Source organism: Cantharellus anzutake (assembly GCF_015039405.1).
Source record: "Cantharellus anzutake strain C23 chromosome Unknown EI90scaffold_64, whole genome shotgun sequence".
In the NCBI taxonomy this organism is placed as follows: domain Eukaryota; kingdom Fungi; phylum Basidiomycota; class Agaricomycetes; order Cantharellales; family Hydnaceae; genus Cantharellus; species Cantharellus anzutake.
In genome coordinates this window covers 98,440-159,387 of record NW_024067014.1, presented here as the reverse complement: position 1 = coordinate 159,387, position 60,948 = coordinate 98,440, and the positions used below count along the sequence as shown (strand labels likewise).

The 60,948-nt window shown below is 50.4% G+C and overlaps 9 protein-coding genes and 1 non-coding gene across 10 annotated transcripts; 7 read left to right on the top strand and 3 right to left on the bottom strand.

Moving 5' to 3' along the window:
- Nucleotides 1-10,795: 10,795 nt before the first annotated feature.
- On the bottom strand, nt 10,796-11,594 carry EI90DRAFT_3292310 (uncharacterized protein). Its single transcript, XM_039067324.1, has 3 exons — nt 11,381-11,594; nt 11,064-11,328; nt 10,796-11,011 (listed from the first exon to the last, which is right to left on the bottom strand). Exons 1-3 carry the CDS (start codon nt 11,428-11,430, stop codon nt 10,874-10,876), a joined length of 453 nt encoding a protein of 150 aa, XP_038911248.1. The 5' UTR covers nt 11,431-11,594; the 3' UTR covers nt 10,796-10,873.
- Nucleotides 11,595-11,792: 198 nt separating this feature from the next.
- EI90DRAFT_3130229 (uncharacterized protein) lies at nt 11,793-12,107 on the bottom strand (the record flags this gene model as incomplete). Its single annotated transcript, XM_039064282.1, has 1 exon — nt 11,793-12,107. The coding sequence occupies one exon, from the start codon at nt 12,105-12,107 to the stop codon at nt 11,793-11,795; it is 315 nt and encodes a 104-aa protein (XP_038911247.1).
- Nucleotides 12,108-14,476: 2,369 nt separating this feature from the next.
- EI90DRAFT_3076485 (uncharacterized protein) lies at nt 14,477-18,072 on the top strand. The gene is made up of 5 exons (XM_039061655.1): nt 14,477-14,747; nt 14,801-15,038; nt 15,101-15,869; nt 15,926-16,368; nt 16,430-18,072. Exons 1-5 carry the CDS (start codon nt 14,643-14,645, stop codon nt 17,839-17,841), a joined length of 2,967 nt encoding a protein of 988 aa, XP_038911246.1. The 5' UTR covers nt 14,477-14,642; the 3' UTR covers nt 17,842-18,072.
- EI90DRAFT_3146940 (WD40-repeat-containing domain protein) lies at nt 18,050-21,492 on the top strand (the record flags this gene model as incomplete). The annotated part of the gene is made up of 8 exons (XM_039065480.1): nt 18,050-18,065; nt 18,463-18,502; nt 18,582-18,931; nt 18,959-19,160; nt 19,196-20,207; nt 20,244-20,421; nt 20,480-21,034; nt 21,071-21,492. 8 exons carry the CDS (start codon nt 18,050-18,052, stop codon nt 21,490-21,492), a joined length of 2,775 nt encoding a protein of 924 aa, XP_038911245.1.
- A 2,942-nt stretch (nt 21,493-24,434) lies between these two features.
- On the top strand, nt 24,435-27,034 carry EI90DRAFT_3292308 (uncharacterized protein). The gene is made up of 3 exons (XM_039067323.1): nt 24,435-24,735; nt 24,784-26,328; nt 26,381-27,034. Exons 1-3 carry the CDS (start codon nt 24,678-24,680, stop codon nt 26,962-26,964), a joined length of 2,187 nt encoding a protein of 728 aa, XP_038911244.1. The 5' UTR covers nt 24,435-24,677; the 3' UTR covers nt 26,965-27,034.
- EI90DRAFT_2372682 (uncharacterized protein) lies at nt 26,873-28,455 on the bottom strand. The gene is made up of 2 exons (XM_039052943.1): nt 27,608-28,455; nt 26,873-27,556 (listed from the first exon to the last, which is right to left on the bottom strand). The coding sequence occupies exons 1-2, from the start codon at nt 28,293-28,295 to the stop codon at nt 26,973-26,975; spliced, it is 1,272 nt and encodes a 423-aa protein (XP_038911243.1). The 5' UTR covers nt 28,296-28,455; the 3' UTR covers nt 26,873-26,972.
- Nucleotides 28,456-29,666: 1,211 nt separating this feature from the next.
- Nucleotides 29,667-30,708, top strand: EI90DRAFT_3076468 (uncharacterized protein). Its single transcript, XM_039061654.1, has one exon. The coding sequence runs from the start codon at nt 29,987-29,989 to the stop codon at nt 30,437-30,439; it is 453 nt and encodes a 150-aa protein (XP_038911242.1). The 5' UTR covers nt 29,667-29,986; the 3' UTR covers nt 30,440-30,708.
- A 542-nt stretch (nt 30,709-31,250) lies between these two features.
- On the top strand, nt 31,251-34,669 carry EI90DRAFT_3000879 (Alpha/Beta hydrolase protein). Its single transcript, XM_039056321.1, has 13 exons — nt 31,251-31,575; nt 31,681-31,730; nt 31,905-32,055; nt 32,124-32,187; nt 32,258-32,446; nt 32,534-32,820; nt 32,889-33,199; nt 33,268-33,424; nt 33,516-33,590; nt 33,676-33,729; nt 33,809-33,869; nt 33,931-34,118; nt 34,228-34,669. The coding sequence occupies exons 1-13, from the start codon at nt 31,455-31,457 to the stop codon at nt 34,287-34,289; spliced, it is 1,770 nt and encodes a 589-aa protein (XP_038911241.1). The 5' UTR covers nt 31,251-31,454; the 3' UTR covers nt 34,290-34,669.
- Nucleotides 34,670-37,519: 2,850 nt separating this feature from the next.
- Nucleotides 37,520-37,592, top strand: EI90DRAFT_t213. Its single transcript has one exon. It is a non-coding gene; the product is annotated as a tRNA-Tyr (tRNA).
- Nucleotides 37,593-43,882: 6,290 nt separating this feature from the next.
- Nucleotides 43,883-44,265, top strand: EI90DRAFT_3130223 (uncharacterized protein; the record flags this gene model as incomplete). The annotated part of the gene is made up of 2 exons (XM_039064281.1): nt 43,883-44,174; nt 44,219-44,265. The coding sequence occupies 2 exons, from the start codon at nt 43,883-43,885 to the stop codon at nt 44,263-44,265; spliced, it is 339 nt and encodes a 112-aa protein (XP_038911240.1).
- Between the last annotated feature and the right edge of the window lie 16,683 nt (nt 44,266-60,948).

Genomic DNA, 60,948 nt, shown 5'->3' with positions numbered 1-60,948 from the left:
ACTTTTCAGTAGGATGTGATTTTCCTGATAATTTACTGAAGGAAAACTGCTAATAGAATAATTCCGCAATAAATGTTACTCAATACAGGAGTGACCAAACTGCTCTTTCTATCGCTTAGAGTGCGTGCTAGTTATCTAGCAGGTTCAGGATCGCTCACTTTTCTCCTGTGGTGTGATAACCAAAAATTGCTGAGAGATTATTCAATTAAGAAGTCCCTCCACCAAATTCTCACTAATTCTCACTATGACACTTTTGTTCAGCTGTGTCTAACTGACCCTAACTCACGCTTAGAGTGACGTGCTAGTTTTATATTAGCTAACAACTAATATTTGCATCTTTTGGAGCAAACGAACCAACCACTGGTGAGGAGAATTAAACCTTTATTTCTACCTGAGGTTTGAGAGGGGGCAGAAGCGGCGGCCTTTTATGCTTTTCAGAGGCCTCTCTACTCCCACGCCTCGCACTAGTTACATGTGCTACATTTGTATTATAGATAGTTCTAGAATGATATAGGGGCTTGGGCTGTGTAAGCTTAATAATGGACTTAGGACATGACTCAGCAATAAGTAATTCATTTCTTTGTCTTTTGGGCCGATCTCAGCGGGATCTTGTAGCGCTGAAGCTATGCTCTACACCGCCTTAATTACGAACGGTTATCTTTAGAAATGACTCGGCTATAAAGGAACTTTCTAGGCTGTTCTCTAATTGACCCCTTTTTGTGAAGCCACATCATTACTAATGTTCTAGAGCCTTCCCAATTAATTAACTGATCCGCGGACTTCTGAATCACTTTATGCTTATGATCCGAGATCCAGATCATCAATCATTCCTTTGTTCCGATTTATTTGAGCTTGAAATCAAAAAGTTTTGATGAATCATGGGAAAATATACAAGATCCGGTTTTTTAGCATTTTCTCCTCTTCTGATGCGATCAAAAACTGTCCGCCCGCGCCGGGGAATACTCTATCATATGGTATTCGGTCCGCCAGACTTCCGGGCGCCAATATATTTCCCTTGAGTCACATTACTTTTTGTAAGAATTAGCAAATAAATATATATGAATTATAAGGTGTTTCGCCGTTTGAGCGATATCTCCGTCAGTTTTGAAGCTTTTAGAATGAAACAAAACCGTGGATAAAGTTAAGAAACAGTCCTTTCAGATGGTAAAAAGATTACAGTCAAAAGTTTACTGGTTCCCGAGATATTCACATTTCTTTCCCAATGTTCCCTCTTATTCTGCCGTCTATGTGCTATTTTCTTGTTGTAGGGTTATATTCTTTGAATATTACACCTATGCCAAGTTCTAGGCATGATTGTAGTAGATTAAATCTCATGCTACATGGGTGTAGATAATTTATAATGATCTTCTAATGTCTGTCCAGTCTCATAAAGATCATGAGATCTGTTAAACATCTGAACTTGTCACCTGTTTGTTGACTATTCTGATAGATCATTGTTTTATTCTTTGAATATTATTTCTCCTACAGCGTGTGATTGCTTGACAGGTCAAAACAGTGCCCCAGCTCGTGAGGACGACGTGATTAAGACTTGTTGGGTTATCCACTAAGGATTCTCGCTGAGACGCCTGGTGCGTCATCCTAGTGGAACGCGCTGACATCGGTAGATGGGCTACTGGCAAACAACATAGCCCATGCAGGTATGCTGGCTCAGGGAGTTGACAAGCGGGGATTGCGGGGAGGTCCAACCAGTTGTATGAGGATGTCGACTCATCTGCATGGTGCAATGTACTAGCGGGACGAGTCTTAATCAGTGTGTGTGCTGATACCGAGTGGTGCAACCACTGCCAGTGCGCTGCCTCGAGAAGGGAGTGCATAGAAACAGTCAATAGGCCTACAAGAGTAGATGAAGGGGTCGGCTTGACCGCTTGGCATGATGAACGGATGTGATTCGTCACGATTGGTCGACTGGTCAGGGCTGAGTGACACAGATGGCACGAACACCCAGGTTCGAGAACGCAGGATGTAAGAACAGCCAGATGGTCCTTGTTTGATTCTCCTACCCCTGAGTAATCTGTCTCGCGCGAGTATGCCGACTCGTTCAGACGACGCAAGGGATCGGCCAGAAGGTTCATCCGGCGATATGCTAAGGTCAACAGATGGACCACCACTGAATTGTACGACTCAAGTAGACATGCTAGCTCAAGGGTATGGTGTGAAATGACAGTCGACGGGTTCGACTGGCCCAGCGAAGATGTCAACTCTATCGCACAATACGCTGCGGTGACAGTATGCATCGTGCATAGTGGGTGCACCATGGTTGAGCATTGCAGCTCGCGTGAACACTCTCGTTCAGGAGGATGACGTGAAGGGGTGTCCAGAGGAAACGACTGGGCGAGAGGTAACGTCGATTTGGAGGCATGACACTTCATGCTGACGTAGTGTGTCATACTTGAATCATGGACCACACCGGGCAATGTCACCGGCTCAATCGCTTGGCCCATCAAATTGATGGAAAATGCAGCATTCGATGAGCCAGCCATGGCTGAATGATACCGTTCACCTAGCTCATATGAATGATGTGGGGGATTCGCCAGAGAATCCGACCTGACAAGCGGAGATAGCAGTTCACGGATCCAACCGTCAATGGACAAGGTGATTGGGAAATGGCTGCCCTTGGCGTCAGTATCGTGCCTTGACCACATTAGTGTCATAATCTGAGTTCCACCCAGCTGGGGGTTAGACATGATGACTTCACAGCGGAAAACTTTGTTGAGCACCTGTGGTGATCCAGCACTGACTGGATGGTACGGATCATACCAGCCTCCCAGCCCACGAGAGTGACGGGAGTAAGCTGCCGGATGGCCCAACAAAACGGACAAGAGTGTCGGGCCGTCTAGTTGCATCACACTTGATGGGTCATCGGTCAAGGGGTCTGGCGACTTGGGAGTACAGTGCAAAATAGTGACCCAAGGGACCGACTGGGCCAGTGAGGGTGCCAGCTCGATGGCGTGACACGAGTGTAACTGGACTAGCGATAATGTCGAATTGACGACACGACGTGCTAGGCTGGTGTATCGAGTCATACTCGATGGAGAGGTCACATCTGAGCAACGCGACTCGTCTGAACTTGTCGACTCTGGTGGTTGCCACAAAAGACCAACAGGGAACCACCTGGGTGGGTTCCACGAAGGTGTGACCAGGCATTCCGGTCGTCCCATTGACTTCAGTTCGACTAGGTAACATGACGGATTGTGGGAGCAATGGATCACTCCTGGAGAATGGGCCATGACTGGACGAAACGGCTTAGTTGGACGTGCCAGCTCAGGTAAGTGCCACATAGGAGTAGCCATTCGACCTGACAGGAGGGTCGAGCTGCTGGAAAGTGCCGCACTTGGCAAGCTGACCACGACTGAGTGATCCAGCACATGTAAGCAGGATGGTTTGAGATGACATCGTGAGGGTATGACTGGTGAATCCAGCAGGGCAATCAGGAGCATTGATCTAACTATATAACACACCATGTTAATAGCGTAGGTTGTGCTCAATGACCGGGCCATGACCAAGTGATGCAGCTCCTCTGAGTGTATTGGCTCAGGCGGACACCGTGAGGGACCAGTGAGGGAAACCAGCTGGCCAGATCATGATGTTAACTCGGCCATGGAAGGTGTCAAGCTGATTGGGCATGCTGGCTCCGATGAACGTGGCCCCAGTGGATGCTGCGAAAGAACAGACGATGGGCCCATCTGGATATTTGGGAACGTCGATTCCGCTATGTGTCGTGCTGTACCGCCAAGGTTTGTTGTACCAGATAGACAGGACATGTCTGATTGCAGCGATTTGAGCGAGTATGACAGCCCAGGCAGGCCTTGTGAGCTATCAGTCGAGAGGTTTGCCTGAACAGGCGAAAGTGATGGTTTGACTTTGTGACATGATGGGCTAATGGCAGCCATTGTGTTTGTTGAATGGGCCGTAACCAAGCGAGGCAGCCCGAACGGGGACACTGGCCCAAGTGATTGTCGTGGAGATGCAATCGGGCGATCCAACTGTGCTGGCAATGACAACGATTCTGCCTTGCTACAGGTTGGGCTAGCGAAGTACCCTGTGCATGGCAATTGTGCTGCGACTGGACAAAGTTGCACTGTTGGGCGTCCCGGCTCCAGTGAGTGCTGCACAGGAGTGGTCATCTGATGAGAACGGGGCATCGGGCTGTTGTAACGTGTCGTATTGGATGTACAAGCTGCAACTGGACCATCTGGTGCTGAGGACGGGCGCAGTGAGGGCAACTCCAATTTCACTGCAGTGGGCGATATCGCAACGACCTCAGGTGTACAAGGTCGTACTGGTACGAATGAGGGGTTGGCTGTGACGATACGGGAGCTCGCTGCTCGGGACTGCATGAGGGCAAGGGCCTCCTTAACACTTTTGAAATGTAGAACAAAATCAGCTAGTTTTCGCTGTAAATAGTTCCAAGTTCGATGTAAAGTGCTTAACTCGGTCCAGCCCAATGTGATCAACGTCGTAAGGATGATCTGTCCTGTGTCTGCCTTGAACATGGCAGGGATGAGATTGGAGTTGGAGATGGTTTGGGTGAACCGGTCCATCGCTTGAAGGATCAGTATCAGCTGTTGACCGCACTCGTCCGTGATGCGGTAAGAGGTTGAGGAGTCTGTAGCCAGTTTGCGGAATGACTGAACCTCTATGTCGTCTGGGCCCAGCTGTTGCCACTCATGTAGCAAGTCCATAGGCGCGCGCTCATAATAGAATCTCCATGGTGATGAAAACTCGTCTAATGCGCGCTTTAGTGGGATGGTGGAATGCTGGTAGTCTGAGTTGACGGCACCCAAATTAGATGAGTAATCCTCCTGTGTGTGAGCTCGAGGTCGCACGATTGAGTTTGATGCTGGTGCGACTGGGGTTGGGGCACCAATGTTACAGGAATGGGTTCCGGGGAACCCAACCTGAGCCGTTCTGCTCACAGATAGAGGTGACTGCGTAGCCGTTGAAGGGAGAGCAGGAGGAGATCTGAGACCAGGTGTACTAACAGTAACTTGGCACTCCGAGGAGCGTACCGGCAGCAGGTGTGGTGTCATGCTAACGGTAACTTGGCACTCCAAGGAGCGTACTGGCAGCGGGTGTGGTGTCATGCTAATGGTAACTTGGCACTCCGAGGAGCGTACCGGTAGCGGGATTTGTTGGGACAGGCAGGTTGGTTGACCAGTGCACGGTAGTGAGTGACCATGGGAATTTGGGCCCATGGGTACGTGGCCAGGCATCCTGGGGCTGCCTGGGTCACTTCTCCCTCCCAAGAAGGGAGGATGGGTTGTAGGACTCAGTAGGGTACTACAGGAAGGGTAGGAATGGGAGCTCAACCACCCAGTGGGGGGGTGGGAGCAGGAAGGGTGAGGTCCGGTGTCTGAGCACTCACCGGGTCGTTGAGGTTTCCTTGTCATATCCATACAATCCTGACCTCCGCTCCGGGTTCCCGGAACTCCGCACTCCGACTTCCGGAGCCCTACTTCCCTTCCGTCACCTTCTCCTTGCCGACTCCCAAGAGGTTATCCCACCTCCAGCTCGGACACCACCTTCGGTCCGACTCCGGAACATTCCGGGTCCGACCCCAACCTCGACACCTTCCAGATGAGTACGCAAAACCTATGCTCCCGACTCTGGACCTCCGCTCCGGTATCCCGTTCACGTCTCGTCTCCGGAACCTCCGGTCTTAGCTCCGACCTCGGACTTTGACCCCACCTCCGCTTATACCCATCGTATTGGTTAGCTCATTCCATTTAATTACCTTTGCCAATATTCCGGAGTTTAACCTCCGAGTTCGGACTTTCCGGACTTACTCCGGACCTTGCAACTATTGCATTGTCCATTTCAATTCCGCTATTCTCCCTCACTCCTATTTGGGCTGCTGCTTCCTTTCTATTCAGTCAGCTAGCCATTCCCGACTCCCATCCTCCTTCCTTCCTTCTTGGGCCTTGGCCCTTCATTCCTCCTTTGGGAAACACCATTGAGTCAAACACTTGACCCTCGGTGTTGTTCCTCTTTCCATCTCCCTTTGTCTCCTTTCGTCCTACCCTTGTTCCTTTTGATTCCGGACCCCTCCTTATATACAATGTACCTAGTAACTTGTAACCTCAGTCCGAAATCAACTTGAATTCCCCCCAAGAGACTTTCCCTCTGCTAGATCCGAAATTAGGGACCCCTAGGACAACCAGCAATGGCACAGCGCTCCGCATGAGTTGCTGAGGCCAAGGTCCTTCCATGATAAGTCTCCGATTCCATTCCGGAGTCGTCCGAATCTCCGCGTTCTAACATTCCTCATGGATTGTAAGAATATTGATGTAGACATCAATATGGACCAAGTCAGATGTTACAGGGAAGGTTTACAGGTGGTGGCACACTGGGATGACAGTTACAATCACTGGGTGATAGTCTGAGATTGTATATTTGATAAAGAGAACAGTTCCGGCATCTGCCTTATACATCATATGACTTCTAACTATCTAATATAAAAATCATAATGGTCAAAGGAAGTCCCTTGAAACTCAACAAATCCCCCAGCCAGCACCAAAACCCAGTGGGAAAGCTTGGCATGGGGTTTGACAAAGAAATAAAGTTGAAGGGGCTAAGGTTTGATTGTCTATAGTCATGGACCATAAGATTCTAGGTCCATTCCCATAACACCGGACTTGGAGTTGGGCCAGAGTCGGGCATGGGAATGGTAGCAGCCCGGTGAGGGCCAAGTGGGCAGAGTAGAGGAGTCATGCTTGGTGTGGTGCCAGAGGCGGACTCAGGGTGGGGAGGTTGGTGTGGCAGTGGGGGAGCTGGTCTAGTACTGGGGAACCATGGGCAAGCAGGGGGTGAGCGGGGGGCCATCAGGGATGAAGTTGGGGCTCATGCTCATGCTTGTGCAGTGGGAATGGGCTCAGGTGGCATTGGGACAGGCCGGGAATGGGCTGGAATGCATGGCTGTGACAAGCATACCAGTCAGCATTACACTGTGGAACACCTCGTTTTCATTGATGAGACTGGTTGTAATTGAAATACTTCTTCACATTCCCACGGCTGGGCACCATCTGGTGATTGATCACGTGGTCAGGACTTTTTTGTGCGAGGTACTAAGTAAGTACCCGATATACTCCAAATCTGTGTTTCATTACTGATCCCCCCTTCTCAGGTACTCTATACTGCCTGCACTCACTGTTGAAGGCATCCTCCATGTCAACATTCAGGAGGGTGCCTATACAACAGCTACATTCAACGATTTTGTCTGGTCAATCCTCCTCACATGAACAGATTTCCCCTCCCTTGGTCCATTCTTGTTATGGATAATGCATCAATCCATAAGTCTGATGAGCTGGAGCAAATGTGCACCAACCAGTGCATATGTTTTGTGTTTATTCAAGGTTGATCTCATTGGCTCCAGAGGCATCCATCTTGTTTTCCTCCCCCCTTACTCCCCTGACTTGAAGAGGCTTTCTCTTCAATCAAACATTGGCTGCATCTCAATAGGAATCGTGTTGACACCATGCTATCCAGGGGCAATAGGGATGCAGTAAAGGCACTGCTTCTTGAAGCTGTGTATTCAGTTACTGAACTTTCAACATGCAGCTGGTTTAGCCACTCAGGTTATTTGGCTTAGAACTGTGTATTTAAGTTAAATAACAAATATATTTTCGAATCCATTACTCTACATCAGATTTGGGGAAATCATCTGCGGAGCTATTGCTGCAAAGATTGAGAATGACAGGATCCTTCCTCCTGGGGACAGGGGAAGCTGAAAGATCCATAATGTTGGTTCTGACTCAGGATATGCAATGATGGAGGAAGGGTGGCATTATGGGGTCGGAAGAAAGGATTATTGCATCCTTTTTTGCTGGCATTACTGGGTCAGAAGAAAGGATTATTGGTTCCTTTCCAGGCTGCTGTTTTTCTGGTGTGACTTCAAGCTTCACCTTCTTTATTGGAGTGGTCAGTGTAGTTGTGGTTTTGGAGTCCGTAGGAGTAATTGGTGGTATGTCATCACATAGATTCTTTGCGTTGTTTCTCATTGATGGCCTTAGTCTGTTTCCCCAGAGCTGCCACATCAAACCAATGATGAGCTGGGGGGTTGTGCAGGTCAACACCAGGGGCATTGTCAGTCTATAATAAATGTAAGACTGATGTTAGTGTGATTGTGTGAATATTACATACCCATTGTTGTGCCCATAAGGAGATCATTGCATTGCTAAGGTGGAGATGCTTTCCCCTTGCACATGTATGTGGCCAGCAATAACCACGGCATTTCTGACATTCCCACTGCTTTTCAAGCATAGTGTACTGTTCAGAGGCCGGGTTTGTCATATCCATCCATGGCCATCACCCTCCACTTCCTCCATTCCTTCCAGATTACCTCCACTCCTTCATCACTAACCTCGGAGCCTCCATATTCTGCAATCACCTCCGACTCCCTCGATGGTCACCACCCCCTCAATCCAATATATTACCTACACCTTCCTTAGTATGGAGCCCTGAAGGCCTCCAGACAGCTCTGACATCCGCTAGTGCACTCCCACCTCCACTGGGCAATTTAGTTGCTTGCCCTGCAAGCCTACCTTCAGGCCAATCCCTCCTTTCCATTTCTGGGTTATAGCCGTCACTCTGCTAAAACCCGTAACCCAACTTGTCGGTGATATTCAGTCAGCTAACATGTAACTCCATTAGCTCCGCTCTGCTCGGTCCCGTCATTCACAGGCCCACCCCCCAAGTAACTATATATACATAACTTGTAGATAGGTTACACCCTAGTGATAAAATCGACTAGAGTTTCCCTCTTTCAAGTTCTTGTTGCCAGTAAGTAAATTAGGGCACAGACATGTAACTAGGCACAGCGCTCCTGGTCTAAGTCGCTGAGGCTGAAGCCCTCCGCCATGGAGATGTTTCCTTCATCTTGCATCCGGTCTCTGACAGGGTTGGACTGAATAGCATCATTGACCACATTGGATCAATGACCTTTTCCATGCTTCCCAAGGTCCTCAGCTTTAGGCACTGGTTTCTGGTGAGTTGGTGTATCAATGTGTAAATATCATATCACATGGACTTTGTTTTCGAAACTTACCATGTTGACAATATATAATTTTTTGCTCATTCGGGCCTGGGACATGCAGCCACAAAGTGCTCCCAATGCCTTGTCCATATGATCCACAGTCCCTAGTTGGGCTGGCATATCTTTGCATTGCTTTCTGTCAAAAGTTTGAAGGTAGCCAATTGCATGCTTGGTGACATCAACACCCATTCCTTCTTCGACCTTGCAGAGTGCGAATGTGGCAGTGTTATGGGAATGGAGAATCTTATGGTCCGTGACAGGCAACCAGACCTTGAGGCCCTTTGCTATGGAAATGGGCCTAGACTCCTATAGACCAGGCACACAGGTAAGATATTTCTTACTTCTTCTCACTTCATTCTCTGCCAAACCCCATGCCAAGCTTTCCCACTGGGTTTTGGTGCTGGCTGGGGGATTTGTTGATTTCCAAAGGACTTCCTTTGGCCATTATAACATTTGTATTAGATAGATACAAGTCATATGACATGTATGGTAATTGCCGAGATGTTTTCTCATTATCAAATACATAACCCAAAAACCTTGTACCGCGATTGTAACATCCTCACCATTGTGCCACCACTGTAAACTCAACCTGTAACCCTGGAACCATGTCCACCTCCCTATTCCTCCTCTCCATGACAAAACTGCAATGAGGAGGGCATTCCCATGCCCAACCTCCTGCTGTCCACTCCCACCAGTCCACCGGGTGGTCGAGTGGTTACTCCCATCCAACCAGAAGTTCCCTATCAGGAACTGTAGCCTATCCCACCTCCTCAGGAGAAGGATACAGTCCAGGCAGCTCCAGGATGCCTGGCCACGCACCCGCGGGTCCCACTTCCCACGGTCACCCACTACCGTGCACTGGTCCACCAGCCCGCTTTCCCCAACAACTTCCGCTACCGGTACGCTCCCATGAGCGCCAAGTCACCGATAGCCACCAACTGGGTGACTCCCTTTGGGAGTCCCAGTATCCCTCACTACCAGTACGCTCCATTGAGTGCCAAGTCACCACTAGCCAGACACTCCCAGCACACCCGCTACCGGCATGCTCCCAGGAGTGCCAAGTCCCCGTTAGCAGACAGCCAGGTGGCTCCCTCAAGGAGCCCACATCATACTCGCTACCGGTACGCTCTCAGGAGCGCCAAGTTACCGTTGGCTGACACACAGGTTGTACTCCCATACCCTCATCCTATTCTGCTCTCCCTCTGATGGCTACGCAGCCACCTCCATTAGTGAGCTGAACGGCTCAGGTTGGGTTCCCCGGAACCCATTCCTGTAACAGGCAGAGCAGTCCATGGGTAAATAGAGACTTGCTTCCATAGTGACCTTGCTGGGATTCAATGTGTCGCATTGATAGCAGATTTCGAGTAGTTCTGCATGCAAGCTAGTGATGAGTGAAAATTTGAAGTTAAAAAAATCACATACCTTCTGTTTTGTTTGGAGACTTTGATGGCAGCTGGGCATTAGGTGTTGAGGCAAGGGTGGCAATAGGGGGAGAGGGAGGAAGAAATATTGGTGGTTGGCTGGGAAAGGGCAAGAGTGGGTATGCAATTGGGTATGCAGTATATGGTTGTTGAGATGGAGAGTGTAAGGTCGGTGTGGGTTCCGACCTGGGTGACTCCTCAGTCCTCTAGCTGTCAAGATTGTAGGCTGTATTGAGCTTAGATTTGACAGGGGTGGGGGTAAAGAGTAAAGAACCCTTTACCCAAGCCCGAGCTATACAAATGTAAATACAGTTGTGTACAACAAGAAATAAAGTAATAAACACTGCTCCACCATCCATTCCTTACAGAGAGGGCACAAGAAAGTGAGCTGTTGTGACTGTTATGGCCGTTGCTTGCACAGAAGGGACAGCAGTAGCCACTTGTCCATGTTGTTTGCACTCCTGCCCAGCCTTCTGCTTCTGGGAAATGAAGGTTTCACATTGAATCCATGTTGGATCGCCCAGTGGAAGTGCATCCCCTGAATGGATTCAATGTCAGATTTATCCAAGGATGCAAATCAAATTCCCTACAATTTTGTGGAAATGGAACAATCCAGTCTTCTGGGAGTAAGTTGTGTGTTGAAGCATCCAGAGCATCCAGGACTTTATCGGAGTTGCCTGGCAAGAAGAGAGCATTTCCCCTTGCAAAATATTGCTGGAATGCTTGTGCCGGTGTTTTTGGGAGTGGGGGCAGGGCCAACCCCATGATGTGGTCATTGTTCCAGCATGCACACCTGTCTTTGTTGAGTACATAGTAGTCAAGATTGTACATCTATGGCATAGTTGGAGTAAAGAACTGAGAACAAGAATTGAGATACACTTCAGAGAAGAGCCACACAAGGACTCACCTTTCACCAGAACCCATATTTATGGCTCCTGAATGCATTTCCAATGACATCGCACCACCAGGGACTCATAAGGTTCCATGATGGCCATGCTGTCAAACTTTCCAGAGTTCCGTGAAGACATCCTAGCATTTCATGATAGCAATCACATTTGGACATCTTCGAAAGTTCCGCAAGTCATCAAATAGCGAAACTAAATGCCTGACATGACCTGGCCGTGTCCAGTGTGAGGATCAAGATTGAGAGCCAGTTCCCCGTTGATACAGTCATCATCAACGGCGAACGTGGAATGGCTGTGCAAGCGCTAACATACTGTATTAGAATACAATTCTACTGTATTAAAAATAAAAATCTCATCAATTGGCCAATTTCTGAGGTGATTTTCCGCGAAACATATTGATACCCATTTCACTGTTTATCGGACAGATTCCCTCAAAAGCGCTGTAAGCGAGGACACATTTATGACCCTAAGTATCGTGAAGGATGCGGAGCTGAGTAGATTGGCCAAGATAATGGCGGCAAATAGACGAGGAGGCCAGGTTATGAGGTCGAATTTCTCGAGGACGGCATTCGCAATGACCTGTGCCACGACTTCGAGAGACGGCCGGAGAGCTGCAGTCCATGACTTGGGGACGAGTTGAGGATGGGTGGGTGTTGCCGATCTTAGTAACGAGCTTCTGGAAGGACGAGCATCAGAATGAAGTACGAGATCGTCGTTAAAGTAGAACATAATTTATCCGACGAGGTCCTCTAGGTTCCGAGCTAGAGGGTGGAAAAACACTTGAACTGTCTCCAGGCTCCCTGGAAGACCGTAAAACAGGGTGTGTTGAGTGTTTTTGTACACTGGGCTGATGGTGTGCTTCGGCCCAGCGGCTACCTTAAGTTTTTTTTTTCTTTCCCTAAAAACAATTTCCCCAAGCTCTCGGTTCGACGAGCCAAGTGCCAATCTACTGGTTAAGTGCCTGGAAGCTTTCCCCTTCGATGACGACCAGCCCTAAAAACATTTTTAAGCGTGATTTTTTGGCAGCCGAAAAATGCTTCACTATTATTTCGGACGGAATCCATGCATGTTCCTGAGCGCTTACACACGCACTGCACCGACGCGCGACACTGAAACCAATCAGCTCAATAGTTGATCTTTCCTGCCGTCACAACAGAAATTAAATTCTACCACGAGACAGTAAAGAAATTAATTGATGACTGATGGGCATCAGTGAGGAAAAGTGGCACAGTGCCTGGAGGTGGATTACGACCCCTCCGATTTGCCGATCGTTTCATCATAAGGAACAAGTCTGAATCCATCATGCCTACCGAACGTCTTCTGAGAGATAGGGGAGTTTCACGAGTAATGGAGTAACCCAAACAGGCCAATGACTTTAACCACTTGTTCAGTACGCTTTTCGCAAGGCCGGTTCACACCGAATTGCAAGAGTTCTATCGTGTTATCGTGAATTGTAAGGCCAATGCGTGCGTGCAGATCGAATGGGGATCGTGTTACCAGAGCAAGTCCAGATCAGACCAATCGCAGTCGTATTCAAAGTCTGTAAATTATGACGCAGCGTGTGCCCCACAGACAGATCAACCTACGAAAGAAGGTTTAAAACCATCGCACGAGGGTCGAGGTAGGTTCAAGAATTGAACCTGCTCTCCTTGACGTCATTTCTTCCGTTCGATTCCTACGTGAGGATCATGCCTGCATTCGCCCCGCCATCTTCAATCTTTCACGAATCGCGTGGGCGCCTATAGCTCAGACCCTATGCAAGTGTCTGGCATCCCCGGTGATCCTGGTGGCTTTCTCCCATTACGCGAGGACACACTTACCGGTCGTGAAAAAAGGGGACGTTGGGAGGGTCAAGTATTGCATCAGGAGATGATCGTTGGTTGCGTATGGAGGCAGGTTGATACTAGGAAGTAACCGGCCAATGTCCCGTTTTCGCTCTGACACGTTTCGAATTGATCCGGCGGCTGTCCACGACATGCCGAATTCGCCCGGCGCAATCTTCATTGGAGGTATCGTGGCTTGCGCAACACTCCCTCTCGATAGCCATTCCGCTTTTGGACTTGGGAGTGATATCATTGGGATCGACATATTAAAACCTAGTCTGGAAGCGCTGTACGTGGGCTGCATCCAAGGAAGAAAACTACCTTGCGTGAAGCGCTGGGGAACACGAGTTGACACGGGGGGGAATTTGACTAGAAAAACAAGGTGTGATATCTCACCTCAGTGACGTCGTAGGAAAGACGTAAACGTAAAATTTTCACTTTATTAGTAAAAGCACTCTGAATGGCGCACAAGCATGGTAGCCTACATACCAGGAAAGGAAACACTACGCCACCACTCTCAATAACGTAAGCTAGTTGCAGGGTGGGGCGATGGCGCGCCCGACATCAGGCACGATAACCAACATACAATTCATTCTCCCCAACGCACATCTCGATCTTGTCTGGGTCGGGTTGCGCTGTGGCGGTCGCCGGGCTGCGGCTTAGGATAGAAGTGGAAAAATTGGGATCTATATAGCTCGGTTCGAAGCCGGTGGCGACCGGTGTGGCTGGGGTACTCACCTCAGCAACCGTTAACGTTGCACGGCCTGCATGCCGCAATTGAAACCAGTATCAGACAATGGATGTTTCGTCAGGGGAGTTCCGCAAAGTGTTATACCCACTTGCTCGTATCTCACTCCTACGGCTGTGTCCCATGGACCTGTCACTCCTTGATCTCAGGGGAGAACATAAATTCTGGGCTAAGTTAAAGGCACATCCGGGATGAATCCTAGCTGAGGTGCAATCTCTAGCTTACCTGACTTGCGGGGTAAGAACATACGAGATGAAGTCTACTCTGCAGCATGAAAAGTCTCTTCCACCCCTGACCGAGTCACAGGGTATAGGGGCATCCTGCCTAACAGGATACGCACTTGTATGAAGGGCTTAATCCTTCGGTTTCTCAGGACTATCAATGGGCTAGATAGCAGGCAGGCGTTACCCGACTCCAATGATTTCCAGGCACTTCACTGTCTGTGGTTATGTGGGGACTGAATGGAAGGGCTTAATAGAGTGTGATTGTTTGTGTGTACATATTTGTTGCCACCGGGGCTCATTTTACTTCTTCGTGTTCAACAAGGCCCCACATTCAGTTCTGAAGCGCGACAACATCCCAAAAGCTTGCATTTCCTCATAGTCCCGGAGTAGAGGCTTGATCCTACGTTTTCGTGGGTCCTGGCGCGTTTCTACACGTTTATAATCTACTCCTCGCCTCTACAAGTCTCCAATGTCGTCAGATAATATTCTGCTTAATTCTCCTGCTCTTCACTCCCTTAAACGCAACCAGCTTGTGCAGCTATGCAAGAGGCATGGGATAAAAGCAATAGGAAAGGTTGGTTTTTTTTGTCGATTAGCGATGTTTTAGAGGGTTGAGCTTGCTTGTAGAATCCAGAACTGATCGGGAAGCTACAAGAATATGGCAGAGACCATCCTTCTGCGATCGATTCTCAGCTCGGAAGCGGGGAGGGAAATGCGGAGGAGACCCATAGTGGCGAAATAGTTGCGCCTCGACCTAGCGAGACCTGGTCTCTCATCGAGGAGCCCCCGGAGCAGGAGTATCGAACACACTTCCAAAACCTATCCACGATCAATGAATTTGGAACCGGCGAAAGCTCAAGTAAATGTAAGGTCTAAGTTATCTTTGAAATGATATAGGGCCGATTTACGTCTTTGTTGTCGCCTTAGCTTCCAGTGTGACATCCTCGATAAAAGCACTTGCCACTCTCTTACATGGATCGTTCTCCTCTTCCAAGTCAAACCTGCTGGCCTCCAGCTCTATGACAAGCCTCCCTGCCCCGACCGAAACCTATCCCTCGTCTCAACTGCAACACGACGATGTGAAAGAGTTCGAACCTTTCAATGAGCCCGAACCCGAGCCCGAGCCAAATACATCAATAAATTCGGTGTATATGAACGAGGCTGGTCTTGCATCAACAGTTCGACTCGTGGGGAAGCCACCTTCTTCTCCAGATTATGCCATGCCTTCTCCATTCAGAGGCAAATCTGTAATTTTCCCTTCTTCATCCCCCATCTCCCCAACATTCGACAAAACTGAGAGTTTTCAAACGCCCGATTCGCACTCTGGTAGCGCCTCTTCAGACCACGTTCTTCCATCTGTTTCTCAACCCTCCGACGCCCTTCCCGGAACCCCTGATGTCCATCCAAATCGTCAAGCCTCGCCGAAATTCAACCTCGCTCTCACACATGCGACAACAGAGTTTACGTTCCGCTCACCGATGCCTGGTGTTTCGATGGACGAGGCCAAGAAAGCGAGTTTGCGTGCGGAGATTCTGCAAGAAATGAATCGCCGCTTGCTTGTGAATGACCTTCCTGCGACCGTTACCGTTGGTTTTTTCAACGAGGCGAGTAAGAAGCGCGCTCGTGAGCCTGAGCCTGCACCCGAAGCAGCAGGGTACTCACGCTTTGTAGCTGCCCATGAGCGCGAGTTCAACAAGTGAGCTCGTTCATGCATTTGGTTCCCGTTGACATTCTTAGCCCTTCGCATAATAGGATGCCCTCTATTTTGGACGACCGTGCGAGGGTACGCGCTCGACAACGTCTTTCCAACTCACCACGCAAATCATCTCTCGCAGGGGTCAAGCCTCGAACTTCTCATCTCGTTCCAAGGCCAAACCGAACGTCCTTTGCTTCTCGCGGCCGAACTCCCACTCGACCGTCTGTTCTCCAAATTGGAGTTGCTCCTCTGGCCGGTGAGGAAAGAGCTGCGAAACGAGCGAGAACCTCCATGAAAGGGATAGCACCCTCGATCGTACTTGAAGAGAAGGCAAAGGAAGTCGTGGATCTGTCGGCCATGGCGAATAAGAAGATTGAGGCTGCTGTAACAGCTGCCAAGAGGAAATCGATGTCCAAAGCTCGAGTGAGTCAAACCGGGCAACGACGCAGAAGTAGCGTCGGTCGGAGAAGTCTTGGAAAGAATGCCGTGCTTGGCAGCAGTGAGTGGTGGTCTTTCGGGTCCTCAACAAATGAAACTGAATCAATCGCGTTGTAAATTAGGTAAACCGAAGGGCCTTATGGGTCGATTCGGATTTTTGAAGAAGTCAGCCAAGTCCGTCATGAAGAGCGTGTTCACCGCTGTTGTGGGTGGAGAGGGTGCGGCCGTAGCACCTGCAGGAGTCCCTCCCACAAGGGAGAGCAAGGATGGCGATGTTGCGACCTCTACCTCGTCGAAACCTGCGATTGCAAAAGACACTTCAATAACCCACGCGCCAAACCACACGAAGCCCACTGCACCTTCTGTCGGTTTCCGGCCAGCCAAGCCAAAAACTGCTACACCCTTGGAGGCACCTGCAAAACCATCCCGCCCCGCCCCGCCAATTCCGTCACAAAAACCATTGGTGCGTCCGAGCATACCCTCCCTCACTTCCACCACCCAGGGACGGTCTACCTCCAGCAGAGGATCTGGAGCTTTGAGTACCACCAAATCCTCCAGTGCGCTGGGCAGCGCGTCTAGCGCTCGTTCATCTACATTATATTCTCGATCTTCGCGGCTTTCTGGAACCACGAGCGGGACCGTTTCCTCCATCGGGCTTCTGAGAAAGCCGAATTTCTTGTCGAAAAATCAAACCAAGGATGGAGACACATCCATTTCCACACTCTTCGCGCCGACAGCTTCCTCTCTTGCCAAAACTCGCGCGCCTTCACTCAATGGGAGCGTTTCTGGGAGCGTGAGAATTTCCAAATCTGGGACGAGGAACTCGACAGCCTCGAGCAGTGTCTTGTCTTCTGCTTCTTCCCGTGGATTGGCCAGTAAATTTGGATACGTCGGGAATGTGAAACCTTCTGGGGCTCAACCTTCTTCGTCTGTTGGAAGATCTACTTTTTCACCCACCAGTTCAATCCTATCCGCCACTCCTTCAAAGCTTCCTGTAGCTCAAGGCTTTAAATTCAAATCCTCTGATTTTGCACACTTGAAGTCCCCTCCCACTTCTTTGCGCTGCTCTGCAGTTAGGATTCTTTCCCCTAATTCAACGACCATCAACCCGATATCAGATCCGCAACAAGCCGATACAACTATCTCTACTCTTGCCACTCCCGCTCCCACAACACTCCTTCCCAAAACGGGGATGACTTTCGAAGCAGGCGTGACACCCTCTCGCCGACCTCGCATCTCTCGCTCGAAGGTCATCGCGAAGTTGGGGGAACAACGCGAGCGGACTGCCGGTGCTGTTACCAGTCCCGCTAAGACATTACGTTTGTCAGGCGTCACCGCTAAGCGGACGTCATTACAACAGGCCCGTCCGAGACGGTCGATGGCCGCAGCAGACAAGAAGACTCGAGCCATTTTGGACAGTTATGCAAGAGGTCAGAGGAGGAGTGATGTACTTGCTGCTAGGGCAAGGAGGAAAAGTGGGAAGAATGCCAAATTATCTCTCCCTGGCGAAGGTATGACACTAATGTCAAAATGACATGTCATTAATTTGTCGAATCGTGAGATATTTGGGGGTTGTTTTTGTCATTGTGATATGCTTTCCATGCATCGCAGCTTTCCCTCATGCCTACTTGGGTTTCTTGCCGTTCGCTATCCCGTTCTGGACTTACACTACTGTGTATGCACATTTTTTGTATTTATAGCGCAACACTGGCGTTGTACGATAACGCTGTAAGCAATGTTCTATGGGGTCGAATTTCAGTACTGGTGTGCATGTAATGTATGCATGACGTTGACGGTTGAACTGAATTTTCTCGAAGATCACCATTCAACCACATACACCTGGAATAAAATAATCGATCTTTTTGGCTCCACGCGCCGATATCTGCGGGCGATTCTCCGTGTGAGCCGAGAGCGCGCGCGTTATTGCCTTTTACTGATGCGAAATTCAAATTATGTAATTCGAATGGATCGAATGTCACGCATTCGGATGTACAGGCATAAACTCCGCCAAACTCCGTTCTGCCGTATTACACCAGAGCGTCAAGCCGCCGTGCAACTTACAGGTTTGCCGCTCGGTGCAGAGTCCAGCCAGCGATGAGCTACCCAATGTCGGGGGGTCATCAGCAGACACACCAGAGCTATGGTTTGTCACAAGGTCCGCAGATAATCCTTGGGCCAGCCAAAAAAACCACTGTGTGAGTGAATTATCCACGCCACTGGTTGCACAACGCGTCTTTCGTCGTGTTGACCCCCTTTTCCTCGGTTATTCTTTAGTGTTACGACGACTACGACGACTACTACGACGTATGCTCCCATCACATTGCCACCTTTGCCGCCGCAGCCGACTTTGAAAGATCCCAAGTTATATCCGCTGCTGCATGCGCCTGTGCCGCGGTCTTTGCGTCGATTCCCACTTGTCTTCCCTGGTGGAACTCGCGCTGTTTTCCATGATCCAGGTGATTCGGATGAAGACACTGATCCTCAATGGGCTGGCGAAGATGTCATCGGAGGTGAAGGGTGGCAAATGATGAATTCATCCTCATCTAATCAGAAAAAGGATAAGGAGGTAGTAGTCGGATTAAACGAGGCTATAGACCGCTTTGGTGTTCGAAAGCGGGTGCATAGTGATTCTGGTCTTACTAGTCCTGTAGATGATCCTCACAGTGGCGATGTTGTGATGGAAGGTATAGACGATACTGCTCGCAGTCCGCCTCCTCGCAAGAAGGCTCGTCCGTCTGATCAAATTGTGACTCGATCTCATGCTGCACCTCCATCACCACTCCCATCACCCCAGCCGAGCCCCGCGGGTCAAGTATTATGGGCGCCTAACCCTTCTACTGAGGCTCAAGCTCCGTTTCAGCCGGATCTTTCACTCACGACACTCTTAGCTCTTCCCGATCTGCTTACACATTACATCTCACTCCCCCTGGCCTTCAATCCCACTACATTCTTACCCTCCTGCGTCATTCACCACTCCAAGTGCTTCGCATGATTCATTCCGTCCTTACCCCCACCCTCGCTCGCGATTTCGTCGGGATGCTTCCTCCCGAACTTGCCTCGAACATCCTTCAATTCTTGCCGCCTTCCGCTTTATTTGCCGCTGCTCGAGTCTCCCGTTCTTGGAGGAATCTAGTTGATTCCGATCCTGTCATATGGATGAACCTTCTCAAACGTACCGGAACATGGTTCGGTGGCCCTTCGGAGGTTGCCTTTGCTCAGCGAGTGGAAGAGTACCGCGCGCGTCACCCGCCTGCTTTCAGACGTGGCAGCACTGTATCTTCACTACCCCTTCCACACCCTTATAAGCTTCTCTTTAGAGCTCGCCACACGATCCTTTCCCGCTGGACTCAGACAACACCCAAGCGTTTACACTTCCCTGCTCATGGTGCCTCAGTCGTTACGTGTCTGTTGTTCTCTCGTCGAAGAATCATCTCTGCCTCGGACGATCATTCCATTCATGTGTACGATCCGGCTGATGGGAGGCAAATCCGGATTTTGGAGGGACACGAAGGTGGTGTGTGGGCGCTCGCGGTGTGTTCGAGAAGGATTGTGTCCCGCAATCCTCATGCGTCTCCCAAATATTATGATTTGCTTGTCTCCGGCTCGACTGACCGGACCGTGAGAATTTGGGATCTTGCGACAGGGAGAAACACGCATGTATTTGGGGGACATACGAGTACTGTAAGGTGTTTGGCGGTTGTGAGGCCGACTTGGATTGAGAAGGATGATGGGAGTGGTGTGAAGGAGAAATGGCCCAAGCGGACGTTGATTGTTACTGGCAGCCGGGATCACTCGCTTAGGGTTTGGAGGTTGCCCGGGAGGGGTGAAGATGAGTATAGATGCTTTGGGGCTGATACGACGGAAGACGATCCAGCTGAGGTGGGGCATTATTATTACATTGTCTACAGTTATCAATAATGGCTGACCGGTCATTAGGAGGACGTGCGTGAAAATCCATATCACATCAGGCTGCTAGAAGGTCATACGCACGCTGTGAGGGCTTTGGCCGCCCACGGACGCACACTTGTGTCCGGGAGTTATGACGCTACTGTTCGTGTCTGGGACATTATAACTGGAGATTGTAAGTTTACTTTAACAGGGCACACACAGAAAGGTAGGCATCGACTCGCTATCCTCTTGCACTGGGTTTAATTTTTTTTCCTGCTCTACAGTTTATAGTGTCGTGCTGGATTCCATTCGCAATCAAGTCTGCTCGGGTTCAATGGACGGGAGCGTTAGAATTTGGTCGCTCAAGACTGGTCAATTGTTGCACACCCTCATTGGTCATACCTCTCTCGTTGGTTTACTCTCCCTTTCTCCCACTACCCTTGTATCTGCTGCGGCAGACTCCACGCTTCGGATATGGGATCCAACTTCTGGGTCCCTGCAACACGTCCTCTCTGCACATACTGGTGCTATTACTTGTTTCCAGCACGATGAATTCAAAGTCCTTTCTGGCTCAGATGGAGCGCTCAAGATGTGGGATACGCGAGATGGGACTGTCATTCGTGATTTACTCACCAACATCACTGGTGTCTGGCAAGTCGTCTTTGACGAACGATTCTGCGTGGCCGCAAGCAACGCCCAGGAACACACCTTCCTCGACGTCTGGGATTTTGGGATGGAAGGAGATGACGACATCGAGGCCGCTCGCGTCGGCGAAGAGGATGAGGAAAGTGAGGACGAAGATGACCACGAAGATGAGATGATGCAAGACGCAGCGTCCAGTTCACACTACATCGACAGTGTGACGGTTTCAGCAGACAACGAAGAAGAGGTGGTGTCCCAGCAAACATGGAGTGCATGGGAGCCTGGGACCAGCGAGGACACGCAAAACTCAAATGCTCAGTTTGAAACATATGTTGGTCCTTCACAAACTTTTGCAGCCTCACCTACCCTCGAGCTTCCGGATCCGACTTCGCCCTCTCCAGTCCCTGGCCCGTCTAGCTCCTCCAAACGTGGTGCATCCTCAAAAGATAAGGGCAAAGGCAAGGCGGTCGCGACGGCACCTACCGCTCCCCCCTCACATGAAACACCGCCGGCTTCGACGACCCCTCAAGCTATGCCACCGGGGGGATACTCTGCATGGGCACATGGCGCCGCTCCTGGTGCTCAGAGTTTCACCGCCGCTATGGCGGAAGAAACACCATCCAAGTCCCAACGATCGACGAGACAACGTCGATGATTCGGATACCGAACGGACATCATGGACAATATTTCGCCTTCGGCTTGAAACCAGCTCGCATGTCCTTACATGGTTTCTGCCGTGTTGGCAAGCGAAACTTGTTGCATGATTAGCGTTCATCGATTCACCTGCATCTACCTCGCTCCACATTCATTATAGGACGCACCACCAACGATTTAAATTCCGCACCTCCCCCCCCCAAATCATCACAGGGTTCCCCACAATTACCCAGATACCACCCTCGCCACCTGCATCCCACTACTACAATGTTTCCTTTTCTGATTCTTATTCACCTTTGTCGTACCCGTGATTATTTTCGCGCATGTTCCTAACAGTAATGAGTTATTGGGAAGTGGCCGCACGATGTGAGACTCGATGGAGTGAGCTTCATATAATAGGGGGTTTCACGGTACTCTAAACAGGTCTAAACTGAGGTCTAAACTGAAATCCTAGACTGAGATCAAAACTGAAAAGTCTTGGCAAAATTGACCAGTTTAGCCAGTTTAGCTCTTGGGGCTCACACGCCCCAACTGGTCTAAACTCAACTCTAAACAGCTTTCTAAACTCGGACTTATCATTCTCTAAACTCCATGTCCCTCTAGTACTGTACAGTTATCCCACGGATCCAAGGATTTGTCCTCTTTCAGTCACAGCGGGCACGTTGGGTAGGCATAACCCCTCTCCCTTGGATGTTGTCCTTTGTGCAGCGCCTGTGCTAGTGTTCAACCAGTGAGTCTCATTCCAGTGCCGAAGGACGCTATAATTTACATGCATGCTTTAGACTTGCCATACCGCTGCACCAGTTCATGATACAACCCACACCCCACTTCCATGAGTGCCCCAATCTGGGTCTGATAGTCCCCTATACCTCCGACACCCCCGTTATATATCCCTTACCTATACAAGCTCATCCCCAAAATTTTCAATGCACATCCGTTTTCATTTGTGAATTTACTAGCAAATCCATATGTACTTCTACAAGCGCATCATCCCACATGTAATGGTACCCGCTATCAATCGCTGTCCTACTCCATGGGCAAGAGTGCAAGTTGGAATCATAGGGACAGTCGGTGCTAGTGATGGAACTTGAGATAGGACTGGCATTATAACCGTTACATTCAAACTAGAATCATCCATTTCAGAGCGTATACACCCAGTCCATCATGAAGCATAGCACACACTATCAGCCCTGGTGGTGAGTCAGGAGGAAAGTGTGGACAGACAAGTGCCCAACGTCGACTTCAACTACCAGTTGCATGGTTACATAAGCCAAGCACCTGATACCTCAGACGGATTTAACGAACCCAGGGACACTCCAGTTTAGACTCCAGTTTAGAGTGCTTACTGTGAACGCCCTCAAATCGTGTCTTAACAGCGGCTTAAGCCCGCTCCAAAACTCGCTCCAGTATTGTGCAGTTTAGACTCGATTTAGACTCTCAGTTTAGCCCAATCTAGCTTACCGTGAAACCCCCTAATGTTGAGGAAGCTGGGTTTCTAAGCACGTGTGTTACCTGTTGATGATAGCCGACTCAGTTACAGAGCTGGCTTGTCAATGTAGCATGATCTGACAAGACTGCGTTTGTACGAACAATCGGACAAATACGCGAACGATGAAGTGGATTACTGCGCCAGGGTCAAAACGTGGGTGATGTTGGGCGGAACTGGGCAGTGCGATAATCTCGTTGCAAAGCACAGCGGAGATGGATGTGCAGCGTGTTGCAGTGCTGAAGCCAACCATGCCAGCAGCCAACGTGCCGGTTAACGCACTCGGGATTGATGCACACTTAGCCTCCCGGGTATGGTGCGCTCGAGTCGATTGTCCTGTCCAATAGATACTCGACCCGATTGCCCAATGCGCGGGACACCTGTTCGTCGCTGTGGTTGAACATCCATTAACGTACGGGATAGTTTTCCCGCAGCCAGTTTAGCTCGCTAAGCCATAATATCTAGATAACTAGATGGGGATGGCTGTCACCAGTTGGACGTTCCCCTGTCGCCGATCATCAGTTATCGAATGCTTTGAGGAGGATTCAATACATGTGCGTCTATTTTTCCGCGCAAATAGATTGGGGGCAGGGGATCCCTCCCGCAGATGCCACGGGAGATCTGATCTATAGTCCACTGCATTGTCCTTTCCGATGCGCATGCTAACCAAACAAGTCTCTATAGCTAATGCTAATATAATAACTTTCACTCATGGGTTTGTGAATCAATTTTGGTACCCTGAAGATTTTCATCCTTCAAAGCCTTCTCGCATCGCTAACCTGGTTGCATCTAACACACCCTCACAAATAAATCCCACTCGTGCCGCCACCACGCTTTTAATTGACACCTTCCGCATGGCAGGATTCGACCTTAGTGGAAAGGCAAGCACACTGGGTATACACAGCAATGGTGGCTAGTCGATCGAAGGGGGAAACTAAAATAAATCGTGTAGTACATATAAGGGATTATTTCAAGTCGAATCGATGGAAAGAACCCACCTAAATTATTTGGGCCATCCGCCTTACTAACAATATTCGTCAGGGCCTAATCCAACAGCATCCCTCGTAAAAAGCCAGACTATGCAGGTATCTGCGTGATGCATCAACGAGTCCCCGTGATTGAAATGTTCTTAAGGCTGGATGGGAGCGGGGGAACAGAAGCATAAAGATGGGCGCTGGGAGGAAATGACGCCGCAGTGAGGAGGCACCTAGAAGATCACGGACCAACCTAACAGATGCACAGTCCGAAATGCATACTAAATCCAAACGCTGATGAAACTACGTTGGATTTTCCCTCATCGGTTCATCCAGCGACTCGCAGCCCTGGCTAAACATCTGCAGTATTAATCGTTACTAAGGCAGCCTCTATGATTTCATAGTATTTCGCGGCTCGGACGAACCAAGGAAGACCAGTAATACTTCGGCTGAGTCGAACGTGGCAGTGCTTTCCTTGTTTGTCGATTGCCCACTCACCACGATCGCCTCATATATACATTCAGTTGTACTACAAGTCTCAGTTGTACCGGGATCGCCGCACTGTCAACGCAGTTGCGGACAACAACAACTTGTGGCCAAGGCACAGGCTCAACCTCCGACCCCGCTCCGTCTGCTCTTTGGCTGGCCAACGCCGGTAGCTCCCTTCCCTACCAAGCCTCAACCTGCTTTTGTACCCCTTGAAAAAACCCCTTGCTGTTCGTGCTGATGACTTGGGAAGAATATGACCAACGAGAGGCACAAGATAACTACTCATCATGCTCCGGTTCGTGGAATGCCCCCTTACAGTGTATTAGCTCAAGATCTTCACTAGGGCCAAGCGCACCTAAACTGAGGAAGAGGCAGACATCTTCTCTGCGATCCCAAAACACAGCAAGTACCAGTGTTATCGCTCTGAAAGAGTATGAGACCCGTTTACGCTCCGTCTCCGACGCTGCTGCTCAAACCCCATTTCTCTACGATGCTCCCACCCCACCCACTGCCTCGTTCATTGGATCCAAGCCCCCCGAAGAGGAGAGCCATGTCCAGGTCGACTTCTCCGTGTATACGAATGCTATCTTTGGATCTAACCACAGATATCCTGGCCTCGATACCGTTGCTGACGATATAGCTCGAAGTGACGAGTTTTCTCGATATCGAAAGACATATCTTGAGCGATACTGTGCCAAAAAGAATGCGCCTTTATCCTCGGAAGTGCCTGACCCTGACGTGGATCTAATGCGATTGTTCAACTTTGTTGTTTGGAAAGCGCCATCATTCGGGTTTTCTCACCAATATGCTCACGATATCCATTATGGGAAACGTCCGGAAGAGCTTGGCACAGTGCGGCCGAAACACCCAATCCCCCAACCTCGCTGTCTCGGTGTTGAATGTGTCGCAATAAAGAATAAGGAGCTTGGTTTCGAGTTTTCGAATTCAATACTCGTTATCGACTGCAACCCTAGTCTCGCTCCCCCCCCTCTCGTCGACTATGGGTTTCCCCGGGCTGAAAGCGACACAGAGTACCTGTCTCGTATTCCCGTGGAACCTCGCTACGATCATTCCCCTGGGGGGACGAAAAGACCTCGTGATTTTATACTCATAGGCTCAGCTGCCACTCGCCGGCCATCAAAACGTCGAAAACTGCGACATCCGCCCTCCCCTGTGGCATCCTCTCCCCTTCATCCAAATCTTACCCAGTATGCTACGGAAGCCATTTGCATCCCTGGCAATAGGCGTCATGTTCTTGGTCTGCATGTCGAAGGTGGAATGTTACAGTTCTGGTACTTTGACCGTGCTGGTTCTGTCTCTTCGAGTGCGCTTAATCTTGAGAAAGACGAACATCAAATTGTCGCTACTCTCCTTCATCTCTCTCTCGCGAACAAAGCGTGCTTGGGCTACGAGTCCTTCTTCAAGCTGTCTAGTGAGAGGGGTGGCCGGAGAGAATGGTGGACCGCTGAAGGCCATGAGATTGAGGTTGGAGGCGAGCACTTTAAACTTGCTGATGTCGTCCATTCAGCATCATCTTTATATGGGCGAGGAACTACAGTCTATGGGGCCCAAAGGTTGCATGGGCCTGAAAATGATCCCGCCATACCCAATTCGGTCATTGTCAAGTGTGCTTGGCAGCCAATATTGAAACATAATGAAGATGAGCTTTTTCGAATCGCCCATGCACGCGGAGTTGAAGGTATCGCTAGACTCTACGGCTCTACCATTGTTGGCCGACTCTCGGAAGGGACACGCGGTAGATTGTGTGACCAGAGATATTATCAGGATCGCGAACTCCGTGTCCAGGTAATGGGACCGCGTTGTGTACCACTTTACAAAGTCAAGGACCATAATCATTTTAAGATGGCGTTCATATCCTTGGTTCAAGGTATTTATTCCGCATTTTATGATTGTTTGTTTATGTATTGACATTACTTCAGCACATCATGATTTGTACGAAAAAGCAGGTATTCTGCACCGCGATATTAGTATCAACAATCTGATGGTGGATTGTGGTGATCCCTGTAAAGGCATCTTGATTGATCTGGACATGGCGGCTCTTGACAGGGATCCAGATACCGACGTCCTTCTGGATGTTCCTGCATTACCGGGTGCAACTTTACCATTTCGCTCTATTGAGCTTTGTTACCCTGATCCTCTTCCACGTACTCGGTATCGACACGATCTCGAATCCTTTTTCTTCGTGCTAATCTGGATGGCACTGTACCGAACCAAAGAGTCGACTGATAGTTATTTTTCGCAGTGGAGTGCAGGAAAGTGGTCCGAGATACGTATGTACAAGCGGGGCTTCCTGATACTCCCATCAATCGCATACTTCCCAGATTCCTTACCTCTGAAGGAGGAGTGGATTTTACCCTTGTGGAAGGTGTTCAGTGAGGGATACATGGCCAAAAATAGTCACTATTCGGGTGCTCAGTCAACCGAGAAAGCCACATTCGAGGAAGAAACACTAGATTATCACGTCTCGCATAACATTTACATGAAGATACTCAGAAGTTCGTAGCACAAATTTCACCCCTCTAACGCTATCATGAAATTTTCATAAGTTATGTAATTCCCTGCGGTTCCGCGGTCCGCCCCAGACACAAGGGCCTTGTGTCCCGCTTCAAACATTGAACTGAGTCTCCTCAAGCTGTTAACAAGCCTGTCATTTGACGGCTTTGCTTTAGTCAACTCCGAGAAGAAGTCATCGTGACCATTATCAAGAAGGAAGCTACGCTTTGAGTTGTATATCATCTTCTTGCTTCCAATTTGCCAGGATGATGCAGATCGGCCATTACACTCAACGTTTGCGAAGCTGAGGGTGAGCCAAAGAAATGTCCAAAAGAAGGACTCGAGATCGTGACGGTAGAGGTGAGGTTGCGGTTTATCGCACGATTCGAGAAGATCCAGAGCCAAGAAGGGTGTAGAAAATGTGAAGGGGACCTCATCGGGAACGTAACCCCGATCATCATCCGGACCGCTTGAGAAGTCCAAATCAACGAGGAGCGCTTTGGCCGCGATTTTTTGAGGATCAATTTTTCCCTCCTGCCACATGATGTTTCCCGGGTTAATATCGCGGTGGAGGATACCCCTCTCGTACAATGCACGATGAACTGTGGAAATAAGTAAGAGAGACATAACTCATAATTAAGAGGAATACGTACTCGAAACCCATGAGCGCATCATTTTGAGAAGTTTATCAGGCTGTGCTAATAAGACCTTGCGATCTTTCCTCGGCTTACCATCCATTCTGAGGCCCCAGACAGGTGAAAACCTCTTCTCCATAACTATGGCTCGCAGCACACGGTCACCTGGAAGGGACTCTTGAAAGGGCAATAAGTCTTCGAGACGGCCTCGGACACCATGAGATAGCGTCCCAAGCTCTCCAGAGAAGACAATCTTTGGGAGTCCCTGAATGTCGCCAGCCCTTCTATACAACTCGGCTTCAGCCGTTCGCGAAGATGGCTGCCACGCTAATTTAGCGACATAGATATGGGAACTAGGGTCGCCGGTCAATGTGACAGGAAGGATGCGTGTGCCTCTGCCACTCAGGCAACGATGCTGGTCGAAGGGGTGATTTGACGAAATCCTTGCTACGAAGGGGCCTGCATTTCCAGAAGGGTCGTCCGAGGGTATCTTTACAAGACAATCTGTTGGATAGTGCGGCCATGGACTGTCGTGAAAGAAACACGGGTCGAAACCAAGATCCAACGAGGAGGCAGAACCAATTGCGGCGACAGCATCAATGAAAACCTCGAAGTCATTGTCGTCTCCTAGTTTCAAAACTGAGGTACCCAGAGGGCCTGCACGGTCAAAATGCCATAACTCCACCATGTCGTTCACCACCAACATCCCAACCGTGAAACGCTTCAATACGTTCGCGGAGAGACTTTCCAGAGCATATGAGGCCAGTTGTTCTCGACAATTGAGGGAAATTCGAGACTGGATGTTCTTGAGACTTTCTTGGAGATCATTGTAAGAAAGTTTCACGGGTGGTGACTGAAATCTTGAATCTGACAGGAGGGTGGTTGCGTCCCTTTTAATTTCTACAGGTATGAGAACTTCATCCCAGCGAAGATCGTCCTTCGGAGGAGTGGAGCCTTTCCTTCGAGGCGGGGGTAGAGAGCCATCGGCCCGCTTGTGCACAAACACACCATCAGGTCTAGACCGATATCAGCTTTCTACTTTCCGCAATATCAACACGCAAGTCAACAACACAAACCTTCTGTCAGCATTCTTCACCGCCCCTCCAGGGGGGAACCGGTGCCGGTCGATGCACGCCATCTCCGATCCATCAACAAGCCCTAGGATCGAATTGACTAGAGCCACGAACGGCTCGTACATCCTCCTCTCATCGGTCTCCATGAGAGCCACTTGAAGGAATCTTGCTCTGTGTTCCTCGACGACAGTCATATCATTGAACAACTCGTCAATCTTTTCACGATTGGGGAACTGAACATCAATGAACTCGGAGAATGGGATGCCACGATGAGGCATTCCTTGAAGCTCGTATCTCAAGAGTTTGTCCTCATTATAATGGTGCGCACTAGGACCGCATGCGCTACTAATGCAAGTGCGCTGGGTGGTGGTCCCTAATTATGAGAGATGAAAGGCATACGGTCAGAAAGGAGGGAAGGGGGGACAAACCATAGTTTGTGCTTGAAATGTGTTCCTCCTTCGCGCGTCTATGGCCAGCTTCTTTGGCATCACGCTCTTTAGCACTGAGGTCGGTAGCATGAATGCGGGTGCGTGCAGAGGATGTGGATGTGGGGTTCAGGGTGTTAGACTCGGCAGTGGCTACCCCAGCCGGATGGAAAGCAGACCGCTTAGACAACCGTGCATCATCCAGACCCAGGACAGAACAAGAAGAGGCCCGGGACATGGCGGAAGATTGCAGGATCATTGGTTAGTTACTGACCTCTGGCAATGACTTAGTCGGAGCTCTGAGGATGAAGTTGCAGAGAGGAAGGGGGGTAGTGGTGTTGGGGAAGGGGGAAGTGGTAAGTGGGTGTGGCAAGATCCATGTTAAATAAGGGTTTGCTTTATTCTGTTCTGGTGGCCAGATTGCGTTTTAGGTGGGTGGCTCGCGCAGTGGCATCGTTACGCGTACATAGAAGTAAACAATTACCCTTACGTAATCGGTTCATATTAAATCGATTTGCTATGTAACTATTCCCATTTCGGAAAATAGCGGTCGATCGTCCATTTTGGCCGATCACATGACCTGAATGGTCATTATCATCCAAATCGGTTGGGCGCGCGATGTTTGTTTTTCCCCAACTTGCGTCGCTACTAATGCAAGCCTTCCTCCACCAACAAATTCTGCTTCGTAAACGCATCCCACCGATCTCGTTATCCTGGCCTTATAACAGACTCCTTAACTATTCTCTCACTGAAGGGTCCCTCCTCCTATCCCCGCAGACCCCCCTTCGATGCGCACGACGCCATAGGTTTTGTTTTGGTTATCACTCAACAAGCCGGTTATCATTTCTGAGATTAAAGACGATAATGGGCTTAATTCGTGCCTGAAGGCGGATGCCCAGATGCGCCAACGGTGCGGTGAGTTGCTTCGCCGTTGCCCCGTCCCCCACATGTATGGGTTGAGCCTGCTTGGGACCCTTTGCATTTATTGTGGCCACAGGGACACGGGTGATATTAATTACCCTTGCTTGGTCGACCACCCCAGTGTAGATTGTGCTCTACCACCCGACTTCTTTGAGGGGAAGTGGGATTTAGACATCTTGTCTCCGGCTGGATGCAGGAGATTGTTGTATACGTCAAGGCCAAAGTATTCCATTGGCATGTGGTTGCTGGGGCCGAAAGCGAGGAGGCCGCTGGGCGCTAATGTTCATTCTGTGGTCAGCGAGCTTGAGAATGACAATTCCAGGCCAGTTTTGGATGCAACCGCCGGTTCCTGTCGTCATCCTTCTCAAGTCCATCACTTAGACCGTCGTTCATGTGCGAAGTTGCACCGCCGCTGCCGTATCTCCATTTAATTGAAGCACCGGCAGTGTTAAACTAGTAGACCACCTCAGTGACGGTTGTGACGGCAGTGCGCTTAGTGGAGCGACGAAGACTACCGAGCGAAAGCTGACCAGGATGGACAGTTATCGACAATTCGGCGGTCATGAGATTCTGGTACCCGAAGGATTCCGAAGAAGTACTCGTCCAACCCCGGATGTTCTCAGTAGACGCAGTCGACATTACATAATATTAGGATGCTATACTTGCGCATACCCTGATGCAATTGACCCGTACAGTGACCCTCTATACTATAAAAGCTGGTCACTTTCTTAAATTTAAAATGTATAAATGCGCTATGGCCCGTTAGACTCAGACTCGTACAAGAGATCTGAGGGAGGAAGAAATTCTCCCTCTTGATACACAGTATATGAGGGTCGAGCCCCCAAATATCGTCCAATAATTGCGACGAAATTGGAACTGTCGCAGGTAGTCACCGCTGTCAATAATCACATTATTGACAGTCGGATGACGGCGCCGATTGTTGCATTTCCAACACTCTTGCCTAGGGGCGACCAGCTCCAATGTGGGGAGGTGGGAGTCCGATTAGGGGAAATTACGTAGTGAGAGTCGTAAGGGTTGTGTGTGGATGTCAGCGATTGCACATTATCCATTGCATATCCACATCGGCCATTTGCATGTGCCCCACAAATAGACAAATAAACTGGCTAACTCCGCTACAAATCGGCGCCCTAGCCGAATCATGTGATCCAAAATGGCATCATGATCGCTGGATCAATTCAAATTGGGTGAGTCATCGGTCAATGGTCAACCAAAATCGGGTGCGCCAATTTTTCACGTTGGTTCACGCATATGATTCGCCTTCTGAGAATGAACCCCACCTTACTCATTATGGAGAAAGAATTCCGGTTTGCAAACGAAGCACACGAGGTTCGTTTCCCTTATGGATGACTGCGTTGATTCCTGGTTTCGTTGGGGGCTTATATCAATGGGGACGGATATTGATCCACCTCACGAATCCCATCACCAATGTCCTCTCCTAGTACCAACCCCACCACTGCCAACAACCCTGTCCACGATGACGAACCGCTCCCCACCGATGGAGATGATGATATTCATTCCATTCTTCGCAAACTCCGTTTAGATGAAGGTGAGATCGTGTTTACTGCCTGCATTATAATCGCGCACTTAGACATGTCCTCGCTGTTATGCGCTTGGTGTTGTGTTGGGAATTGGTTAACTTGCGGTTGATTAGTCGTTGGGCTTTCGCAGAATAACACCCATAAACGAACCGTTCGGTACAACGTATGTGTCTTGCTCTATTTCCTGCCCAATTCACAGGATGTGATCTCTTTGACGATCGCTCACATCCTTTTTCCTTGACTTTCTCATTCCCACCTCTTTCCATCCTCTATCACACCCATACACCTGTCGCCCATAATCACCTCCTCTCCGATGACACCTTAACCAACAAAACAGGCCGCCGGAAATTACATCTCCCTTGTCTTCCTCGAAACCGGTCGTTATATCCGCTACCTATTCCAAACATGGACCTCCGTCATTATTTCCATCCTCTTTGGTGGCCTCGGTTTGTTCGATGCGCTTTCGCTCCTATTCTTTGCGGTTGGTGGTGAGCGAAATCTTCCAGCCTTCTACTTCAGTGATAGATTCTTAATTCCTCTTTCTTTGAATGTTCAGGATCGGCGCTTCTGCTTTTGATTCTCATCTTCTGTTTAGCTGCCCATTTCCCTGTTCTCGTCCGGTACGTCTGACCCCTCATTTCATTCATAGTCACTAAATACTCCCCCACCCCCTTCTCTCCTTCAATTTAGACTCTACTACCGCTGGTCTGCCAAATACGGCGGAGGACTGGGTCTCGTTAATGCCGGAAATCCATCCTTATTTTATGCACTCACTCAAGAACAAGCGGCTGCTGCTAAGAAAGCGCTTGGTGTGGATATTGCGAAACAGAAGGATAATACGAAAGAACGGTTTTTTGATTTTGATATCGCAAAGTTGACGTGAGTAATTGTTTCACTCCTGGGAGGGGAGGGGGGCAGGCCGAAACGAATGAAACGAAAACTAATGATTATGCATATGACACTTAGGCTACAAATAGCTTCCGTCATCTACGAACACGATAACGACGCGATTCGAAAGGCCGTCGCTCTGACCGCTTCGGACAAACCAAAGACGTATGCGCCTCAATTATCGTCCATCGTGTCAGGTATCAGGACGAACTTGGACCCTCCTTCTCATGGACCGGGAAGGCTTTTGGAGGATCTGTTTGGGGAACAAAAAAGTGATGATGTGAGTCAGGCGTTGGATAGTGAAGGGGATAGGAAAATTAGGGAGTTTTGTGCAAAGTTTGGGATCGATTTCGAACCTGTTTCAGGTGAGCGGGGATTTTTTTCCCCCTCTATCTATTTACTCATTATTCAAACACCCTCTCCCCTCCATTAGAACTGAACAACACCTCATCGGCCTTCGCCGGTCTATTCTGGGATCCCAACTCCAACTGGATCATCCTTTCCTTCAAAGGCACAGGTCCCATCGAATTCGGAGAATGGTTATCGGATTTCAACGCGTTCATGGTTCCCGTGGGGACCCATGTGAACCTGTTTAGTAAAGTTCACAAGGGATTCAAGGAGAGGGTGTTTCCTGAGGACGTGAGCAAGTTGGGGAGCTTTAGACCTTATGATACGATATTGGCGGGGACGAAAGCTTTGGCAAAGTGGCTGAGAAAGAAGAATGGTTTTGGAGATAATGTCAAGGTGAGATCTGTTTTTCCTTTCTCTCTCTCTCTTCTTCCCTGGGAATTGTTAATGTCATTTCTTTACAGATTAACCTTTGGTTCACGGGACACTCGTTGGGATGTGCGACAGCTTCGCTCGTGTATACCCGTATGGTCATGAACGACGACTTGCCGAAGAAAATAGAACTTCGGAATCCGTACTTGTTTGCGGCTCCTATCCTTTGCGACAGGCCTTCTGTTGAATGTGAGTTAGTTTGTGGTGTATGACTAGTAGTTCCCCTCTTTGTGGATAGGATGGGATTGGAAGGACTGACGAGGCTTTCTATTCAATCCAGCGTTCAACGGGAAAATGTTTGGGGATTCGAAGAGGATTAAGACTATGTGGCGTATCACTTCGAATGATGACGCTGGTACGTCCATTACTTGTTTCTTGGGGAGTTCGCAAAAAAAAAAACGTTAGAGGGTCTGACGATGGGGGGTTTTGCACTTTTGTAGTGGCCACTTTGTTGCCTGAATTGGGAGATTACAATTCATTGCAAATCTCTCCTAGTACGTACTATTCACACATTGAAAGTTTTTCGAATGATTTGTTTGATCCCGTTTTCTCTTCGCGCGGGCTTGCTTTTAGATAATGGCTTTGCATTTGCCCATTTGGGGACGGAACTGAAGCTGCGTAATGAACCTGACAAGTAAAACCACACTACTCCCCTTTCAGTGATAATTTGAAACTAATGGACCTTCTTTCTCCAGCTCGAACGTCGCGGGTAACCACATTACCTATGGAACGACCGTCCACCTCGACTCTGCTTTCTCCAAAGAAGAGATTGCTAAACAACGAGCTGAACATTTGGCCCAGCCTGGCGAAGCGAAGCGTGAACTGATTGGAGTGTTTTTGCAAAAGATTCCGCTAATTGGACGGTTGATCGCTCATTGTACTAGTGAGTGGGAAAAGCTTTTGGTCCCCCCTCCCCCCCCTCCCTAATCCAGACTTTTCTGCAATGCTGATTTTTCCCTTTTCCTTTGCTTCTTTTCGCGCTGGTGCTACAGTTTACTATTGGGATCAGCTGGATCGTGTGGCGATTGGGGAGTGCAATTGGGTCATCAACTAATTGACTAAGAACAACCCGCCACCGCCATGGGAACAAGGGGGCGTCGTTGTAGATTACTCTTCAGCCGTTAACCGTTCTTCTCGATGTCTCTTTCCGCTTTGCCAGGCTCGTTCCTCTCCCTCAAACGCCTTCAGTATCAAAACCCTTACCAACATTCCATTGAGCCATCAAGGTTAATTGTGTCGTGTTCTTGCTTTTGTGACTTTTCGAAATCTCCCGTGCCTCTACAGTCATTCACGGGCCAATGGTTCACATTTTGTAATTTTGAGACTATGACATTGGATCAAAACCAAATACAAAATTTTTACGATGGATAGTAGCCAGGCTGGGTATGTACATATTACCGAGAGATATAAAGAAATGGATGAAAAATGAACGAGAATAAAAGCAGACAAGGAAATAATGGTTCAGTGTGACATGGTGTGACAATTAGTTCACATGCCGAACCGATAATTCAGTAATATGGCATGAAGCAAGGGTTTGCAGAATATTTGCTCTACTGCTTGAGCTGCTTTGCTTGTGCATTGTCAGGGAGTGGGCCATTACTGATTCTGGTAAAAGCAGCAGGCACAGAAAGGAATAAATTTGAGGTACTGAATTTGGAAACTCGGATGTAAGTATACCCAAGTCTGACAAGTGCTCGTTCACCACAACAAACAAACATGCACACATGCGCCAGCGGCCTTCTGTTCCTTGGTAACACACCAAGCTGTAGGACACACTGCGATGTCATAGCCATGTTCCTGGAGAGTGCAAAGTGCATAACTTTTGTGTGCACTGTTAACTCATTGGATAACTGCTATCACTCCTTCATTTTATGTCTGATTTGGTCAAATTTTTGCATAGTCATAGCCATAGTTATAATATACAAGTGTGCAAAAAATAAAAAAATCCTGGGGTGAAATAAGGATGTTACATGCAAATGAACCATTGAGGGGTGTGAACCATTGGCATGTGAATGACTGTATGTTATCGCCAACTGTGTATTTGTCAGGGGACGGACCCCAGGTCCCCATGACCCCTCTCTATGGCCCACAGCCTAACCTGTGAACAGCCCTGTCCAGGGCACAACTTGTCAGGGACGTGTCTGGGGTCGAGGTGGTCCGGGTATAGCGCCCGGTGCTGAGGACCTCGCAGAGGGGTAGATCGGGTGTGCGTACTGGTGGGCCCGATATGGGACAGCTGTCCCTGGCCACTCAGACTGAAGTGGAAAAGGTGAATTATTATTGAAAGGGAAAACTACAACAACTTACCTGAAGTGGAAAAGGTGAGAAGAAGGTTACTTCTTCGGTTCCCACTTCAGGTACATTTATGTACATGCAGCTTGAGTCACATGATGGGTGCCATGTCATCCTCAGAGACAGTTGCAGCTATTTGGGTGTCCCTGTGGGGGATCCTGAGGGCATCTGGTGCAGGTGGGTGTGCTGGGCACAGCGGGGAGCTGTCCGGGGTGTCTGGGCCAGGCAGGTCAATAGTACATTGATGCAAGGGAAAGTGGTCTGTGTAAATAGAAAGAATAAACAGGAGGAGAATGATGGGAAGAATGAAATAAAGAAAAGAGAAGAGAGAGAGAAGAAAGAAAGAAAGAGGAGGGAAGGAGGGAGGAGAAGGATGGGCAGTGGGGCAGCGGGTGAGGTGTGGCCAGGTGGACCCAGGTGGACCCGGGTCAGGTGGGTGTGCCCTGACACAACTCTACTGTGGGTAAGAAAGTGGGAAGAAGGTTAACTTCTCACTTTCCCACAGTGGCCCAATATGGTGAAAACTTCTGGGGATACCTGGAAGCCACATGAGAAGTGGGAACCAGGCCCGGAGCATGCAGCATGTGGAGCATGTGGGGCAGAGCACGCATGTGGGTCCAGATGCGGGTCCGGGTCCGGGCTAGTCAGGGTGTGTGCCCTGACAGTATTGACAATAGTCCCTAAGCTTGAATGTGATCCTTCTCTAGTTTTCTTGAAGTATGAGTACAGGCTCTTTGTTTGAAGCCATGACTTGGATTTTTTGTCCATGAAGTTGTGCTGATCATCACTGCAGCAGTACTACTGTTGGAGAAACCATGTGCTAGGGGAGCTAGGGCTGGACATTTTCATACAGCCACATTCCCACAGCTGGGTCACCTGGACAGCCACCATCCTTTTTGGACTAATCTGTGCCAGGCCATGCTGGCACAACCAACAACTGGCTGGGTTGGGAGCATTGCAAAAATTTTGTTTGGACATTCTGACTGGCATGGTTGTGTGATGCATGACAGCCAACCAGCAACCTTGGGAACCACATGACACAGCCCAGCCCTGGGGTGTTTTATATCCATAAAATATGCAGAAAATTTTCGTTCTGTCCTGCCTTTCAGCTCATGATGGATGGGTTTGCTCTTGCCAGTCACATTGCTTTGTGTGCAGAGGAAACCATCACACTGTTAGCAATATAGATACCAATTTAGGAAAATTTGAATATAATGTTTGCACAGCCACTGGAATCCACCCAAATAGCATGACACCGGACTTTTGAACTGCTATACTCATGTGATGCATGACAAATTTTCAAAAAGTACCAGACTGGCTGCCCTGTGTGACGCGTGACCAGTTGTTGGTCATGTCTGTACAGTATATTCATTCATTTGAATTTGTTTCTTTTCCCTCAGTTCTTCACGCATATTGGCTGAGACTTGTTGGAATTTGTACACTGTCAGGGACCAACCCAGGGTCGAGAGCGCCCAGGTGTATCGCCCAGTGCTGAGGGCCCAGTAGGGTGTGACATGGGCATGCGTGGCAGCGGGCCTGGTACAGATAGATGTCCCTGGCCACTCAGGCTGAAGTGGGAAATGTGAATTGTTATTAGTAGAAAGGGGAATAAGCTACTTGCCTGAAGTGGGAAATGTGAGAAGAAGGCTACTTCTCAGTTCCCACTTAGGCTATGTTTATATACATGCAGTTGAGGCCATGTGGGAGACGCCATGTCATCTACAGACACAGCCATGCCCATCTGGGTATCTCCACGAGAGATCCTAGGAGTGTCCGGTGCACAGGCAGTCATCCGGTGCACAGGAAGTCACCCGGTGCACCTGGGTCTGGGCATGTTACATCGCAGTCGGGTCAATGGTACATTGATATAAGGAAAGTTGTCCATGTAATGAAAGAAGAGAAGAAAGGAAGAAGGGAGGAGGCAGGAGGCAGGACAGGGAAGGGTAGAGGTACTGGTGGAGGACAATGTTAGAAACCACCTCCGCCTAATGCGGGCATTTAGTGTAATGGTAACACACTCAAGGTACCTATGCAGGGCTCTGCGGTTCGACTCCCAGAATGTCCATATTTTATGCATTAAGGTTCCTGAGACCACGTGTACAAATTCCAACAGACAATGGGATCGGGTGGGTCCAGGCCAGGTGGAGCAGGGTCAGGCGGGTGTGCCCTGACATACACGTGGTCTCAGGAACCTTAATGCATAAAATATGGACATTCTGGGAGTCAAACTGCAGAGCCCTGCATAGGTACCTAGAGTGTGTTACCATTACACTAAATGCCCACATTAGGTGGAGGTGGTTTCTAACAAGACTGAGGTTAGTTATAACATTCCTTTATTACTATTTCCTTTACTATTGTAACTTACAATATGTACATTACCTCTAGCTTCACACTTCTAGGTAATATACTTAGTTCTTCATGCATATTGGCTGAGACTGAGCTTCATGCTTCTAGTCCAGCTCCGAGATCAATAGTGTTGCTCATCAACAACTACCACAACACCTTGCTCAGCCAGGGGTGAGGCCCTATAGGGTAGTGATTTTGCATTGCTAAGCCTACCTAAGAGGTGGTTTTTACCAAGGGGCCCCCATGAAACACCACATAGGGCAGCAGGGCCCCAAGATCAATGTGGGGGCCCCTTGGTAAAAACCACCTCTTGGGTGGGCTTAGCAATGCAAAATAGGTGCCCTGAAAAGACAGTGAATCAATTAACATGTAAATAAGTAGCATAAATGTAATCAAAGAATGAAAGGAGTTGGACAGAGTGAACAGATTAATCAGGTAATGTAAAAAGTGAGTATGTCAGGATCCGGACCCCAGCTGGGAGTGGCCGGAGGGCGAGGCTGGGTGTGGAAGCTGGGGTACTCTCCCAGGTGCTAACTCCTCGAAGTCACTGAGGGGGCTGGCCTCAACCTTCACAGGGAATGAGCTGCTATTCATTGAAAAGCGGGTAAGTACACTCGCCTTCACAGGGAATGAGCTGAGAAGAAGGGTAAGCTTCTCAGCCCCCTGTGAGGCTGACACAAAAGGACCCTAGGAACTATACAGTTCCCGCTTGCTGCTGACTTTCCATAACGGGTTCGCATGCGCGCATCATTATGTGAAACAGTGGGGGGAAGGATAAGGGGAATGGGAAATGTGGAGAGAGGGTGGTTAGGGAAAGGGTGAGGGTGTCTGAGGGTGAGTGGGTCAAGGGCTGTGCCCTGACAGAGTAGAAAATGAAGGAATAGGGCAAGTGAAGAAATGAGCAGCCAAACAACAGAACAAAAATGAGGAGGCAAAGGGACATCTCTATGCCCTAAGACCACCAAAACTCATGTCTGTAGTTTGGTGGTGAGTCAAGGTTGGAATACCAGTCCTGAAGGTCAGCATATTTAAAGTGGCACGTCAAACATGCTGGATGAAGAGTGAGATAGCAGCAGCAGCTCCACTGGCAGCATGGAAGGTGGTACATTGGCCATCGGATCCAGAGTCCCAGATGTTGATCCTGTCACAGTCAAAGGCAGGAAGTGAGAGGGAGACACACTTAGTGTTGCTGGCAGGGAGCATGGACTTTGAACAGCCATAGTGGATGTAGTCAGCTGAATATCAGCCAAACCAGGTGCTTCATTCATCAGCAAAAAATTGTTATGCTCCTGAGTGCTCCGGAGTATCGAGAGCACTGGGAGAATCAGGAGGAGATTGGCCAGTCCAGGAACAGCCCATTTCCTCCAGAGTTGGCTAGGTACTCCAGGGCACTCCCAGGAGGGCCTGGAGCATTGCTTTGTGCACAAACATATCCAGTAAATACAATTTAAATGCTTCAAAGTGTATAGGGGTGAGAAGCTTCTGGGAGCTCCTGGAGCATTTGAAAATGAAAAGGAAAAAAAGAGGGAAGATCCCCCATGAATACCTCCTACCACAAGACTAACACAACAAGACACTGCTTAACATTTAGATCAAACACTATACTATATATCAAGGACACTGAGACTCACCAATACACAATCAAAATTTATGGCCTGATATATGATTAATCTGGCAACTTAATCACTTTCGGGCTGGCAGAATATGGGGAGAATGAGGGGGGAAATGAGGGGGGGAAATGAGGGGGAAATGAGGGGAGAATGAGGGGAGAATGAGGGGAGAATGAGGGGGGAATGAGGGGGGAATGAGGAAAATTTGAAAAATAGGGACTTCTAAAAAGTTGAAAAAAATAATTAGGGAAAAAATCAAAAAAATTCAGAAAATGGAAAATACTTTCGGAGACCCAAGAAATAATGAGAACTGAATTGATGGGAAAGTCTGAAAATTGAATAGGAAAGTGAGGGGAAGCCTTGTAAGCATTGTTATTTTCTGCTGTTCTAATTTTTCCTGATTGTTCTTGGTCTCACTCCCAGCTGCTACTGGATACTCCTGGATACTCCTGGGAGGGTCCAGGAGCAGCTAATGGAAAATACTTTTGGAGACCCAAGAACTGAATTGATGGGAAAGTCTGAAAATTGAATAGGAAAATGAGGGGAAGCCTTGTAGCATTGTTATTTTCTGCTGTTCTGATTTTTCCCAATTCTTCTTGGTCTCATTCCCAGCTGCTCCTCAATACTCCAGGAAGCTCCTGAAAGCTCCTGGGAGGGTCCAGGAGCAGCTGGGAGTGAGACCAAGAACAATCAGGAAAAATCACAACAGCAGAAAATAACAATGCTACAAGGCTTCCCCTCACTTTCCTATTCAATTTTCAGACTTTCCCATCAATTCAGTTCTCATTATTTCTTGGGTCTCCGAAAGTATTTTCCATTTTTCTCCATCATTTCTTCCTCAATTTTGCAAATAATTATATGTCCTGAAAGCACTTTAAAGGCACTATAGTTCCTGAATTTTTTTTTTGATTTTTCCCTAAATTTTTTTTTCAACTTTTTAGAGACCAAAGTTTTCCTCCCACTGCTCCTGGCACATTACATACTCCTCACCACTCCCAGCTGCTCCTGAACCCCCTCCCAGGAGAACACTATTGGCTCCAGGAGTGCCCAATCTGCTGTTTTGTCTCCCACATGCTCCAGCCACTCTTGATGCTCCGGAGCATAACAGACTTTTGCTGATGTTTGTTGAAAGAAGACCAGAGACATCATGTATGGTCAACAACACATGACCCTGATGACCCCCAGCCCCTTGATTGTCTTGAAGCAAGACAATGTCCTTGTAGTCCTTACTGTTTGGAACATGAGCTCCATCCTCAGCACTCCAAGGAACAGCTTCAGGGACCATACTCTGCATACCTTTCAGCTGGAGCTTCTCCACCAATAGCATCATAGAGGATGCACCACTGCTCGACTTTTGCATAGTCACCACCCTTGCAAATGAGATCAAGGAAGATATTTGGGGGACAGTTATGGATAGCCAACCTTCTGCTTGATGAGCATAAATGGGAGGGTCTTCCAAGGAATCAAGTCAAGTGGTGGAGAAAAGTGCCCCTTGAACATTGTCAGGGCACACACCCTGACTAGCCCGGATCCGGACCCAGACCTGGACCCACATGTGTGCTCCGCCCCACATGCTCTGCGTGCCACATGCTCTGGGCCTGGTTCCCATTTCTCATGTGACTTCCGGGTATCCCTGGAAGTTTTTGCCATATTGGGCCACTGTGGGAAAGTGAGAAGTTAACCTTCTTCTCACTTTCTTACCCACAGTAGCATTGTGCCCTGAGATGGGCTGTTACAGGTCAGGTTGTGGGTTATAGAGAGAGGGGTCATGGGGACTGTAAGGGGTTGGTGTAGGTTCCAACCCCAGTTCTCCTCAATCCTCAGGTCGTCAATAAAGTTGAGCTGTATGGAGCTTTAATTATCAATGATGGGGAGGAAAAGGAGTTTTTTCCTTTTCCCAAATTCCCACGTTATTGTATATACATTGTTTATGCATGTTTAAATCAAGACAAATATACAATAAGATAATGAATGAAGGGTGGGGTTACCACTCCTTACACTCTCCTCCCTTGTGATATTAATATCACACACAAGAGGGATAACATGGGAAGAAGGGAAAAAAATTTTTTGAAAAAAATGAAAGTGAATAGTAAAGGTGGTTAAACCTTTACAAATTGAGATTCTAAATTTTGAAAGATATAAAAGAATGTGAAATATAAAAGTTGTTAAACCTTTACAAACTGTTGGGATGACAGCTTTAAAATTAACATGAAAATTTAAAATTTAAAAGTTAAAAATTTAATGTAAAGGCTGTTAGGCCTTAACAGAACTGTTATTTTGACAGTTCATAGAATAAAATTAAGGTAGAGGCTGTTAGGCCTCCACAGATCTGTCGTTTCAACAGATCAAGAAACAATAGTAAGGTAGAGGCTGTTAAGCCTCCACAAATCTGTTGTTTTGACAGATCAAGAAGTTCAAAATAAAGTAAAGGCTGTTAGGCCTTTACAGAACCATTGGTTTGATGGTCCAAGGAAAAGTAGTGGTGTAGAGGCTGTTAAGCCTCCACAGATCTAGAAATTCCTGGTTTAACAGGAATAAATCAAAAGGATTAAAATTTTAAGATAAAAATGTAGAGGTGGTTAGACCTCCACTAGTGAAGGCGATTAGGCCTTCAAATTCCTGATTTACAGGAATTTTAATGATAAAAGTAAAAAATAAAACATAGGGTCGTGAAACCCTAGGCCATTTATGGCTGCTCCTCCCTAAACAGCTGTTAGGGAGTATTGGTGTCAACAAACCCCAGGCCAGTGAAGGCCGCTCCTCCCTAAACAATTGTTAGGGAGCGGAAATCGAGTTATTACCCATAAAAATGGGTAAGACAAGGGAGTTGGGCCAGAAGTGCAAGCGCGCTTATATGGCCCAGTGGACAGTAAGTGCTTAATAGCACTTAAAAATAACAGGGAGACGGCTTATTCAGCCATCTCTAACCTCTCATTCTTGAGAGAGAGAGAGAAGGAGTTGCATCTATGATGCAAACTCTGAAAATTAGTGAAGCGGGTCACGCTTCCAAATGTCAGCTCTCAGCAAAAGCTGGAGAGCTGAACTACTGGTGTGAAACCAGTAGAGAGATGGTCATCTGGGCTGTCTCCAACCTCTCATCATGAGAGGAATAGGTGGGAGCCATCAATTTGATGGCCCAGAAGGTGTTAAAGTGCTAACATGCTTTGGTGAGCTGGCACTTGGCAGGGGCTGAAATGTTGAAATCTCTTTTTTTCTTGGTACACTGTGGACTGTCCATTGAGTCTGTCGGACTATACATCTTGCACATGGGCATTTCCATGAAGGATTGCCTGATGCTTCTACTTTTGGCATCCATGTTGATGAACGCAGTCGAGGATGGCTTAAAAGCCACCTCGTGCGATTTTTCTCTTTCCTCTCTCCTCAGTTCACATCTTTGGAACTGAGGTGAGATTTCTTTTCATCACTTGGAGCAGACTTAGTCTGACACTGTAGGAGGGCACAGCAAGTACCACACAAACAAGGCCAGAACCACATTTTTCGAGGCTCCAATGAGCACCCTCAAGCCTCCGACACATTAACAATGCCCATGGCACATTTCCACATTTTTTTCCATTTTTTTCCATGCTTTTTTCTCAAGACCCATATTGCCACTTCCCCAAAATTCACGGATATCCACCATTTCCCCCATATCTCCACCAATTTTGCACCAATTCACACGATTTTGAGCTTGAAGGACAGCGACGGATCAGGAGAAGAGGATGGAATGACGGGATGGGAGTTAAAATGACGGATATGCGATGGAGAAGCGAGATTGATGGTTGATATTGACCTTATGGGCCTCAATTATTGATTTTATTGTTGCCTTGTGGACATTTTTTTTGCCTTATTGTTTCTTAGCCGAGTTCTCAACATTCTTCCTGTTTCCATTGCCACCATCCATCGGCTATTTTCCTTGTTTTTTGTTCTGATTTCTCTTTTTTTCTATATATACACCCAGTTTGCATTGTACTTACAGTTGTTGGACCCCATTCTGTGCTACAAAGACTGTGGTGTTGAGCGACCCTTCCACATGTTTAAAGAGCTTAGTTTGACTCCCTGACAACTGTCCAAGAAGGACCAGGGTGAGTTCTGAGTTTAAGAGAATTTATTAGTATTGTGCACTTGCACTGGGACTGTGTGTGGCCATACCAGTAGTAAGATTTTCTTTGCCCCCCTTTTTCTTTTCTTGTTTGCTGCTGGGTTACATCCCTAGCACGCTTACAACGCTTGTACATATTTCCTAGCACTAATTTGCAACTAGGTAATGACTAATAATACAAGTTCACATCTTTGGAACTGAGTGCTAATTCGCGACTATTTCATAATTACAATAGGTTATTTGCCCAGTCAACTCTGAACCTAGCGAACTCCGGACCCTATCCTTCCTTCCCCACTCCCCATGTCCCAAACCAGCTCAAACCCAGCTGCTACTGCAGCCACTACCACCACTTCCTCATCAATTGACAACCCTAGATTTCCTATTGTGGCCTTAGATGCTGAGGGTAAGAATTATCAAATATGGGCATTGAGAATGGAATCCGTCTTCAAAGTCGGGCATATGTGGAACGTAGTCAAAGCTGTGTCAGACGGTGGAGAACCTACACTGTCAATGACGGATCAGAATTATATGGAATGGATGGACAAGGATGAACACACCTATGCCTACATTCAATGTCACATCAACAACGAGTGTATGACTTTGATTGATAATGCATCTCACATGCAAGAGTGTCAGGGACTGACCTGGGGTTGAGAGCATCTGGGTATATCGCCTGGGGCTGAGGGCCCAGTAGGGTGTGATGTGGGCATGTGTAATAACGGGCCCAAAGCAGACAAGGGTCCCTGGCCACTTAGGCTAAAGTGGGAAGTGTGAGAAGAAGGTTGCTTCTCAGTTCCCACTTAGGCTGTGTTTATATATGTACATGTAGTTAAGGCCATGTCATCTATGCACACAGCCACATCTGTCCGGGTATCTCTGCAAGAGATCCCAGGAGCACCCGGTGTGCAGGAGGCTGCCTGGCAGGTCCGGGCATGTCGTACTGCAGCTGGGCCAATGGTACACTGATAGGAGGGAAGTCGTCCATGTAATAAGTAAGGAAGAAAGAAAAGAGAAAGGAGAAAGAAAGAGAGGAAGAGAAAAGGGGGGAGGAAGTAGGGAAGGAGTGGGTCAGGTGGGTGATGGGGGACCAGGTCAGCTGGGGCCGGGTCAGGTGGGTGTGCCCTGACATCACCCCCCCCTTAAGCCCCTTCGCCTCGAAGCGGCCAGGCGGTTCTCCCTCTCTCTTCCTGGAGCCTGGGGGTGCGTCCTGTGGAACTCCTCAATCCAGTCAGGGGCATGGGCTAAGTGGTCCTGCTGGAGCCATTGGTTCTCTGAGCTTGGCCAGCCCATGAACTTTACCAGATACCAGAGTTTCCGGCATAGCCATTTAGAGTCCAATACTTTCTCAACTTCGTACTCCTCTTCTCCATCTATGAGTTCCGGGCCTGGGTGGGGGTCAGGGGGTCGTTCTGCGATCTTGTCTGGGTGGTGGGGTCTTATGTTCATCACAGACACGACTGGGTGTACTCCCTTCTGCCATGCGGTGAGCTGGAGCTTGACAGCAGCAGGGGAGACGACTTTGACAACCTTGAAGGGACCTAGCCACTTATGGTCCAGCTTCTTGGTCAGACAGTCGGTCATATAGTTTTGGGCGCTGAGCCAGACTCGGTCACCTTCCTGGTACTTGGGGGCTGCCTCCTGGCCTTGGTTGTAGCAGTGGGCCATCTCGTCTGCTGCATGCTCCAGAGCTGCCTTTGCCTCCTCCTGCATCTTCATCATCCTGGATGAGAAAGCGTCAGCAGCTTCTACCTTGGATGTACATGTGGGTTCCATCCGCGGGGCTGCCTGGTGTCAAGCTTGAAGGGGGTTCAAAGGGTGGAGGAGTGGACATGGTTGTTGTAGGCAAACTCTGCCAGTGGGAGCCAGTCCACCCAGTCATCCTGGCAGTGGTTGATGAACACCTGGAGATAGGCTTCGATCTCCTGGTTGACCCGTTCCGTCTGTCCATCAGTCTGGGGGTGGTAGGGTGTTGAAGGGGTTAGTTTGACACCCAGGAGGTCTGCGAGTTCCCTTGAGAAGCGTGAGATGAAGGTGCTTCCCCTATCACTGAGGATCTCCTAGGGGAGCCTGTGGTGCTTCCAGACGTGCTCCAGGAAGAGCTGGGCGATACCAGCTGAATCCATGGACATCATAGTAGGGATCATGTGGATACGTTTGGACAGGCGGTCTACTACAACTAGGATGGCATTATATCCCTTTGACTCTGGGAGCTCTCCCACCATGTCTACTGAGATCACCTGCCAGCGGTGGGTGGGCACTTTGTTTGGGGTGAGCTTTCCAACCTTCCGTGTGGGGAAGGATTTGACGTGGTTACAGGTGTCACAACCACGTACGTACCACCTGACATACTCTGCCATCCGAGGCCACCAGTAGTTGCAGGAGACGAGTTCCAGGGTTTTCCATTGTCCTGGGTGCCCCATCACCCACACGTCATGGTGCAGCTGTACCAGATCATGGAGGAGTTGCAGGTCTTTCAGGACGTACACCCTTCCCTGGTAGAGGACCAATTCTCCTTGTCTCTCCCACTCATCTGACCTCAGCATCCCCTCTCCTAGTTCCCTCATGGCCTTCACCACCTGCTCATCATGATCCATCGCTTCTCGTATCCTTTTCAGAATATCTGCCTCCTCGCCCTCTACTGAGACTGCCTCTGTTGCATGGGCCTCAAACCAGGCTGGTTGGAGGAGTGTCAGCCCCTCATTGTTGTCTCTTCCCTTTGGGTGGTCTGGATGGCGAGAGAGCATGTCCAGTTTCCCCATGAGCTTCCCTGGGTGATGGACAAGGGTGAAGTAGAAGTGGGAGAGGAAGAGGGACCAGCATGCTTGACATTGGTTAAGTCTCTGGGCCGTGCAGAAGTACCCCAGGTTGCAGTGGTCAGTGTAAACTTCAACCTTCTCCTTGGCACCCTCTAGGAAGTGCCGCCATTCTTCGAGGGCCCGGATGATCGCAAGCATTTCCTTGTCATACACCTTGTAGTTCTGCTCTATGTCCGTAAAGCTCTTGAACATAAAGGCTACCAGGTGGAACTCTCCATCTGACTGGAGCTGGGAGAGGACTGCGCTGGTCATGAAGTTGGAGGCATCACATTCGAGCCTGAGACGGCCCAAATCTGTGGGGAAGGAGAGGACGGGGGCAGAGGTGACAGCTTCTTTAAGGGCATGAAAGGCACTGTCTTTGTCCGGCCCCCAACTCCAGGCCTTGGCCTTCCGGGTCAGCATGTGGAGGGGTCATGCTTTTTCGGAGAAATCCCTGATGAATCAATGGTAGAAGTTCACGAACCCTAGAAAGGATTGTACCTCTTTCACCTTGGTTGGGGTCAGCCAGTCGAGAACTCCACGGACCTTCACCGGGTCCATTGCAACACTGCCCTCGGAAATGATGAGACCAAGGTACTTGATCCGGGTCCACTTGAACTTGCACTTCTCTGGCTTCAGGAAGAGCATCCTTGTCCACAACATCTCCAGGACCTCTCAGACAACCTTCCGGTGTTCCTCTAGGGTGGAAGTGAAGATGAGTATGTCGTCCATATAGCAGATGACAACCTCCCGGTCAATGAAGTCCCAGAGGATGTCGTTCATCATCATCTGGAAGTGGGGGTGGGCAACCCAGGTTAGTTCCATGTCCTGATTATGTAATCAGAATCATCTCAAACATGAGCCCCAAAACAATTTCCTCGTAACTCACACCCTCAGTCTCCCAAATTTCATATGAAATTATTTAAGCAAAGTATACATCGTGTGCTATAGTTTTAAGACTTGGTTGGAAAGATTGGTGGTGAACAAGATGTGAAAGTAAGGGATCGGATTATGATACTTCCAGTGAGTGTGTTCCTGTGATTGTGTATGTCTACCCTATTATATTTTGCATCTTTTATCTGGGTATCCTTTATTGAAAGTAGAGCCAATGAGTCACTGAGCTTCCCATTAGTGGCATTTTTGGCATTTTGGATTGTGTGCAACATTGCCGAAGGGTGTGAATGGTTTGTTTGAACCTGGTGCCTCTTTCTGAAAGTGATTTGAGCTTGAAAAGTATCCCATTGACTTGATGCCTTAGTCTGCCAATATGTTGCCAGGGGGTTGAGATCTTCGACCCAACAGAAGGTAGGGGAGATGGAGAGCGGAGCTGAGTGGGAGGATTGAGATGGTGTTCTAGCATATGGTGAACTTGAGCAAGAATGATGACATCCATCACTAAAAGGTGGTGGAGCAAGGAGAAAGCTATCCTTTTCTGAGCTAGTATGTCCCCAGCATGCAAGACAGGCATGGTAGAGTGCATCGGACTGTGCTTGAGTCTTGATTCCTGTCTAATGTATTGAGCTTTGTGAGAAAGCAGACCAATATAAGCTAAATAGGGAAGCTGATACTTGTATCAGTGCTAAATACACAGAAACACGAGTCAAGATCAAGTGTTGAGGGATGAGGCAGTGTTTGCCCTGATGCATCAGGGTGAAATTACAAATAAACCATAACAAAAATCGCTGTTTGTACTTTCTCCCTCCAGGATTGTCTTGAGAACTTATAAACCAGGGATATGGTGCATATGGTATATTTCTACAAAATGGACAGAGGAATTTCCATGTAACTTCCTACAAATGAAGATATGGGTGAAATAGATTCATTTTCTTGATCACAACAAAGCTATTTTTGATTTCCTCAAAAATTCCTCTGTCCGATCTTTAGTCATTCTGATCAATGTTTACTAATGAAGTTCCTCCTCATTTGTTGTGTGTGGTGAGAAAGTACATGAGACATTTATGGCACACTCGACCACCACACTGAGCTTACATAATCAGGACACGGAACTAACCTGGGTTGCCCACCCCCACTGGAAGGTTGCAGGGGAGTTGCACAGGCCAAAGAACATCACCATGGGCTTGAATAGCCCCCAGTTGGTCGCAAATGCTGCCTTCCACTCGTCACCATCCTTAATCTGGACATTGTTGAACCCCAGTATAGGTCTAGGGCTGAGAAGTACTTGGCCTTGCAGAGGCAGGCGAGAACGTCCGAGATGAGTGGGAGGGGGTATGAGTTCTTTACCGTGATTTCGTTCAGTTTTCAGTAGTCTTGGACCAGCCGTAATGACCCATTCTTCTTTTTGACAAAGAAGACCGGGGCTCCCATTGGAGACTTGGACAGCCATATGCACCCATTCTGTAGGTTTTCGTGTAAGAACTCGTCTAGTTCTTTCTGCTCTGGGCATGAGAGGGGGAAAATTTTTCCTCTGGGCAGTTTGGTGTCTGGCACCAGGTCTATGGCATGGTCCCAAGGCTTCTGGGGGGGTAGTTGGTCAAAGGCCTCTTTCGAAAACACATCCCGGAAGTCTTGGTAGTGACCCAGCACTAACTCTTCAAACAATGCAGGCTCTACGTCCAGCTCATGAGCCTCTTGGGCCATTCACTGGGAGGGCATCATACTTGCCCTTAAGTCATGGCCCCACCCTGAGGGGATGATCGCAGCATAGATCCCGTCCCCAGGTTCTATCACAGGGTCCTGGTCGTCTGGCACCCATGGTGATTGGCAGGACAATGGGCAGTGGGACATGACAACCCTCTGTCACACCCAGTCCACTTCTGGGTTGTGGTGGAGTAGCCATGAGTGCCCTATGATGAGGGATTGTCATCTGTCAGGGACACGTCCGGGGTCGAGAGGGCCCGGGGGTAATGCCCGGCACTGAGGCCGTCGCGGGGTGTGGAGCGGGCGTGCGTACTGGCGGGCCCGATCCGGGACAGTGGTCCCTGGCCACTCAGACTGAAGTGGAGAATGTGTTATTATTATTAAAGAGGAAAACTATACTACTTACCTGAAGTGGAGAATGTGAGAAGAAGGTTACTTCTTCGGTTCCCACTTCAGGTACATTTATGTACATGCGGCTTGAGTCACATGACAGGTGCCACGTCATCCTCGGAGGCAGCCGCAGGCATCCGGGTGTCCCCGTGGGGGATCCCGAGAGCGTCCACTACATGCGCGCGTGCTGGGCACAGTGGGAAGCCGTCTGGGGTGTGTGGGCCGGACGGGTCAATAGTACATCGATACAAGGGAAGGTGGTCCGTGTAGATAGAAAGAAATAAACAGGAAGAGGAGGATGAGAAGAATGAAATAAAGAAAGGGGAAAGAAAAGGGAAAAGAGGGGGGAGGAGAGGGAGGAAGGAGGGGGGAGGGGGATAGACAGCGGGGAGCGGGTGTGGTGTGGCCAGGTGGGCCCGGGTGGGCCCGGGTCAGGTGGGTGTGCCCTGACATCACCCCCTCCTTAAGCCGCTTCGCCTCGAAGCGGCCAGGGGGTTCGTTCTCTCCCTTCCTGGGGCGTGGGGGTGTGTTTGGTGGAACTCCTCGATCCGGTCAGGGGCATGGATTAGTTGGTCTCGGGGGAGCCATTCATTCTCTGAGTTCGGCCAACCCGCGAACTTTACTAAATACCAGAGCTTCCGGCGTAACCACTTAGAGTCCAGTATTTTTTCCACTTCATATTCCTCCTCTCCATCTACGAGTTCTGGGCCCAGGCGGGGGTCAGGGGGTCGTTCTGCGATCTTGTCCGGGCGGTAGGGTCTTACGTTCGTCACAGATACGACTGGGTGAATTCCCTTTTGCCGTGCGGTGAGTTGGAGCTTGACGGCAGCCGGGGAGACGACCTTGACAACTTTGAAGGGGCCTAACCACTTATGGTCTAGCTTCTTGGTCGGGCGGTCAGTCGTATAGTTTTGGGCGCTGAGCCAGACTCGGTCACCTTCCTGGTACTTGGGGGCTGTCTCTCGACCTCGGTCGTAGTAGCGGGCCATCTCGTCCGCTGCGTGTTCCAGGGCCGCCTTCGCCTCTTCCTGCATCTTCATCATCCTGGACGAGAAGGCGTCGGTGGCTTCTACCTCGGACGTTGTTGTGGGGACAACTCCGTGTACCGCAAAAAGTCGGATTCTGCGGAATTTGGTCACTAACACGCAGTACATATCCGCTGACGCTCCCGATACTCATTCTATCACTATCCAACACTCCATACACTCACTCCATATTTTTCCTTATTTTCCCCATCATTCCCGACAGCCCCAAGCCAAATTCCCACGCCCAACCACGCCGCCAATTTCACCCCCTCTCCACATCTCAAGAACCACTGCACCAAATGGGATGAATAAGGGCTCGTTGGAAAGCTGGAGACGAGGAGGTTGCTGACGGGAGGATAGGCGGGTGCTGTGGCGAACTGTTGCGGAGTTAATCTTCACAATTCCCATTTCGGACCCGTTGTCACATTTTCCCCATTCACTCATATTTCTTTTATTGTTTCTTTGTTCCCAATTGGATATTCATCATTTACGGTTGCCTAACGGCCCGTTTACATTCCCCCAGTCCATTCATTTCATTTCCAACATATATAAACTAGATAACAGCTTGTACATAACAAGTTAGTATTGAATAGACCCGTGAAGGGACAAGCAGAAGTTGCATCCAAGTGGCAAAGATGCCATCCACGACCCTAACGCCCCCATTGAGCTAGTTGATAACGTCTAAGACCCCTCTCATCATACTACTCAGCCTTGACATCCAAGAGAGACGTAGGTGAGTGTTTGTTTGAGGTTTTTGCAGACTCAGTAGCACCCACGGACCAAAACCCGGCCCAACGAACCACACCTGCGCACACTACCACCCTCCCCCTTCTCTCTGTCTCGAGTCTAGGCGATAGACCCGTTACAACGTACGTGTGGGCTCCGTCCCCATCCTGGGATGCTGCCCGGTGTCAAGCTCGAAGGGGGTTCAACGGGTGGACGAGTGGATGCGGTTGTTGTAGGCAAATTCTGCCAGTGGGAGCCAGTCTGCCCAGTCGTCCTGGCGGTGGTTGACGAACACCCGAAGGTAGGCCTCGATTTCCTGGTTAACCCGCTCTGTCTGTCCGTCAGTCTGGGGGTGGTAGGGCGTTGAGGGGGTTAGCTTGACCCCCAGGAGATCTGCAAGTTCTTTTGAGAAGCGCGAGACGAAGGTGCTCCCTCTGTCGCTAAGAATCTCTTCCGGGAGCCCGTGGTGCTTCCAGACGTGCTCTAGGAAGAGCCGGGCGATACCAGCCGAGTCCACAGATGTCACGGTGGGGATCGCGTGGATGCGTTTGGACAGACGGTCCACTACAACTAGGATGGCATTATAACCTTTCGACTCTGGGAGCTCTCCCACCATGTCTACCGAGATCACCTGCCAACGGTGGGTGGGAACTTTATTTGGGGTGAGCTTCCCAACCTTCCATGTGGGGAAGGGTTTGACGCGGTTACAGGTGTCACATCCACGTACGTATCGCCCGACATATTCTGCCATCCGAGGCCACCAGTAGTCGCGGGAGACAAGCTCTAGGGTTTTCCATCGCCCTGGATGTCCCGTTGCCCGCACGTCGTGGTGTAGCCGTACCAGATCGTGGCGGAGTTGTGGGTCTTTTGGAACGTACACCCTGCCCCGGTAGAGGACCAACTCTCCCTGTCTCTCCCACTCGTCCGACCTCAACGTTCCTTCTCCCAGTTCCCTCATGGCCTTTACCACCTGTTCGTCATGATCTCTCGCTCCTCGTACCCTCTCTAGGATATCCGCCTCCTCACCCTCCACTGAGACTGCTTCCGTCGCACGGGCCTCGAACCAGGCCGGTTGGAGGAGGGTCAGCCCCTCATTGTCGTCCCTTCCCTTCGGGTGGTCAGCGCGGCGGGAGAGTGCGTCTGGTTTCCCCATGAGCTTCCCTGGGCAGTGGATGAGGGTGAAATGGAAGCGGGAGAGGAAAAGGGACCATCTGGCCTGGCGTCGATTTAACCTCTGGGCCGTCCGGAAGTAGCCCAGGTTACGGTGGTCGGTGTAGATCTCGACTTTCTCCTCAGCACCTTCCACGAAGTGTCGCCATTCCTCGAGGGCTCGGACGATTGCAAGCATCTCTTTATCGTACACTTTGTAGTTGCGCTCTACATCCGTGAAACTTTTGGACATGAACGCTACCGGGTGGAACTCTCCATCCGGTTGGAGCTGGGAGAGGACCGCACCGGTTGCAAAGTTGGATGCGTCGCACTCGAGCCTGAAGCGGCCGTGGTCGGTAGGGAAAGAGAGGACAGGGGCTGTGGTGACGGCTTCCTTGAGGGCACGGAAGGCATCGTCTTCATCCGGGCCCCAGTTCCAGGTTTGGGTCTTCTGGGTCAGCCTGTGAAGGGGGCGGGCCTTCTCAGAGAAGTCTCTGATGAACCAGCGATAGAAGTTTACGAATCCTAGGAAGGATTGTACTTCTTTCACCTTGGTTGGGGGGGGCCAGTCGAGGACACCCTGGATCTTCACCGGGTCCATCGCGACGTTACCCTCCGAGATAACGAGGCCCAGGTACTCGATCCGGGTTCGCTCAAACTTACACTTCTCTGGCTTGAGGAAGAGCCTCCTTCTCCTCAGCGTCTCTAGGACTTCTCGGACGACCCTTCGGTGTTCCTCCAGGGTGGCCGTGAAGATCAGGATGTCGTCCATGTAACAGATGACAACCTCCCGGTCGATGAAATCCCTCAGGATGTCGTTCATCATGGTCTGGAAGGTTGCTGGGGAGTTACACAGGCCGAAAAACATCACCATGGGCTCGAACAGCCCCCGGTTGGTCGCGAATGCCGCCTTCCACTCGTCTCCGTCCTTGATCCGGACGTTGTTAAACCCCCAGCGTAGGTCCAAGGCTGAGAAGTATTTGGCGTTGCGGAGGCGGGCGAGGACGTCTGAGATGAGGGGGAGCGGGTACGAGTTCTTCACCGTAATCTCATTCAGCTTCCTGTAGTCCTGGACCAGGCGTAGGGACCCGTCCTTCTTCTTGACGAAGAAGACTGGTGCTCCCATGGGGGATTTGGACGGCCGTATGCGCCCGTTCTGTAGGTTCTCGCATAGGAACTCGTCTAGTTCTTTCTGTTCCGGACGCGAGAGTGGGAAGGTCTTCCCCCTGGGCAGTTTGGCGTCCGGTACCAGGTCTATAGCGTGGTCCCAGGGCTTCCGGGGGGGCAATTGGTCAAAGGCTTCTTTGGAGAACACATCCCGGAAGTCCTGGTAGTGCTCTGGTACTAGCGTCTCAAACGACGCGGGCTCAGCCTCCGGGTTGCGGGCCTCTTGGGCCATCCGCTGCGAGGGGGTCGTGGTGGCTCTCAGGTCATGGCCCCAGCTTGGGGGAATGATGGCAGCGTAGATCCCATCCCCAGGCTCCAGTACCGGGTCCTGATCATTTTGTATTCGCGGTTGTCTGCAGGAGGACGGGCAGCGGGACATGACGACTCTCTGTCGTACCCAGTCCACTTCTGGGTTGTGGTGCAGCAACCACGAGTGTCCTATGATGAGGGACTGGCGCCCGAGATTTGCAACCGCGAAGCGTGCCCACTCTGTGTGTCGCCCGAAGGTCAGGAGGGCTTCTAGCTCTTCTGTTATAGCTCCATTTTCGTTCGGGGTTCCATCGACATTACGGACGGGAATGGGTTGGGGAAGGGGGGTTGTCTCTAGGTTGTGCTTTCGGACGAACTCGGGGCTTACGAAGTTCCCGGTGGCTCCTGAGTCCAGGAGGGCTGACACAGATACCGACGCGAGGGAGGTTAGGGCGGTCAGTTTCACTGTGAGGTTAAGAGATCTGGGGGACTGCTTGGAAAGGGCGTAAATGGCGGGGGGGGAGACTGCTACCTCGGGCGTTGCTGCCCTTGGGGTCTTCTCGTTCTCACGGGTGGAGGATGCGTTTCTCCTCTTTTTCTTCGCGATGACTCGGTGAAACTTTGGCATTGGCGTTGGCTTACGCACGCTGCGGTATTTACACGAGCTATCTTCTACGGGCGGCCGGGACGCATCCCTTACCGGTCGCCTGCCTGAAAATCCCTCTGAGGTTCTTCCTCTGGTTCCCCCTCCACCGTCTCTGTCCCTTCGGTCAACTGCCTCTTCAGCCCTTCCATCAACGTCCTCAGGTCTTCCGGGTGGAGACGTTGTACTCGGCTGACCCTGGGGTGTGGGCATTCTCGCGCGAGATGACCCGGGGTGTTACAGTTGTAGCACCGTCTCTGGTCAGTCCTCGACCTGTCGAGATCCATCGGCTGGGGGCCCGTCCCTGGTGTAGGACGGGCTGCTGGGGTGGGGGGCGGAGGTGCTGGAGCAGGTCGTGGGGGGTTCTGCGCGGGTCGGGTCTGGGATGGGGTCACGGTCAGCGGAGGTCGGGCTGGCGGGAATGGGGGTCTAGGTGGGGGTGCGTGTGGTTGGGTGGCTTGGAAACATCGCCACTGGTTGTCCAGAAGCGTGGCTTCGCGCTTCCACTCAGTCCAAGTGGTGGGCATGGGGCGGAGGCGGTATATACTCTCCCTGAGCCGCGAGTTAATCGCTTGCTCAAACCGGTCGACCAGCCCGACATCGCCTAGCCTCGAGGCGGGTCCCAATATCTCGAACTCCTGGATGACCTTATCCACGGAGTCAGTCCCTTGGCGGATGGCTGCCAACTTCTGCCGAGCTGTGGCCTCCCGGTTCGGGTCTTGAAACATGGCATCGAGTTCCGTGTTGAACTCGTCCATGGTTATGGTGGGGGAGGTGGCTGTCAACAGGGTGATCGTCCGTTGTGTCGCCCACGCCCCTGCGGGTCCTCCCTTCATGTAGGAGAGGACGAAGAGGATCTGGGATAGTTCGGTAGGGAACTCGGCTGCGCGGACATGGAAGTAGATCCCGCACTCGGCTTTGAAGCGATCGAGGTCTTCACTGGCTCCTGAGAAGGGAGTGGGGGCAGCGACCTTCGGTGGTTTGGGTCTGGGCGCGAGTGTGGGTACGGGCGCGGGTGCAGGGGCGGGTGCAGGTGCAGGTGCGGGTGGGGGGTGGTTGCGGGTTTGGCTCTCCACAATGGCTTGGAGCTCCTGGAAGCGGGCCAGCAGGTCGTCATACTGTTCTTCTGACACCATGGCTGGGGAGATGGGTGAGGCGGGGGAAATAAGGTTAAAACCTTCTTCTGCTGTCAGGGACGCGTCCGGGGTCGAGAGGGCCTGGGGGTAATGCCCGGCACTGAGGCCGTCGCGGGGTGTGGAGCGGGCGTGCGTACTGGCGGGCCCGATCTGGGACAGTGGTCCCTGGCCACTCAGACTGAAGTGGAGAATGTGTTATTATTATTAAAGAGGAAAACTATACTACTTACCTGAAGTGGAGAATGTGAGAAGAAGGTTACTTCTTCGGTTCCCACTTCAGGTACATTTATGTACATGCGGCTTGAGTCACATGACAGGTGCCACGTCATCCTCGGAGGCAGCCGCAGGCATCCGGGTGTCCCCGTGGGGGATCCCGAGAGCGTCCGCTACATGTGCGCGTGCTGGGCACAGCGGGAAGCCGTCCAGGGTGTGTGGGCCAGACGGGTCAATAGTACATCGATACAAGGGAAGGTGGTCCGTGTAGATAGAAAGAAATAAACAGGAAGAGGAGGATGAGAAGAATGAAATAAAGGAAGGGGAAAGAAAAGGGAAAAGAGGGGGAGGAGAGGGAGGAAGGAGGGGGGAGGGGATAGACAGCGGGGAGCGGGTGTGGTGTGGCCGGGTGGGCCCGGGTGTGCCCTGACATCATCCCAGGTTTGCAACAGCGAAAGGGCCCACTCTGTGTGCCTCCCGAATGTTAGGAGGGCTTCCAGCTCCTCAGTTGTGGCTCCATTCTCATTCAGGGTCCCATTGATGTTACAGACGGGGATGGGCTGTGGGAGCGGGGTCATCTCGAGCTTGTGCTTCCAGATGAACTCGGGGCTCACGAAGTTCCCAGTGGCCCCGGAGTCTAGGAGGGCGGACATGGACACAGAGGCGAGGGAGGTCAGGGTGGTCAGCTTCACAGTAAGGTTGAGTGACCTGGGGGACTGCTTCAAGAGGATGTAGATAGCAGGTGGGGATACCACTACTTTGGGTGCTACCCTTGAGTCTCTCTTGCTTTCATGGGCTGAGGATGCATTTTTCCTCTTTTTCTTTGTGATAACTCGGTGGAACTTTTGCATCGGTGTTGGCTTACATGCGCTGCGGTATTTACATGAGTTGCCCGCTATGGGCAGCCAGGATGCATCCCTCACCAGTCGCCCTCCTGAAAATCCTCCTGGGGACCCTCCTCTGGCCCTCTCTACTCCGTCTCTGGCTCTCCAGTCAACTGGCTCTTCAGTCCTTCCATCAGCGCCCAGAGGTCTTCAGGGTGGAGGCATCGTACTTGACGGACCTTGGGGTGCTGGCACTCCTGGGCAATGTGCCCTGGGGTGTCACAGTTGTAACACAGCCCATTCCGCCTCTGGTCGATCCTTGAGTGATCAAGGTCCATTGGCTGCAGGCCTGCTCCACTCATGGGGTGGACTGTAGGAGTCAGGGGTAAAGGTATGGGTGTGGGCTGCAGGGGTGCGGGCGTGGGATGTGCATGAGAGGGGGTGGTAGTTGGTAGGGGTCGTCCCAGCAGGAGTGGGTGTTACGGGGATGGGGGAAATTCCCCATTCCTCGATCCGTTCTTATAGTGGGTTGAGTGAGGTCATATCTGGTCTGTACCATAACAGGATATGTAATCGATGAGTGATCCCAGTCTTGCCTGGGGGTGGACGATCGAATTCCCATCGATTGCGATTGGTGATGTAGTGAGCTATTAAGGGATTGATGGTAGGTAGTCGGAGATGCCAGGACGGACGGGTCAGCCACGGGTACTTGGCGCTCCTCAATGGAGCGTACCGTGTGCGAGGTCGCGACTTGTGAGATGGGCGAGAACTTCATATAGTTGCCATCAGGTACTTGGCGTTCGCAGTGCGAACGTACCGGTAGCGGGTTGATGTCATAAGCATGCAATGAGGACTGACTAGTAGGGCCTTCGGTGACTTGGCGTTCCCAAAGGGAACGTACCGTTGGCAGGGAAACATGATGACTGATGAAGGAGAGAACAGACGGTGGATGGGCGGCGACTTGGCGTTCGTGTAGTGAACGTGCTGGCATCACGGGAAGGTAGGCCTCAAAGTATTCACAATCTCCATGATCGTGAGGTGACATCGTATGTTGAGTACTGGGGGGAGAGCGGAGTGATGAAGACCCATAGGGTACAGATTCAATAGGACGATACACATGTCGAGAGTCTTCGACTCTCGACCTCGAGTTCTCATGGCGAGGGCCGTTAGAGGACTCGATATAACCAGACTTATAAGACATATTGAGAGTTGTACAGTCACACGGGTTCAGTTGGGTCACAGGGAGGGTTGTTACAGAAGACGGTACACGAGACAGTTGTAGAGCAGTTGTTAGTTAGCGGGAACCGCCTTCAGCGGTTTCCGTACAAGACGCGTGACTATCTACAAATGGTAAGGTCGCGGGAAATCCTGCAAAACACAAACAACCTCGGCCAGCACCAAAACCCCAATGGGGAAAGCTTTGCACGAGGGGGGAAAGGGGTAGAACGGGTAAGGAGGATAGGGTATCGGGATAGAGGATGGAAGGGAGAAAGAGGGGAGGAGCGATAGAGAGGGGAAGTCTTTGACCATGCGACGGATATGGTTGTTGGAGACTCCGTATCCGTAACAGTGGGGGTCTTGTCAGGGATGCGTCCGGGGTAGAGGGGGTCTGGATGTATTGCCCAGCAGAGGGGCCCTCACGGGGTGTGAACCGGGTGTGTGTACTGGCAGGTTGTTAGACACTGGTCCGGGGTCGGCACCGAGGGTCGCCATTGCGGGCCACTATAGGCCGCGATGGCCATGATGCTGCAAACAAGGCCCGAGGGTAGGGCATTTGGCCTCAGCGACTCTAAAGGAGTGCTGTGCCCCCTAGCTGTCTCTTGGCCCTCATTTCAGACTTACTGGGGTTGCCTTGCTGGGGTCAGGACTTGGGGGTCGTGGTCAAATCAATATTAGAGCTAAGGTACAATAAAGTAACATACAGGTTATATATAGGGAGAAAGAATGAATGGAAGTGGACCCGGGCTGAAGGCCGAAGGGTCCGGAAGCAAAAGGGAACAAAGAGCGGGGTTGGCCGCACAGCGGCCGGCAATGACCGAGGGTCAAAACAAACAATGACAGATAAATAAAGGAAGGAGCGTAGGGCCGTGATAGCGGCAATGGTATCATAGTGGCACTGGACTCGGAGTTGGGCCGGAGTCGGGTGTGGGGATAGTAGTGGCCCTGTAGGGGCCAAGTGGGTGGGGTAGAGGAGTCCTGCTGGGCATGGTGCCGGAGGCGGACTCAGGGTGGGGAGGTTAGTGTGGCTGTGGGGGAGTCGGCCAGGTGCAGGGGAGCCTAGGGGAAAGTGGGGGAGTGAGCAGGGAGTCCTCAGGGAGGATAGGGCTGAGGTCAGGGCTTGCGCTCATGCTCACATAGCGGGGATGGGCTCAGGTGGCATCAGGACAGGCGGCTAACGGGCTGGAATGTATGGCCATGACACAGGTCTGGAAAGGGACAGCAGTCCCTGGCCACTCAGACTGAAGTGGAGAATGTGAGAAGAAGGTTACTTCGGTTCCCACTTCAGGTACATTTATGTACATGCGGCTTGAGTCACATGACGAGTGCCACATCATCCTCGGAGACAGCCGCAGCCATCCGGGTGTCCCTGTGGGGGATCCTGAGAGCATCCGCTGCATGCGCGCGTGCTGGGCACATGTCAGGGCATGCCCCGACATGCCCCGCCTGATCCCTGCTCTGCTTCCCCACTCCGCACCGCCTCTCCCTCCTCTCCCTCTTCCTTCCTCCTGTTCTCCTTTCCTCCTTTCTTTCTCTCTCTCTTTCTCTTACATGGACCACCTTTCCCGCTGCTCAATGTATCACCGGTGCGCATGCCCATTTCCCCTCCTGTATCTTATATCCCTATATCGCCGCCACCGCCGCTGCACTCGCCCTGCACCCACAGTGGGCCCTCTCAGGATCTCCCACAGAAGCACCTGGAGAGCCATGGCTGTGTGCAAGGGTGACATGGCGCACCCCACGTGATCGATCCTGCATGTATATAATAACAGCTGGAGTGGGAACTGAAGAAGTAGCCTTCTTCTCACATTCCCACTTCAGGCAAGTAGTGTAGCCTTCCCTTTTAATGATGACTCACATTCCCACTTCAGACTAAGTGGTCGGGGACGCTCACCCCGCGACAGGATCGCTGCTACACACAGCCGCTATCCGTCCCACTGAGTCCCACACGCCAGGACCTCGCCACTTTCGGAGCTGTCCCTGACAGCAGAAGAAGGCTTCAACCTCATCTCCCCCACCTCCCCCGCTATGGTGACTGAAGAGCAGTATGATGAACTGCTGTCCCGATTCCAGGAGCTCCAGGCCATCGTAGAGAGCCAAGCTCAAAACCAGCCCCCAGCTGCACCTGCACCGGTGCCGGTTCCCGCACCTACACCCACACCCACCCCTAGACCCAAACTGCCTAAAGTCGCCCCCCCCACTGCCTTCTCTGGAGCAGCCGAAGACCTTGACCGCTTCAAGGCCGAGTGCGGCATATATTTCCATGTCCGAGTGGCGGAATTCCCCAACGCCCTCTCTCAGATCCTCTTTGTCCTGTCCTATATGAAGGGAGGGACTGCGGGGGCGTGGGTGACGCAGCGCACCATCGCGTTACTGATGACGGGCTCCCCCCAGCTCACCATGGACGAGTTCAACATGGAACTCAACGCCATGTTCCAGGACCCGAACTGCGAAGCCACAGCCAGACAGAAGCTGGCCACTCTGCAGCAGGGCAGCGACTCCGTGGATAAGATCATCCAGGAGTTTGAGATCCTCAGACCTGCCTCACGGCTAGGGGATGTGGGGCTAGTGGATCGCTTCGAACAGGCGATCAACTCCCGGCTCCGCGAGAGCATTTACCGCCTCCGCCCCATGCCAACAACCTGGGCTGAATGGAAACACGAGGCCACCCTCCTTGACAACCAGTGGCGGCATTTCCAGGTGACGCAACCCTGCTTAGCCCCTGCCAGGCCCCCACTCTTACCCCCAAGACCCCCACTCCCTACCACTCTCCCACAGCCACGCCCCCTACCTGCCGCCACTGCACCCCAGCCCCCTGCGCCCCGCCCCACAGCAGGAGCAGGGCCACAACCCATGGATCTCGACCGCTCAAGGATTGACCAGAGGCGAAACAGGCTGTGTTACAACTGTGATGCACCAGGGCACATCGCGCAGGATTGCCTGCAGCCGAAAACCCACCGAGCCAGACGGATGCACCCCAAAGACCTCAGGGCGCTCATGGAGGGGCTGAGGAGACAGCTGGTGGATGAACCAGAGACAGAGGGAGAAAGGCAGGAGGCGGAGACCCAATGTCAGGGGACGACTCCCAGGTCCCCATGACCCTCCCCTATGGTCCACAGTCTGTGGTGTAACCAGCCCTGTCCAGGGCACAACTCTACTGTGGGTAAGAAGATGTAATAAAACAAGGGCAAGTATATACACTTGCCTACTGTGGGTAAGAAGATGAGAAGGAA

Excerpts from the sequence above, each read along its gene's own strand:
- EI90DRAFT_3292310 (XM_039067324.1), bottom strand. The coding sequence starts at position 11,430 with ATGTCATTGGAAATGCATTCAGGAGCCATAAATATGGGTTCTGGTGAA. Across the intron at positions 11,329-11,380 it reads AATATGGGTTCTGGTGAAAG|TTCTTTACTCCAACTATGCC; the intron begins GTGAGTCCTTGT and ends TCTTGTTCTCAG. Across the intron at positions 11,012-11,063 it reads TGTTCCATTTCCACAAAATT|GGGATGCACTTCCACTGGGC; the intron begins GTAGGGAATTTG and ends GAATCCATTCAG.
- EI90DRAFT_3076485 (XM_039061655.1), top strand. The coding sequence starts at position 14,643 with ATGTCGTCAGATAATATTCTGCTTAATTCTCCTGCTCTTCACTCCCTT. Across the intron at positions 14,748-14,800 it reads GGATAAAAGCAATAGGAAAG|AATCCAGAACTGATCGGGAA; the intron begins GTTGGTTTTTTT and ends GCTTGCTTGTAG. Across the intron at positions 16,369-16,429 it reads GAATGCCGTGCTTGGCAGCA|GTAAACCGAAGGGCCTTATG; the intron begins GTGAGTGGTGGT and ends GTTGTAAATTAG.
- EI90DRAFT_3292308 (XM_039067323.1), top strand. The coding sequence starts at position 24,678 with ATGACTTGGGAAGAATATGACCAACGAGAGGCACAAGATAACTACTCA. Across the intron at positions 24,736-24,783 it reads TAACTACTCATCATGCTCCG|GGCCAAGCGCACCTAAACTG; the intron begins GTTCGTGGAATG and ends GATCTTCACTAG. Across the intron at positions 26,329-26,380 it reads GTTCATATCCTTGGTTCAAG|CACATCATGATTTGTACGAA; the intron begins GTATTTATTCCG and ends ACATTACTTCAG.
- EI90DRAFT_2372682 (XM_039052943.1), bottom strand. The coding sequence starts at position 28,295 with ATGTTGGTGGTGAACGACATGGTGGAGTTATGGCATTTTGACCGTGCA. Across the intron at positions 27,557-27,607 it reads GATGCGCTCATGGGTTTCGA|TTCATCGTGCATTGTACGAG; the intron begins GTACGTATTCCT and ends TTATTTCCACAG.
- EI90DRAFT_3076468 (XM_039061654.1), top strand. The coding sequence starts at position 29,987 with ATGCGCCAACGGTGCGGTGAGTTGCTTCGCCGTTGCCCCGTCCCCCAC.
- EI90DRAFT_3000879 (XM_039056321.1), top strand. The coding sequence starts at position 31,455 with ATGTCCTCTCCTAGTACCAACCCCACCACTGCCAACAACCCTGTCCAC. Across the intron at positions 32,056-32,123 it reads CCTATTCTTTGCGGTTGGTG|GATCGGCGCTTCTGCTTTTG; the intron begins GTGAGCGAAATC and ends TTGAATGTTCAG. Across the intron at positions 33,870-33,930 it reads CTGCGTAATGAACCTGACAA|CTCGAACGTCGCGGGTAACC; the intron begins GTAAAACCACAC and ends TTCTTTCTCCAG.